Genomic DNA, 72089 nt, shown 5'->3' with positions numbered 1-72089 from the left:
TGGCTTCACAGGTGAATTCTATCAAACATTTAGAAAAGAGCTAACACCTATCCTTCTCAAACTCTTCCAAAATATAGCAGAGGGAGGAACACTCCCAAATTCATTCAACGAGGCCACTATCACCTTGATACCAAAACCAGACAAGGATGTCACAAAGAAAGAAAACTACAGGCCAATATCACTGATGAACATAGATGCAAAAATCCTCAACAAAATAGTAGCAAACAGAATCCAACAGCACATTAAAAGGATCATACACCATGATCAAGTAGGGTTTATTCCAAGAATGCAAGGATTCTTCAATAAACACACATCAATCAATGTGATAAACCATATTAACAAATTGAAGGAGAAAAACCATATGATCATCTCAATAGATGCAGAGAAAGGTTTCGACAAAATTCAACACCCATTTATGATAAAAACTCTGCAGAAAGTAGGCATAGAGGGAACTTTCCTCAACAAAATTAAGGCCATATATGACAAACCCACAGCCAACATCATCCTCAATGGTGAGAAACTGAAAGCATTTCCACTAAGATCAGGAACAAGACAAGGTTGCCCACTCTCACCACTCTTATTCAACATAGTTTTGGAAGTTGTAACCAGAGCAATCAGATAAGAAAAGGAAATAAAAGGAATCCAAATCGGAAAAGAAGAAGTAAAGCTGTCACTGTTTGCAGATGACAGGATACTATACATAGAGAATCCTAAAGATGCTACCAGAAAACTACTAGAGCTAATCAATGAATTGGGTAAAGTAGCAGGATACAAAATTAATGCACAGAAATCTCTGGCATTCCTATACACTAATGATGAAACATCTGAAAGTGAAATCAAGAAAACACTCCCACTTACCATTGCAACAAAAAGAATAAAATATCTAGGAATAAACCTACCTAAGGAGACAAAAAACCTGTATGCAGAAAATTATAAGACAATGATGAAAGAAATTAAAGATGATACAAATAGATAGAGAGATATACCATGTCCTTGGAGTGAAAGAATCAACATTGTGAAAATGACTCTACTACCCAAAGCAATCTACAGATTCAATGCAATCCCTATCAAATTACCACTGGCATTTTTCACAGGACTAGAACAAAAAAATTCACAATTTGTATGGAAACACAGAAGACTCCGAATAGCCAAAGCAATCTTGAGAACGAAAAACGGAGCTGGAGGAATCAGGCTGCCTGACTTCAGACTATACTACAAAGCTACAGTAATCAAGACAGTATGGTACTGGCACAAAAACAGAAAGAACAATGGAACAGGATAGAAAGCCCAGAGATAAACCCACACACATATGGTCACCTTATCTTTGATAAAGGAGGCAGGAATGTACAGTGGAGAAAGGACAGCCTCTTCAACAAGTGGTGCTGGGAAAACTAGTCAGGTACATGTAAAAGTATGAGATTAGATCACTCCCTAACACCATACACAAAAGTACGCTCAAAATGGATTAAAGACCTAAATGTAAGGCCAGAAACTCTCAAACTCTTAGAGGAAAACATAGGCAGAACACTCTATGACATAAATCACAGCAAGATCCTTTTTGACCCACCTCCTAGGGAAATGGAAATAAACAAATGGGACCTAATGAAACTTAGAAGCTTTTGCACAGCAAAGGAAACCATAAACAAGACCAAAAGACAACCCTCAGAATGGGAGAAAATATTTGCAAATGAAGCAACTGACAAAGGATTAATCTCCAAAATTTATAAGCAGCTCATGTAGCTCAATAACAAAAAGCAAACAATCCAATCCAATAATGGGCAGAAGACCTAAATAGACATTTCTCCAAAGAAGATATACAGACTGCCAACAAACACATGAAAGAATGCTCAACATCATTAATCATTAGAGAAATGCAAATCAAAACTACAATGAGATATCATCTCACACCAGTCAGAATGGCCATCATCAAAAAATGCTGGAGAGGGTGTGGAGAAAAGGGAACCCTCTTGCACTGTTGGTGGGAATGTAAATTGATACAGCCACTGGGTAGAACAGTATGGAGGTTCCTTAAAAAACTACAAATAGAACTACCATATGACCCAGCAATCCCACTACTGGGCATATACCCTGAGAAAACCAAAATTCAAAAAGAGTCATGTACCAAAATGTTCATTGCAGCTCTATTTACAATAGCCTGGAGATGGAAACAACCTAAGTGTCCATCATCAGATGAATGGATAAAGAAGGTGTGGCACATATATACAATGGAATATTACTCAGCCATAAAAAGAAATGAAATTGAGCTATTTGTAATGAGGTGGATAGACCTAGAGTCTGTCATACAGAATGAAGTAAGTCAGAAAGAGAAAGACAAATACCATATGCTAACACATATATATGGAATTTAAGAAAAAAAAATGTCATGAAGAACCTAGGGGTAACACAGGAATAAAGACACAGACTTAGTAGAGAATGGAGTTGAGGATATGGGGAGGGGGAAGGGTAAGCTGTGACAAAGCGAGAGAGAGGCATGGACATATATACACTACCAAACGTAAGGTAGATAGCTAGTGGGAAGCAGCCGCATAGCACAGGGAGATCAGCTCAGTGCTTTGTGACCACCTGGAGGGGTGGGATAGGGAGGGTGGGAGGGAGGGATACGCAAGAGGGAAGAGATATGGGAACATATGTGTATGTATAACTGATTCACTTTGTTATAAAGCAGAAACTAACACACCATTGTAAAGCAATTATACTCCAATAAAGATGTAAAAAAACAAAAAAAAAATAGAAATAATAAATGCTGGAGAGGGTGTGGAGAAAAGGGAGTACTCTTGCACTGCTGGTGGGAATATGAATTCTTACAGCCACTATGGAGAACAGTATGGAGGTTCCTTTAAAAACTACAAATAGAACTACCATATGACTCAGCAATCCCACTACTGGGCATATACCCTGAGAAAACCATAATTCAAAAAGAGTCATGTATCAAAATGTTCATTGTAACTCTATTTACAATAGCCCGGAGATGGAAGCAACCTAAGTGTCCAACATCGGATGAATGGATAAAGAAGATGTGGCACATATATCTAGTGGAATATTACTCAGCCATAAAAAGAAATGAAATCGAGTTTTTTGTAGTGAGGTGGATGGACTTAGAGTCTGTCATACAGAGTAAAGTAAGGCAGAAAGAGAAAGACAAATACCGTATGCTAACACATGTATATGGAATCTAAGAAAAAAAAAATGTCATGAAGTAGTTAGGGGTAAGACAGGAATAAAGACACAGACCTACTAGAGAATGGACTTGAGGATATGGGGAAGGGGAGGCTGTGACAAAGTGAGAGAGTGGCATCCACATATATACACTACCAAACGTAAAATAGATAGCTAGTGGGAAGCAGCCGCGTAGCACAGGGAGATCAGCTCTGTGCTTTGTGACCACCTAGAGGGGTGGGATAGGGAAAGTGGGAGGGAGGGAGACGCAAGAGGGAAGAGATATAGGAACATATGTATATGTATAACTGATTCACTTTGTTATAAAGGGGAAACTAACACACCATTGTAAAGCAATTATACTCCAATAAAGATGTTTAAAAAACAATTACTTAGTAGAAGTGACAGGGTTTTTTTTAACCTAAATATTTTTTAAGTACCAAATTTGTCATTCCTGAAAGTTATATGTTACTAACTGTAAAATCACTTTATCGCAGCAGTAAAAGAAATGAAGTATTTTTAGCCAATGTTTTTCAATAAATCAGGAACTTTGTATTAAATCCACATTTTATTTACTTAAAAAAAACTTACACTAAAAATCTATCAACATATATTTGAAATACATAGATTTCAGCAACACCTGTAAGAGCAAAAGATTGGAAACAACTCAGATATCAGATATTCAATAGAGGATGGGATAAATTAACTTTGATATATTCATATTCTTGAATAGTATGCAACTACGAAAAAGAATGAGGATGTATACCAAACACTGCTATGGAAAAAAAAACACAAACGTATAGAACAGTATATATAACAGCTATCTTTTGTGTAAAAAAAAAAAAGAGAAAAATAAGAATATAATTTATATTTGCTTTCATATGTGTAAATAAATTCTGGAAGATATGGATTTATATATCGAGGGGATATATATCCATTTACACGTATATCTGGATGGATAGATAGTTGATAACAGATATAATCTTTTACAGCTTATATCCTGTGGTTCTTTCTCTGATGCTATCTACTCATAGCCAAACCTCCAGTCTTAAATTCAATCAGAATTAAAGATGTATTATTCCAACATTCAAGTTGGAAAAATTCCCATAATTCTGCAACAGTAAACCAGCTATTGATGAATCCATAATTACCCAAATTCACTACATTCATACTTCTTGTGCATTTTCTCCCTCTTCCTATTCTTCAAGGTGTTGTAGCAACCCAGTTCTATACCTGAAGGATACTAGTTATATACTTGATGGAACAAGAGTGGAAAGGGACCTTTGACCATTCCCTCCTGGTAGCTCAACAAATAATCACTTAACCGAAGTCTATAGAATTTCACAACCAGAAAATGCTTTTTAGACACCTGTAATTATCTGAATTGATTTCAGAGAATGTGGCAACTTAAACTCCTGTGTTTATCTCTGCTCCCTCAAACACCCTACTAAAATTACAAAAGAGGAACCAAAAGCTATGAAACCCACAAAGACAAAGAAAACAGAAAAGGAGACAAAAACAGAAGAGAGAGCTCTTTCTATCTCACTTGTATATGAACAAGTTCTCGCAAAGCAGAAAACTGAAGCCTGAGGCTATAGAGGGAAAAACTAACAAAAACCAACTTGCCACCAGAACCCCAGGAAAGCCAAGTTCAAGGCGCCAGGAATATTGGAAGGATAGTCTATATAAAGCTTTGTTCTTCAAAGTCTATGGACCAGTCAGTCACAAAGACCTCTCGAAAGCTTGTTAGAAATGCAGGATTCCAGGCCCCACTCCAGACCTACTGAATCAGGGCCTATACTTGAACTAGATTCCCAGGTGATTTGTAAACACATTAAAGTTTGAGAGGCATTGATTTAAAAGGGGTTCAATTCCCAGAACTCCTCCTATAGCCCACAGCGTCATGAAACTGCTCCCTCCCACCCCAGCAGAAGATAAGAGGTTTTTCTCCTCAGCAAGGTTGAACCCGAGAGCTCCCAGACTCAGGAACACTGACATAGCTGAAGACAGGAGTGACATGACAAAGATCTGGGCCTCTGCTCAAATCTGCACCGTGGAAAACAAGGCCCACTGTACCCTTAATCTGTCCAGCTCTCCAAGGCCTAGCAACAGGCTTCCATTCCCAAGTAGAACATTAGAAATTTCCAAATAGCCCAAAAGGGAAGACCTACACATAGTGACATACTAACATTTTGGAATTCCCAATAAAAGAGTCAGTTCATCACTTTATCATCTCTCCAGTAAAGAGATCAAGACACACAAATCTGGTCCAAATCAAGAGAAGCAGGGCAGTGTTTTAAGTAGTGTCATTCTGTCTCTGAGATTAATCTCTGGCCCACCACCCATAGTAAAAACAGCAATTGCTCCAACCCATTGATAATGGCTATGACACTCAGACAGGAAAAAAAGATATAATTTATTCACAGGTGTGGGAGGGGAGACAGTCATATAGGTGATAACTCTATACTATGAGTCTATATTTACTGAGAACTGGTTTGTTCTTTCCCTATACTATCTCAATTCAGTCCTCACAATTGAGGTAAACACTACTATTATCCCTTTCCACAGATGAGGAATTTGAAAGTTAGAGGGATTAAGTAGACTAACAAATAAAATGTCAGACTGAATGTACACCTACCTCTTTTGCTCCCTCCAGAAAAATCACTTATTTTTTTTATTGGAGTAGTGTTGCTTTACAATATTGTGTTAGTTTATACTGTACAGCAAAGTGAATCAGCTATACGTATACATATATCCTCTCCTTTTTAGATTTCCTTCTCATTTAGGTCACCACAGAGCACTGAGTAGAGTTCCCTGTGCTATATAGTAGGTTCTCAATAGTTATCTATAGACATGGATGGACCTAGAGACTGTCATACAGAGTGAAGTAAGTCAGAAAGAGAAAAATATCATATATTAACGCATATATGTGGAATCTGAAAAAATTGGTATAGACGATCTTATTTACAAAGCAAAAAAATCACTTATTTTAAGTGAGATAAGGTAATCAGGAAAGGTGGCAATATTTTTGGAAACTGGTAAATAAACCGAGAATGGTAAATGAGTTAGCAGACCCTACAACACTGACTCTTAAACTAGTAGTAAGGAAAGCAGTGAACCAACAAAATTTATAAAGCAGCATCCCTGCAATGATTGAGAATTAGAATTCCAGGTCCTTCTGTAAGTGAAGGTGAAGTGGGGAAAGTGACTACAAATAAGAAGGACTGTCTGAAACATTTTTTTAAGAAGCATTCGGATCCCTGCATCTCCTCCTCGACACCTGCCCCTCTCTCATCTAGGAAAAAAGATGACATTCATTCTTGGGTGGGGGGGAAGGGAACAGGGTTGGTAACAGGGTCCTTGATCTGGAGACACCAGGTCCAGTTAAGCACAGTACAGGAGTGCTGTACTTAAAATAGACTTATCTCCTTGGCTCTCAGAACACTGGAAGTCAGGCATTCACCCTCCAGGCAGAAGATTGTAGGCATCTTTATAACCCCACTAGAGCCTGACTAGTCCAAGAGGAAAGTCCTAAAAACACTGACACTAGAGGCTCTCCAGTAAACCAATCTCTCTCCAGGGAAGTAATAGTAGCAAGCTGTGCTCATGGGCTTAGAACTGCCAAGTGACTTTAAATTACATGCAATTACTCACTACAGGATTGGCAAAGCTCCGAATATGTCATAGTACCTAATATTGGCTAGAATATAGGGTAACAGACTCACTCATACACCATTCCCTCAGAATGTAAATTGGTGTATCCTCTTTGGAAAGCAATTTGACTATACGTTTCACAGCAATTTAACCCTCAGGAATTTAACCCTCAGCAATTTCATTAGCAATTTACTTGCAAAAATACGAGGCTATATGTGCAAAGATGTTCACTGAAGCATTGTGTATCATAAAAACTGGAAGAAAAAAGTTAAAAAAACCATCAATTTAAAAATGATTTAAGGACTTCCCTGGTGGTGCAGTGGTTAAGAATCCACCTGCCAGTGCAGGGGACATGGGTTCGAGTCCTGGTCCAGGAAGATCCCACATGCCATGAAGCAACTAAACCCTTGCGCCACAACTACTGAGCCTGTGCTCTAGAGCCCATGAGCCACAACTACTGAGCCCACGTGCCACAACTACTGAAGCCTATGCACCCTAGAGCCTGTGCTCCGCAACAAGAGAAGCCACCGCAATAAGCCTGCACACCGCAACAAAGAGTAGCCCCTGCTCACCACAACTAGAGAAAGCCCACGCGCAGCAATGAAGACCCAACACAGCCAAAAATAAATAAATAAATAAATAAATTTTTAAAAATGAGTTAAGAAATTAGGTCCATTCATAAAATGGAATACTATACAACCATTAAAAAGAATGAAGTAGATCTATATGTGTTGATATGGAATGATCTCCAAGATAATACTGAAGAGTAAAAACAAATAATGTGCAGAAGAATAAATATAATATACTGCCATTTCTATTTAAAATATGTATATTTATATTTATACACACACATATTTGTACACACACTCATATCTATGCTTGTACTTGGAAAGAAAATGTTGAGTGCACTTCTGAAAATTGTTAACAATAGCAACATCTGGAGGGAGGAATTGTGGGTCTAGGATGGGACGAAGATGTTTTCTATTGTATACATGTGATTGATTTGTTTACCACATGTATGTATTTTCCTATTTAAAAAACAAACAAAATACTGAAACATGTTTTTAGAAGTTGTATATCTTTATCTGAAGCATTAGCTATTATTAGAAATAAAATATTCCCAAATCTATATCCTAGACCTAGAATTCTCTAAGTTAAAATTCAACAAGTCTAAATCTAAGCTCCTGGTCTGGCCATCTCACCCACAACTACCACCACCATCCAACATGTTTCTGTTCCTAAACTGCCTGATTTGACCATACCTCATGTTGAGTCAGAAACCTGGAAGTTAACACAAGACTCCAACTTTTCCCTTACCTCCTACCTCCAGTCACCAAATGATATCAATTCTACCTCCTAAATTGCTCACAATCTATACCGAACCAGCCATCCCCTCTACTTTAATTAACACGGTGATCATACCTCCTTCAGATTGCGCTAATATCCTTCTTACTAACTCTGCAGCCAGTATCTCTTGAACCTATATTCCACACAACTGCCAAGGTGATCTCTCAATAGCCCCAATGTGATCAGCCATTTCCCTGCTTAAAATCCTTCAATAGTTCTTCATCTTCTTGTCATATAACTGTGATCTGGCCCCTGCCTGCCTCATCTGCCACTTCTCTGCTCTTTCTTTCCCTTACTCCTCAACAACACAAACCTGCCACTCCAAACACCTGCCCGCTCCCAATTTTAAAACGTGGAGCGCATGCTGTTCCCTCTTCCTGAAGTGCTTTTGTCCCCTCCTCTACTTAACTCTCATTATTCCTTACTGTCGTTTCACTTGGTACCACTACTCTGATTATGAACCTCTTTATATTATCTCTTTTATTGTCTTATCTTTGAATTCTATCACAGTTCCAGGTAAATAATGAGGTCTCAGTAAATATTTGTTGAATAAATGAAGCAAACTAGAAAAACCAGGTATCATTCTCATGAAGGTAATGACAACTCCTCCAGCCTAAAATAAGGTCTTCCTTGAAAACAGTGATTCTTGTCAATGCATTTTTTGATTCTTGTCGATGTAACTTGCTCTCCTAAGTTCCATCTTAAAAATACCTTTGGTGAATAATGTTTTCATGCTGTCTTAAAAATTAAAGCAACCACATACATAGGGAAGCCCACTGAGAGGCACTAACAATGAGATATGACAAAATTAGTTTAAATGGCTCAAGTAAGGAAGTAATGGTTTTCAACCAACTAAGGTTAATATAAATAAATTGTAAAATATTAAAGAACAGTTTACAGTCTACCTGTAGTTAATACTTAAAACTGCTGCAATGTCAATAAAAGAAAAACTCCAATTCATTTAACCTAGGAAAGATTACAGGTCATAGTAAACATGTTTGCTGAACAATGGAATCAAGAAAAGAAAATTCAAACTATATAAAGCCCTCATGTGGAATGTAAAACATTCAAACTTCAACTCATTTTCCTGTTGCCTAAATGTCCTGTACTTGCAAAAACACCTTGACAGTTTTCTTTTGTATACAAATTTTATTTACCTGAATTATTAATGCTGCTTTTGTATGTGCCCATACCTTAATTTTTCTCTCTTCATTCACCTGTCATAAGTGTTTGATTCACATTTCAGGAGATGATGAACAAAATATTTCTTTGGGAAACTGGGTAGTTTTTGTATTGGTAAGAGATTATTCTGTTTTCCCAGTATTTTTTTTAAATGAGCATTTCTCCTTTTTTATAAACTGTCAGGCACTGAAATTATACTTTAAACTGTATTTAATGGGTAAAAGACTTTAAAGTATGGATTGTGTGGTAGAAAATATGGTACACAGAGACTCCAGGGAGCAAGCAATTCACAATATGAAATATGTGCCTTCAGGAAAACTTCCTCAGGCTAATAATAGCAAACAGCAATTAGTATTGTTCATCAAAGTATTATTTTAGTTGTACAGCTAAAATCTTCATGTTTACTAGCACACAATGTCTATGCTAAATCCTGTTTGATTTAGCCAGAAGTTTTGTTAAAGCAAAAGTGGATAGAAATACTCAAGGGTTGAGATTATAGCAAGACAAACTACTCGACTTTAATTGAAAAGGAAGGGGGTGATCTTTTAAAAGATCTTCAGATCTTTTAAAAAAATGTACTTGCAGTTTTCTCTGTTTCATTTTACAATAAACTAAACTGTAATTACTGAAAGGAAAGGGATAGCAAGTATGTTTTTGCAAAAGTTTCTTGCAACTCTAAGGAAGAACAATGCCTCACCAACTCCCACTGAAATCACAAAGATTTACGAGGCTGTATGTACAAACACCCTACGATTTCAAACAGACAAGCTCATCAGAAAGAAAAAAGTTTTGTCTTTTGATTTCTTTTAGAATGATAAAATGAAAGGGACAACAATACATATTTTAAGTCCTGTGAATTCACAATGGGGCTTTAGAATAAAGAGGTAAAAACCTTTGAACTAACAAAGGCCCATCACCGTGCAATTTTTTTTCTCACAAGCACCTTGTAAAGGAAATTACGCTAGATGGAGGGACCAGCTGGCTTCTGCCACTGCACCTTTAGTAACAACCCATTTCCAGACTGCATCAATCCAGCCAAAATGGACCACATCACTGACGCCTCTTGGACCTCTCGTCTTATCATATAGAGCTGGTTTTAGTCCAATGCCCCAAGAAAGCATTCACTCACTGGCTCACATCTGAGTGTCTCTTTGAACTGGCCCAAAGCCTGAAATGTACAGGCTGCATTAAGTTGATTAAAGTCATCCCAGAGACTACCTAGGCTTTTACACTGCCCTTAGATTAAAGATAAAAAAAAAAAAAAGCCCCCTTCCTCTGAGGAATTTTCAGTTTTGGTTGGGGAGGTAATTTGGTTGAGGCGTTGGGTTTTCTGAATTTTTTTTATTTTCTGCTGGTTTCACTTTATTTTCTCTGTAATTTTCAGAGGTCAACAAAAACACAAAGGCTCTTATGTCAGAAAAAGAGAGGAGGCTTTTACTACCACAAATGATTTCTAACTACTCCTTTGTTCCAAAAAGACAGCAGTTACAGCTGCTGAAATTTCAGAAGCCATTACTGCATCCTGATAAAGCATGATCTTGGGTCTTAGAAGAAGAGCCTTACGTAAGTATCAGTAAGTTCCCTAAATGTAACTGGATGGAAATGAACTCTTCAGTCAAATTCAAAATCTAAAGGAAAAACAGGAGGCCAAAAAAAATTAAATAGTCTATGTGTAAACCAACTATAAACACATGAAAGAATCAAGGAAGTGAAATGGGACACAGCACAATCTGAGTATCTATTTTCTACCATATCAGGAAAAGGTAAAGCATAATGGTTAAGAACATGGGTACAAGAGTTGAACTCCCAGGTTATTTAACTGGTTTCACCAATTGTGTGACCTTGGGGAAGTTACTCAACCTCAAAAGCTCAGTTTTCTTACCTGTAAAAATGGGGATGATAATAGTATCTACCTCACTAGGCTATAAAAAAAGAGTTTAGGGGCTTCCCTGGTGGCGCAGTGGTTGGGAGTCCGCCTGCCGGTGCAGGGGACGCAGGTTCGTGCCCCGGTCCGGGAGGATCCCGCATGCCGCGGAGCGGCTGGGCCCGTGAGCCACGGCCGCTGAGCCTGCGCGTCTGGAGCCTGTGCTCCGCAACGGGAGGGGCCACAGCGGTGAGAGGCCCGCGTATCCCAAAAAAAAAAAAAAAAAAGAGTTTAAAAGTGTCAAGTATTTAGCACAATACCTGGCATATAGTACATGTACTCAATACATTTTAACAATTATTGTTATTCCATGTGATATATCTTTAGAAATTGCATACAGTATGGTTTGGGATTCTAGATTTAGTCCAAAAGATCTGGATTTTAGTTCTGGTTCTGCCGTTTACTTGCTGTGTAATTACAAGCAAGTTTTGAAGCCTCAGTATCTTCATCTGTAAAATGAGGGAGTTGTTACACCAGGTTAGAGATTTGTGTGTCCAAATTCCTTCTCAACAGCACTGCTCTATATGACCAAAATTGGATTACTGCTGCTTTTCCAAATCCTGTTCCATTTGGCCAAAAGTTTTATTTCTCTTTCCTAACCCCACATTTCAATAAATGTGCCCATTTCAGAAAATAGCATAGCCTTTCATCAAGCTATTCAAGACAAAAACCTTGAAATCATCCTTGATACCTCACTTTTTTTCATATCCCTTATCATATCCAATGTCAATCCTATTAGTACCTACCCACAGTATATATCCAGAATTTGACTACTTCATCTTACATCTACAGTTGTCTTTGTAGTCCAATTCATCATCATCTCTGACATGGATTACTGTGATAGCCTCCTTCCTGTTGGATTGCTCCCTTACAATTATGAAGTAGCCCTCTTATCTCTAATAATGCCTCTCAACTTACAGGTCTACTTTGTCTGATATCAGTAAAGCTGTAACAGCTTTCTTTCACTTAGTGTCCTTAAGCTTATCTTTCCCTATCCATTTACTTTTAACCTTTCTATGTCCTTGAATATTTGCATCCTTTATACTTTGTGAGCAGCATATAGTTGAGTTTGCATTTTTATCCAGTCTTACAATCTCACTCTTCTACGTGGAGTATTTAGTTCATTTACTTCCAATGCAATTACTGCTATAGTAGGTTTACAGATATGACTTTACCATTTGTTTTCTATTTTACTCTGTTTTATATTCTTTTTATTCTCCTTTCTTTCATTTGTTGGATTAATCAAATATATTTTTCATCTTTTCCTCTGTTAATTGTTATACTATTTTTTTTCATTGCTCTTGTATAGATTACATAGATCAGCCGTCCCCAAACGTTTTGGCACCAGGGACAGGTCCCGTGGAAGACAATTTTTCCATGGACTGGGGGTGGGGTTCAGGTGGTAATGTGAGCAATGGGGAGCGGGCAGATGAAGCTTTGCTTACTGGCCCATCACTCGCTTCCTGCTGTGTGGCCCCTTTCCTAACGGGCCATGGACCAGTACCGGTCTGCAGCCTGGGGGCTGGGGACCCCTGACATTGATTATATCATGCATACTTGAGTTACTACATTCTAGTATAAATTATTACTTCCCAACACTGCTATAACCTTAGAATACTTTAATTCTATTTATCCTCTCCTGCTTTTTGCATTATTTTTATCATGCATTTAACTATATATCAATTTAAGACTCCAAAAGTCATTACTGTTATTGTTCTATACAGTCAATATTCATTTATACTTACCTACATATTTGCCCTTTCTTGTGTTCTTCATTCCTTCTTGAATTTATATACTTCTCTCTGAAGAACTCCCTTAACTATTTCTTTTGGTATAGGCCTGGTGGGGAAAAAAATCCCTCCATTTTTATTTGTCTGAAAACTTCTTTATTTCACTTTAATTTTTCAAATGTATTTTCACCAGGTATTGAATTTTATCAGTTATTTTCTCTCAACAAGCAAGGTGCCATCCCATTGCCTTCTGACTTCCATAGTCTCAGTTGAGAAGTCATATGTAAGTCTTACTGATGTTCCTATAAAAGTAATGTCATTCTCTGGCTGAATTTAAAACTTTCTCCACTTATTAGATTTTTAGCAGTTTTATAAATGTGATGCCAGATATCATTTTCACTGTATTTATACCACCTAAATCTATGGATTTGTGTCTTTAATAGTTTTAGAAAATTGTTATCCATTAACTCTTTGATTATTACTTAAAGTCTATTCTCTCTTCCTCTCCTTCTGGGACTTCAATTATATGTCCTTTTCAGAATGTTCCACATTGCTCTTACCTGTCTTTCCATTATTTTTCTCTCTGTGCTTATGCTTGGATATTTTCTATTAACCTGTTCTCTGACCAAAAACAAAAACCATAGAGCCTTCAGATGATGTTATCTTCCACCAGAAAGGCTTTCCTCTCTGAGATCAGCAAGGACAGCTACTAGGTGAACTAATATTCTCAAGCCAATGAGGGACATAGCTGGATTGGGACTGTGATCATTTTGGTAAAATTCAATCTAGTTATGCTTGACCCTAGATGGCTTTCTAGGGCTTTTAACTGTAAACTGGAAGGACTTTGATTTCCCAAATCTGAAAGACAGAGGGAGATTCAGTTCTGCCCTTCAGAGGTTTACAGCTTAGTTCTTTATCTTCCTACTCCACACAGCTTCAAATGTGGCAAATGTCTTGAAGGCAAGATCAGTTATGTATCTGAGACTCCTTAAGTCTCCAATTTCATTATTCCAGCCCCCCAAAAGTCAAAATTTCTGCTGGCTTCTCTGTTTCACAGGAATGGTCTTCTGCCACAGGTCAGGTCTAGACTTTTGACCTCTAGATGCACCCAGAGTTAGTAAATGTCTCAGATGAAAAGTACCTGTGAATCAATTCACCACTCCTTCTAGGGATTTCATCCCTTGTCTATTTTGTTTTGGAGCCTCCTCCCTGGAAGAGTCATTGTTTCCTAAGCATCAGAAGACTATAAGATATTTCACTCTACTTTTCAGGAACTTTCAAACAGCTTTTTAATCTCCTGTGAAGCCTCAAAGTTCAGCAGGTGTCTTATGGGGAAAATTGGCCATGCATCTGTGATCCCTCCAGTCTTGAATTTTGTCACTCTGTCTCCACATAACCACTAAAGCCTTTATTTACCCAGAAGTAGCCTTCAGCCTGGGCCAAATTCTGATCCTTAGGCCATGCCCAGGATCATCAAATGCCCTCAGGGGGAAAATGGCTCCTGCATCAGCTTCCCTCTTTGAAATTAGAGTCCATCTTGTCCTCATTCTTCCCATAGCTCTCTGGTGCTTTTTAAGTTATGTTTTGAAATTTATCCAGATTTTTCTAATTATTTTCAGCAGGAACATTGTCTTGCCACAACCTATTGCATCATGCTCACAGGTAGAAAATTACCTAAAGCTCCTAATAGCCTTTGCTGCTTCCACTCTGGCCACACTGTAGGCTACTGGCCACACAGAAAGCCAGGATGATTCTTTTAAATCACAAATCAGATCATATCACAACCACTTCACTTATAATAAAATCCAAACTCCTTATCATGCCTCCAAAGACCTATGTGTTCTTGCCCTGGTACTTCTCTGACCTCATCTCTTAGCTTTCTCCTCCTTGTTCACTGTGTTCCAGAACACTGAACAGAATTTAACTACTAGATATATATTGTGGGTAGGTGTTCCTGCTCTTCTAGTTATTTTTCAAGCATGCTCACTGGAAATCTGTTCTTGTCCCCTGCCCCACTCTACCTCATAATAGAAGCTCTAGAAGCCCAGAGACTTTGTCTAATTTTTCAACCATTTTACTCCCAGCACCTGAAAGAGTGCCTGGCCATATCATAAGTGCTGGATGAATATTCACTTAATAAATGAATGAATGAAATTGAAGCTGCCTTGGCTGAAATGTGGCTGGGGTTCTGAAGTCCTGCCTAACAACCTCCTCTTACCGCCTATGATAGCCTAGATAATTGAGAAGTAACTACATATTTTTTAATGAAAATTTAATTAAATTCTTATAGGAACCCTGAAACATGTCCAAAGCAGGTGGGGTTTCAAGTATCACACTTTGAAAATCAAGTGGATCACTAAGATTCCTTCTAGTTCTAATAATCTAGTCAAAAATAACATGTTAGGAGAAAAGCTGAAGCTGAATATCCTAACAGGGCTACTTCACTGATAATTTTTTTTTAACAAGAAAAATATATGTCCTTTGATGACATAATAATCAAGAAGCTGAATATTAAAGGCAAAAAGATCAATAACTATGTACTTACTTTGTAGCTCCTACTTATTTTCTGATGAAACCTTTTCACTTTAGTGCCAGGTTTTGGGAATCCAATCAAAATTAATTCTAGGATTCCCTCTGAACAAAAAGGACACTCTTCTCCAGAATGCATTAGAGTCCACACAACTAGATATGCTTGTGGCAATTTCATGTGTGTAGCTTAAATTTTTGCAGTTTTGCAATTTGGGTTCATTAAAAGCTTAGGCACAGAGTTATACAAATTTCATTTGCAGACGAAAAGGAAAAAAATAAAGTGTTCCCACTGACCTATGCTCTACTTTCCCTGGAGATGAAAAAGGATTTTGTGTTTATGGAACTTCACAAAAGTAATGACTACAAAAGGACCAAACAACTCTAGTCTCTGGAAAGAACTGCATTTCATCAAAAGAGGTCACTAGTAATCGTTCACACAGACCTGGTATTTTCTTCCCACCTCTAAAAAGTATCAATTTGCTCTCTGTCTCTGGGCAACTTCCCCATTATTCCTCAAGACAAGATTTCCCTGAAGTATCAGCTCAGAAGGCACAAAAGTTGTTGGCTATACCTTTGGTACCTGTCCCTTTTCACTGTGATACATATCTTTCATGATTCCATTACCCCAAGTAAGGCATGATTTGGCTTTATTTGCTTCAATAACATTAGAAGAATGAGCTACTATAAAGACAAAACTGAGCTCAAACTTAAAATGAACCATAAGTACCTTAGACAATGGAAAAATTATTTAGGGACAACCTAAATCCATGACCGGAAGGCAAATTCTTTCATGGGTAAGATAATGCAAATTTTCTCTGGTGTTGTTCTTAGCTCAACTTATTAGCATCATCAAATATCATTGTAACACACTCATAGGCCACGACTAATACTCTACATCTAAAAGAAAAGTTCAGGGTAATTTGAGATTTACACAAATTCTACTTACTTTTCACAATTACCCTTGATGAGTTTAACTTCTAGGTATTCTTGCTAAATATAGGTAATTATCAAATAAAACACCTGAGAATTTTTCATGCTAGCAGAGCTAGATTTCTCAGAGACAAAGATGATTTCTCTTCACATTAGCCTTTAGGATTCAGATACTTAACATGCTTCTTACTTCTGGGATCAGATCAAAGTTGAAAATACTTTTGTCTGTAGATTTTTAAGGATCATGATGACCAAATAAATAAAAACTGTTACTTTTCACTTCTGAGCCTTAGCGTATAATTCAGAAGTTTCAAATGCTGGCCAGCAGACCAAATCCAACATATAGATGACTTTTATTTGACCCACACGGTGGGGTTTTTTTTTAATTTGAATTCATTGCCAACACTTAAAGATCAAGAAATGTCACTTTAAAAATCCACACGCCCAGCTTCTCTTGAAAAAGACTGTGATCGGCTATGCCTTGCACAGAGAATCAGCCTAAACGGTAAATGGGGCTGACATCCAACAGGCACTCATTTGCCACGCCAGGTATATATCCACCAAAAGGAAGGAGTATCGTTTTAATTTGCACAAAGGTGCTATATAGTCTAGCAATGACACTATCCTTGGGTCCTCACACACACACAGAAGCAATCACCTGGAAGATTTAGGCAAAGGATGTAAGTCTGAATTTACTACAGTACCCACCACTCCTTATTATTACCCTCTTGCTCCACCATACTATGAGACCTGCCTGGTTTCTTTGTAGACATTTGAGTTTACAGCTTTTGGTCAGCATCAAAAGGAAATAATACTTTTGATTTATTCATCTACATAACCTAAGTTTAGATTCACTTTGCAGAGGTAGGTTGTTCAGCTCCTGATACCAATGCAAAAACTTAGCAGTTAGGCTTTACAATCATATAGACCTTGGTAGCTGTCTAACATTGGGAAAGTTATGGGACTTGCCTAAAATTTCCTTATCTGGAAAATTAGACTAATATTACCTACTTTGTACGTTTGCAAATTAAAATGCAGATTAAATGAGATGACATGTAACATAATGCTTAGTGTGTGTTAGGTATTTTTTAAGGTAATTTCATATTAACTGCTGAAATAATACCCTCATCCTGACCCTGAAGCAGAAACCTTATCAGTTATTTCTGGAATCATGAATATTTGTTCAAACTTATTAGACTATAAAGCATAAAGAATGAAGGTGGGGACCATGTCTACTTTTCATCATTCTCTCCTCAACACTCTCACATAGTAGGAACTTTAAACTTGTTAGTAGAACAGACGAATGAATGAAATTACTGTCCAGGCTGCAATGGGAACTGGGAAAAGAGTAAGATCCTTCTTCTCCCTAATCCAGCCACACTTTCCAACATGAACCAGGGGATACAGTTAAGATAAGATTCTATGCCAAATGAAAGACAAATGAAAGATGCACTTGAACAATGTGAACAAAATTAAACATTTGCCTTGGGTTGACATAGATTGCCTGGACAATTAAACTGCATAATATCATAAGGCATTAAATCCAAAACCAGGGAGGGCCCAACCACCACCACCACCAAAAAAAAAAGCATAAGGAGGCTATTAATGGAAGCACTAATTCAGGGCATGTGATCCAGAAACCCATTACAAAAGAGCTGCAGACTGTTACTTCCCAAGTGGCCCCAGGAAAAATTTTAGGGTGACAGATGACTGGAAGATATATTTAAAGATAGGAATTTTTGGAGTCTACAGATGTCCCACAGGCAGTCAATAAAAGAATGGGCCAACGGCAGAGTTTAATGACTCTTGAACACTATCTCCTCCTTAAAATAATAAAAACAAAAAGCTGGTACACCCAGAAGACTAACTTACTCAATTGTCCTCTGTCTGCAAAAATACACTGAGACTGGCAGGATTTTCTCAACAGGGAAAACAAGGTAGTTGACATCCTCTAGTTATCAACTTGAATCTAAAATGTAAAGGCAAGTGAAATTTGGTTTTCCAAACCTTTTTGTATGACCACCTATCAGTATCATTCACCGTCCCACTTACTTTCCTTTGAAAACATGCAACACTGATATACTTTAGTGATCCAGGTTCCTGATTTTTATATTAGTACAACTGGAAAATGTGATGCTACCTCTCTGTGTGTAATGTAGCACAAAGGTATGCTCACTGAGGCATACAACCAGAATGTGTTGGTTCAGAGGGGAAAAAAAAAATCTCCTATCTCTGGCAAAATATTTTACACTAAAAACTATAGCTGTTCCAACACAAGACTTACTAAGTGATATACCTGGCTGGTGGCTTCATAAATACCTTATTGTACAAGGTCTGTTTTGATCTATCCTCTTTTTAAAGGATAATGAATTTTTTTAGCTGTTCAAAAACTAGGCAATTTGTGATCATATATTCCCTAATATGGAATGTTCCAGTGGCTTCACTATAATCACCTAGATCTTACGCTGTTAAAAAAAAATGAGTTAGATACTGCTACTTTGATACATAAATGCTTTGTTTTTAAGGAAAGAAAAGAGATTTTTCTATTTCTACCAGTGGAAGGGCTATGAGCAGAGCTGCCATTCGGTGACTCCTGTTACTTGAGTAGGTGCCTGTAAAGGGCCAGGTGGTGTTTATGCAGATGACTGAGCAAGTTACAATGTGTTCTTCCTTTTGGATAAAACATTAGTGTATCACATGTGACAAATCAGATGTTCATCTTCCGCACTTCTGCATTATTTTACATTGAGAATTAGATGACGTGCTGGCTTAGCTCTTTGCTTTTGTTTTGTTTTTTTTTCCCTTGAGAATAGTTCATAAATAAAGCTCTCTCTAAACTCTGCATAATCATAGTCTCACAGAATAGCTAACTAGCTAGGTATTATGATAATTACAACTGCATTGTACAATACAAGAGAAAAAGCACATGTTACATCTGCGTAACAAAAAGCACCCCATTCATGCACCTAGAGCCTGTGCTCCACAAGAGAAGCCACCACAAGGAGAAGCCCGTGCACCGCAACGAAGAGTAGCCCCCGCTAACCACAACTAGAGAAAGCCCGCGCACAGCAACGCAGACCCAACACAGCCAAAAATAAATAAATAACTAAATCCAGTGTCCAAGATTCTGAAGCATTTCCTCAAAGCCATTACCAGGAAAACGGGAGTTAACCGTAGGTATTTTATAAAACTCACATTGATTTCTTCTTTTAAAAGAATAAGGAGAAACATCTCCCCCCTCAAAAAAAGCACACCATTCATATACTCTAAGAGCTATCTACATATTATTCATTCCTATGCTCTTGATGTCAGGGAAAAACATCATCTTCTCATCTTGATGTCTTGAGATGAAGCACCTGATGCTCCTATGTCCAACTAGGAAATTAGCGTTTTCTGAGCACCAAAATGCAAGGCTCAAAACCATTCTCCACCATGCACAAAATAAATGTCTACCTCCAATCCAAAGGGGTGCATGTCTTTTGTAGATTACATTAAAAATTTTAAATCAGAGTTCCAAAATAATTTTTCAATATACGGATAACTTTCTCACCTACAGAATTAACAGTAGCATTGCCCCCACTTAGCATTATCATGCTTTCAAACCACTCTAACCACCCCCCCGGCTACTCTCCACAACACTACTATTTTGTCCAAGAAAAGACAGTCAGAGATTCCCCACAGATTTCCAATAAGAACAACTGAAAAATTAAGCTGTTTTGTGTGGCTGGTATCTTTATTTTCAGAGCTCCTGTTATGAATTAAAATAGCACTCTGTTGCTAGTGAGAAACTAATAGAGTAAGGCAAATGAATAGCTTAAGGGCTCTTAAAAGTTCTATTAATGCTCTTAATTCATGTATCCATTCAACAAATATTGAATTTCTACCATATGCAGTTCAAGATAAGACCTTTTTCACCAGGAGACAAAGAGGGAGGAGTTATAAATGCCATAAGAGAAATATGCTAATGAAATTTCAGAGGGTAGGTGGAATCAGAGAAGAATTTATGGAAAGCATAATGTTTTTAGCTGAGCCCTGGAGGAGAATAGATAGGCTGTAAGATGTGAAGAGTGGGTAGAAAGAAAGTGAGGTAGGAAGAAGGGGTCGTGATTCAAGTGATGTATTACTACTGTGTGGCCACCATTAATACTTTTATTATTTAAAGTAGTGATTAATATGGTTGATATATTTTATAAAATAAATTTGATATATTTTAAAATGTTGATTATTTATTATTAAAATGTTAATATATTAGCATTGTATTTTAATATATGTTGATATTTTAACATATTTTAATATATTTAATTTATTTTTACTAATAACTATTGACATAATTATTATTAAATGATAATAATTAATGTATTTAGTGATAATACCTATTACAATAGCTCCCATTTACAAAGCATTTTTCTTTATGCCATGCACTATTCTAAGATGTAGAGCCACTCAGTTAACTCTTACCACAATCATGCGAAGTAAGTACTATTAGTATTCTCATTTTACAAATAGAAAGGTAAGAAAGATTAAGTAACTTGCCCAAAGTCACTACAAGAAGGCGGAAGAGCTAGACTTTAACAATGTAGTCTGACTCCAGAGCCCATGCTCATACTGACTACGCTCTGCTACTGCAAGATTAAGGACCACAGGATCAAGTGATATAATACATTACAAATGCAGAATGTCATACTGTTCAGTTACTTTTCTACTTCTTTCTCTCATCCCTCCCTCCTTCCATCCCCCACCACATACAGTCATCTTCAACATCCTGTCTCTTCTACTTTCTCAATATCTCTAATCCACTCTCACTCCTCTTCCTACTGCCACTGACTTCAGGCTCTCTGCATCTCCTATCAGATTATTACTCGAGCTTCCCTTTTCCAATTCATTCTCTCTACCAGAAGTTATGGAATGTCATAAGAATTTGCGGGACAGGATATAAATAATTTGCTCCTGAGCATAGTTTAGGTTACAAGTTTGTAAAACACTTAACCATCGAGGGAGTTGAGTAAAAATAATATAATTTGCCAGAGTCACAGAGCTAGTAAGTCCAAGAGACTGGACTTAAATCCAGGCCCATCTGATTCTCAAATCACTACTCCATCCGCTAGACCACTCTGCTATCGTTTTTTGAACCCCAACTGTAAATTCAACACTGAGGTAGACACATTACATGCATTAAAATTAATTCTAATGGAGACTCCATGCAGAGTCTTCCCATAAAATCTCCTTTATAACCTTCCTTACAGCACTTTTTATGAGTATGTTTTGTAATATCATTATTCATATACAACTGAATCTTCCCCTACTCTCTGCAATATCAGTTCCTTTAAGTCAAGAAGGATAATATTCACCTTGATATCACCTCAAAACCTAGTAAAGTGTCTTAACACATGCCAGTCACTCAACAAATGATTCCTGAATAAGTAAACACACAGTGGTCTTGAATAATTCAGAAGCTGTTTCAGAATCATCATCATCAACATCACTCAGTATTACAGTATTGATAACATTAGTGAGGAAATAGAGAGCACTGGAATAACTAACTTCCACCTTAGGTTACTGTATTAGTTTTCTATTGCTGTGTAACCAATTACCACAAATTTAGCTACTTAAAACCACCTACACTTATAAATCTCACAGTTTCCATGGGCAGGATTCCAGGCACAGCTTAACTGGTTCCTCTGCTCAGGATCTAATAAAGCTGCTGCCATCTAAGCCATGCTGTGTATTTTTCTTGAGTTCACGTGGTCACTGGCAGAATTCAGTTCCTTGCTATTGTAGGTCTGATGTCCCCTCCTTCTTGCTGTCTGCCAGCTGAGGACCACTCAGCTTCTAGAGGCCCTTCAGTTCCTTGCCATGTGGGCTTCTCACAGTATAACAGCTTAATTCTTCAAGTCCAGCAGGAGAATCTCTCTCTCTCCAGAGTTAAAATTAAGTCCCATCTAATCAAGGGAGTTATTACCCATCACCTTTGCCATATAATATAACCTAATTAAAGGAGTGACTATCTTATAGTCACAGGTCCCATTCATGCTCAAGAGGAGGGGATTATACAGGGCATGTGCACCAGGAAATCTTGAAGGCTGTCTCAGAATTCTGCTGGCCACAGTGTATTCCCAGAAGCAGATCCCAGGACAAGGACTGATGCGAAAGTTATTTCTTACGAAGTTTCCCAAGGAAAAAAAAGCGAGTAAAGCAATGGGGAAGTGGGCAGGGAAATTAAGGAAGCAAAGCAAGGATGCCAATATCCAACAGATCCCATAGGGGATAGCTTTAGCTCAATTCTACAAGGGAGCTGTGCAGACAGTTTAGGTTATACCTAAAGATTATCCATATCAGAACTGAGGGAGCTGGAGTATTACAGTCCTGTCTTGGCCACTGGTATCAGGGCAGCTCCCTGAAGATGTAAATCCCCACGCTTTTCAGATGCCCACAGGCAAACTAGACACCCACAGCCTAAGAACAGCATTCTGACAAAGTAGTGCAGGCTCTGGCTGTCAGGAGTGGACACCTCTGGGAGTCAACATGAACAAAACAGTAAAGGAATCTGAGGAAATAGTAGTGGGACACTAACATCATCTGCTACATAAACTTTTGATAAAAGTTTTAAAATATCACAGTGAAAATTACATCATTTGGTTGTAAAAAATTTACATGAATGCAATTACTCATTTAATGAAATTATGTAGACTTCTGGTTTTGGCAAGTTGATAGGCTAAGTTAATATGGACTCCACACACACACACAACACACACACACACACACACACACACACACACACACTAGAATCATATAGAAGTGCTGAATAAATCTGGAAAGAAGGAAGCTGGGAGAAAGCAATTCTTTAAACTTCTGTATGAAGCCTTGAGCTCACTCTCAATCTGAATATGCATGAAATCTACCAGAATTAGCACAGCAAAGGCTTTGAGAACTGAACTACAGTGTAGACCACCATGGAAGGTGTGCAAGTGGTGAAAACCAGAACAGCACTGCAAAGTCTTTAAAAACTAAACTGACATTAGAACTAAGCCCACAGAAACCAGGTCAGGACTTGAAGTCTAATAGTGCTGGTTGCTTGCTAAAAAAAAAAAAAAAGCCATTCTCCAGAAGATTTTAACTGAACCTGGAATCTCATAACACAGTATTCAAAAGGCCAAGAAGTAATCCAGAATTACTTGACATACAAAGAACTAGGAAAAGTTAAACAATTGAAAGGAAAGGGCAATCAACAGATACTAACATTGAAATGACTCCCAAAGTTGGAATTATCAAGCAAACAAAACAAAACAAACAACAACAACAACAAAATTATGGCAGCTATTACAACCACACCCCATGAAGTAAGGGCAAATAATCTAGAAACAAATGGAATGACAGACATTCTCATGAAAGAAACAGAACCTACAGAAGAAGAATTAAAAGAAAATTCTATAGCTGAAAAATACAGTAACAGAAATTTTAAAATACACCAGACTCAATAGTAGAATGGAGATGAAAGAAGAAAGAGTCAGTGAACTTGAAGATATCTCAGTAGAAATTATCCAATCTGAACAATAGAAAAAAGTTTAAAAATAAACAAAGCCTCAGAGACCATTGGAACAATATCAAAAGGTCTAACACTTATCTCATTGGAATCCCAGAAGGAGAGGAAAAAGAGAATGGTACAGAAAAATAATTGAATAATGACTAAAAATGCCCCAAATTTGGTGAAAGGCTTAAATTTATAGATCCAAGAACCTCAGTGAACCAAACAGGATAAACTTAAAGAAAACCACAGCCAGACATATCATAATGAAAATGCTGAACACCAGAGATAAACTTTTTAAATCTTGAAAGTAGCTAGGGGAAAATCACATTACATATTGGAGGTTGGGGAAGGGTGAAGGGGGATTTTAATTATTGTAGCTTTCTTATCAGAAACTATGGAGTCCATATATGTAAAACTGAATCACTTTGCTGTATACCTGAAACTAATACAACATTGCAAATCAACTATACTTCAATTAAAAAATTAGAAAAAAAAAACAGAAACTATGGAGTCTAGAAGACATTGGAATTATGTTTTTTGAAATACATGTTATTTTATTTTAAATTATTTTTCAACCTCCTTTTATTCAAATTAGAGTGCCTTTATTTATATGTTCTATAAATTTCATTCTAGGATATTAAAGGAGCATTACAGAATCCTTGTTATGAGGGACAATGGGTCTGATAAGGCTGAGAACCACAGGTTTAGAAGGAAGTGGGTGTGTGTTGATTGGCTCCTTATGGGCTCTCTTTTCAACTAGGAAGGTACTTCAAGGTCTGCTCTCCACTAGCACTATCTCTGTTTGGTGGATATATTTAATTCTGGAGCAAGGTCTTTAAAAGCCCTCTGTGGCTGTAAATTAAAGTCATGTCTCCAATGCAGCTCTCTCAGGCTCCTTTATCTACTTTTCAACTGCTTTGGTGCCTACCTGTTGAAATCTAGGCCATTTCAATCATTTCCTGTCTCCACCTGGCTGAGAACATTGAAGCATCCATGGCATCTGCTATATCACCACTCATCATAATAGATGTGTTCCAGATTAACCATCCCACCCCAGGCAAGGCCAAAGCCAGCAACTTTCCTCCAAACCCCTCCTGTGTGCCTTAGCCAAGGCCCACTGGGAAGCCAGCATTTCCTTCCTCCTAACCCTGGCTGCCCACTGGCAGAGCCATGACCACAGCCATTGAGCTCTCCACTGCTCCCACCTGGGCAGCACTCGGCTTGGTCAGGATTGCCACACTCCCTGGTGAGCACACATGGTGGGGACCTCCAGCCACATCCCCTGGCAGGGTCCCTGCACCTGAATGATATTTTTGAAGTGTTGAAAAAAAAGAACTGTCAATCTAATTCTGTATCAAAAATATCTATTATTCAGCCAGCCAGCCATATACGACAAACCCACAGCCAATATAATACTCAACAGTGAAAAGCTACAAGCCTTCCCACTAAATTTTGGAACAAGACAAGGATGCCCATTCTCACCACTTCTATTTAACATAGTATTGAAAGTCCTAGCCACAGCAATCAGACAAGAAAAAGAAATAAAAGGTATCCAAATTGGAAGGGAAAAGGTAAAACTGTCCTTATATGCAGATGACATGATACCATATATAGAAAACCCTAAAGACTCCACAAAAAACTATTGGAACTGATAAACAAATTCAGCAAGGTAGCAGGATACAAGATTTACATACAGAGATCTGTTGCATTTCTTTACACTAACAATGAAATATCAGAAACACAAAGTAAAAAAAAAAAAATCCCATTTAAAATCACATCAAAAAAAAATACCTAGGAATAAACCTAACCAAGGTGAAAGACTTATACATTAAGAACTATAAAACACTGATAAAGGAAATTGAAGACGATTCAAAGAAATAGAAAGATATCCCATGCTCTTGGATTAGAAGAATTAATATTGTTAAAATGGCCATGCTACCCAAAGCAATCTACAGGTTTAATATGATCCCTATCAAATTACCCATGACATTTTTCACAGAACTAGAACAAATAATCCTAAAATATATATGGAACCACAAAAGACCCAAAATTGCCAAAGCAATCCCAAGGAGAAAAGAACAAAGCTGGAGGCATAACCCTTCCAGACTTTAAACAATACTACAAAGCTACAGTAATCAAAACAGTGTGGTAATGGCACAAAAATATACATATGGATCAGTGGAACAGAACAGAGAGCCTAAAAATAAACCCATACACCTATGGTCAATTAATCTTTGACAAAGGAGGCAAGAACACACACTGGGGAAAAGACAGTCTCTTCAGCAAGTGGTGCTGGAGAAGATGGGCAGGTCATATAAATCAATGAAATTAGAACACTCTCTCACAAAAATAAACTCAAAATGGCTTAAAGACTTAAATATATAAGACATGACACCATAAAACTAGAAGAGAACACAGGAAAAACATTCTGACATAAATTGTACCAATGTTTCCTTAGGTCAGTCTCCCAAAGCAAAAGAAATAAAAGCAAAAATAAACAAATGGGACCTAATCAAATGTATAAGCTTTTGCACAGCAAAGTACACCATAAACAAAATGAAAAGAAAACCTACAGACTGGGAGAAAATATTTGCAAATGATGTGACCAACAAGGGCTTAATTTTCAAAATATACAAATAGCTCATACAACGCAATAACAACAACAACAACAAAAAACAACCCAGTCAAAAAAATGGGCAGAAGACCTAAATAGACATTTCTCCAAAGAAGATACACAGATGGCCAACAAACACATGAAAGGATACTCAACATCACTAATCATTAGAAAAATGCAAATCAAAACTACAGTGAGGTATCACAGCACACCATTCAGAATGGCCATCATTAAAAAGTCTACAAGTAACAAATGCTGGAGAGGGTGTGGAGAATGTAAATTCCCACTGTTGCTGGGAATGTAAATTGGTACAACCACGATGGAGAAGAGTATGGAGGTTCCTTAAAAAACTAGAGTTACCATATGATCCAGCAATCCCACTCCTGGGCATATATGTGGACAAAATTATAATTTGAAAAGATACATGCAGCCCATGCTATGTTCATAGAAGCACTATTTACAATAGCCAAGACATGGAAGCAACCTAAGTGCCCATCAATGATGAATGGATAAAGAAGATGTGGTATATATACACAATGGAATATTACTCAGCCAAAAAAAAGAAAAAGAATAAAATACTGCCATTTGCAGTAACATGGATGGACCTAGAGATTATCATACTAACTGAAGTAAGTCATACAGAGAAAGACAAATATTACATGATATCACTTATATGTGGAATCTATAAAAATGATACAAATGAACTTATTTACAAAACAGAAACAGACTCACAGACATAGAAAACAAACTTACGGTTACAAAGAGAAAATGAGGTGGAACGGATAAATAGGAGTTTGGGATTAACAGATACACACTACTATATATAAAACCTATAAACAACAATAACTTACTGTATAGCACAGAGAACGATATTCAATATCTTGTAATAACCTATAATGGAAAAGAATCTGAAAAACAATATACATATTACATATATATATCTGAATCACTTTGTTAAAACTAACACAATATTGTAAATCAACTATACTTCAATTTTTTAAAAAAAGAAAAAAATCCATCAAAATGAAGACAAAATAAAGACATTTTTAGATGAAGGAAAACTAAGAAAATGTGTCTCTAGCATACATGCTTTTAAAGAAACGCTAAAGAAAGATCTTCATTTAGAATGAAAGCAATAACAGAAGGAAACTTGGAAGGGCAGGAATGAAGGAAGAGCAACAGAAACTGTAAATATTTGAATAAATAAAATAGACTATTTTGCCTCTAAAGTTTGTTATAACATGTATGGTTGCTAAAAGCAAAAATTATAACACTGCCTGATGGAATTTCAATGTAGGTAGATGTAATTCACATGACAACTACATCAAAAATGGGAAAAGGTAAAGGGACCTAAGGTTTCTTAATTTTACCTGAAATGGTAAAATATTAATTCTAAATAGACTGTGTAAAGTTTGATATGTATATTGTAATCCCTAGAGCAACCACTAAAAGAAAAACTGTACAAAGCGATATACTGAAAAGCACTACAGATAAATGAGAATGGAATTCTAAATATTCAAATAAATCAAAAGAAGACAAGAAGCCAAAAACAAAGATATGAAAAACAAAATGGATAAATAGAAAAGTAATACAATAGTAAACCTAAACCCAATCATATCCAATTACACTAAATGTTCTAAACACACCAATTAAATGACAGAGATTGTCAGATTGGTTATTTTTAAAGATTCAACTATATGCTGTTTTAAAAATCCATCTAAACCTAACTATAAAAAAAGAAGTTAAAAAATAACAAGATGGAAGAGAATACACCATGCAAACACTAATTTTTAAAAAGCTGGCATGGATATATTAATATAAGACAAAGCAGATATTAGAACCAAAAAAATTGCCAAAGAGGGAATTTACATACTGATAAAAGAGCCAGTTCACCAACAAGACCCAACAATTCTAAATATGCATGCACCTACAACTGCAGTGATAACCCTTCTTTCGTTCCTGATGTTGCTAATTTCTGTACTCTCTCTCTTTATTGATCAGTCTGGTTAGAGTCTTATCCATGTTTTAATTTTGCTTTTTGAAGAAACAGCTTTTGGTTTCATTGATGTTCTCTTTTGTTTTTCTATTCTCAATTTAATTGACTTTTTTTTCTCTTATCTCTATTTCCTTCCTTCTGCTTTCTTTGGGCTCAGTTTTTTGGTTTTTGTTTTTTTCCTAGCTTCTTAAGGTGGATACTTAGATCATTAATTTGAAACCTTTCTTCTTTTCAGATGTTTACATTTAATACCATAAATTTCCCTCTAAGCACTGCTGTAGTTATATCCCACAAATTTTGACATGTCATTTTTTTCCTAATTCATTCAGTTCAAAATATTTCCTAATTTCTCTTGAGACTTTTCTTTGACCCATGTATTACTAAGTAGTGTGTTATTTCATTTCCAAATATTCACAGACTTTTCGAGATATCCTTCTGTTATTGTCTTCTGGTTTAATTCTATTATGGTCACAGAACAGAATGTGAATAAGTTCAATTCTTTGAAATTTAAGAATGTGGTCTATCTCAGTGAATATTTAATAGACACTTAAAAAGAATGTGTATTCCATTGTTGTTGGGTAGTGTTCTATCAGTGTCAATTAGGTCAGATTGGTTGGTAGTATTCAAACTTCCTATATCTCTGCTGCTTTTCTGTCTGCTTGTTCTATAGTTTACCGAGAGAGGAGTGTTGGAAGTCTGCAACTATAATTGTGGAATTGTCTATGCGACCATCTTAATTAGTTTGGGCTGCTATAACAAATATACCATAACATGGTGGCTTCAACAACATACATTTCTTTCTCACACTTCTGGAGGCCGGGAATTCAAAGATCAAGGTGCTGGCAGATCAGGTGTTGGGTGAAGGCCTGCCTCCTGGTTTACAGATGGCTGTCTTCTTGTTGTGTCCTCACATTACCCAAAATTAAGATGTGCTATAAAGCTACAGTAACCAAGACATTCATGAACAATGAAAGGATAGACACATAGATCAATGGAACATTATAGAAAGGTCAGAAATATGTCTGCATAAATATGGCTGATTGATTTTTGACAAAAGTGCAAAGACAATTCAATAGAGAAAGGAGAGTCTTTTTAACAAATGGTGCTGGAACAACTGGATAGCCACATGCAATAAAAAAGAAAAATGAACTTCAATTTATACCTAGTACCATGCACAAATGTTAGCTAAAAATTGAATTAGAGGCCTACATGTAAAACATAAAAATATAAAACTCTTAGAAAACAGCTTAAAAAAACCTTCATGACCTTGGGTTAGTCAAAGAGTTCTTAGATAGGACACCAAGAGACCAATCCATGAAAGAAAAAAGAAATCATAAATTGGACTTCATTCAAAATTAAAATATGTGGTTCTATGAAGGAAATCATAAAGAGAGTGAGAAGGCATGATATAGACCAGGGAAAAAGTATTTATAAATCACATATCTAACAAAAGATTTGTTTCCAGAATATAGAAAGAACTCACAAAACTCAGCAATAAGAAAACAATCAACCTATGGGAATTCCCTGGCAGTCCAGTGATTAGGACTCTACACTTTCACTGCTGAGGGCCCGGGTTGGATCCCTGGTCAGGGAACTAAGATCCCACCACAGGCCGCCCATTGTGGCCAAAAAAAAGAAAAGAAAACAATCAACCTAATTTTCTTAAATGGGAAAAGATATGAACAGATACTTCACAAAAGAAAACATATAAATGTCAAACACATGAAAAGTTGTTCAATATCATTAGATATTATGGAACTGCCCATTAAAACCACAATGAGAGACCATTAGACATATATAAGAAAGACTTTCTAAAAAGACAATACCAAGTGCTGATGAGCATGTACAGCAACTGGCACTCTCAGATATTGCTGATGGGAATGCAATATGATACAGCCACTTTGGAGAACAGTTTGGTTTAATTATAAAATTAAACCTATGCTTACCATATGATCCAGAAATCCTACTTCTAGGTATTCAACCTAGAGAAATGAAAACTTATGTTCACACAAAAACCTGTACATGAATGTTTATAGCAGCATAACTGCCAAACTTAGAGTTCAGTAGAAAAAAGCTATCTCACCCAGGGTTATACCTCTTCCTCAGGAAAAGACTGCATCCAATGACTAGCTAATTGGGGGGTACAAATACTTGGCCTCCTTGTTTCAACTGAGACAATTTAACAGGGCCATCCCAGACTCAGGGTCAGTTGAAACGTCTGTTGTGATTGCATCCTAGTTCAATGTCTCCCAACTATACCCAATTCCACTTCTCTCACCTTTCACAGGTGTGTCTCCTGAGAGTACCCCACAAGAAGCTTCCACATAAAAATCTCGGAGTCTCAGAGCTTGTTTCCTGGGGAACACAACCAGTGATATAGTAAAATCAAATTTACCTATACAGAGGGAAAGAAGAGAATGGGATTTGTGGCAAGAATAGGAAAAAGGTAATAGGCTTAAACTGGATATGTGTTTTATTATTTTCCTTTTTTGTATGTTTGAAATGTTTTACAATTTTTATAAATATATGTATGTCTTCAACAGACATTTTTAGATATATCATGGTAATTTAAGCCAATGTCTCTGCCAGTTATGTAATTTCTAGAAAATTCTTAGTATGTAACGTAGGTAATAATCTGGCCCAACCTTCTAATATTGAAATGTCAAGTGAAATAGTCTACATGTACCTAGCTAATTTTCCCTGAAAATCACTTGTAAAAATATTTTCAAAGTTTAGAAAAATACCACTTAATTCTTCAATAAAAACTAATAGAGGGGCTTCCCTGGTGGCACAGTGGTTGAGAGTCCGCCTGCCGATGCAGGGGACACGGGTTCGTGCCCCGGTCCGAGAAGCTCCCACATGCTGCGGAGCGGCTGGGCCCGTGAGCCATGACCGCTGAGCCTGCGCGTCCGGAATTTGTGCTCCGCAACGGGAGAGGCCACAACAGTGAGAGGCCCGTGTACCGCAAAAAAAAAAAAAAAAAAAAAAAACCTAATAGAATAAAAAAGAATATTTTCTATTTTCATAAGACCAAAATGATAAAGCTTCTTTTCATCGTTTTTTATAGCAATTTAAAAGAATAATAGTATCAAGAAGTTGCGTTTTCCATGTATTATCTCATTTTACCAATAAAATGCCTTTAGTTATAAATCCCCATGTCACATGGCCACAACATGAAAATGAGCCTTAATTTTACTCTTTTGACTAATTCACATATTAGCACTTGGGCCCATTCAAATTACAGGATTGCAAGTCAAGAAACTGGTCGGGGAAACTGCTGTCTTATCACTTCACAGAACTGAAGAAGCCGTTGGCCATATGAATCATCAGGGGACAAATTTACCCTTTGCCTCCTCACCCTACTCACAGATTCTAAAACTAGCTGAGGACACTTGAAAGAACCTGCTTGGTGAGAAAATTCTTTTGTCTCTTTCTGATGTGTGTGCACGCAGGCGCGCGCGCGCACACACACACACACACACACACACACGCTACTTCAAGTTTACGAGCCTGCAGCAGAGTTGGTCTGGAGAAGGGAGAGTCTCCCTAAAAGGCTATATATAAAAGTTGTCAAAAAAAAAAAAGAAACAAAAACAAAACTGCCCACAAGGACTGAACTTCCAGGAGTACAGATACATAAAGTGAAGGAGAGATTAACCAAAATTCTGTGTTTGCAGAATAGGTTAAACATCAAAAAGAAAAGAGACCAAAAAACAAAAAAAATTCTCCTTACAGTGAAACTTTTTGTTTAGTTCTTATTTTTAATGCTTTCCCACAGAGAATAGAATATGAAACCAAGGAGCCCAATCTTATCTCAGAGAGAGAACATTAAAGGGCATAAGAAAGAGTACTGAAGAGTTATTCAGCGGACAAAAGATTGAAGAGCTTTGGTGGTATTTTTTTTTCTTCGGGAGGATGACTTAAACTATAGGAGCCTGAGGGAAAGAGTAAAAAGTCTTGGATAAAGGCTAAGACTGGTAAGAAAGACGGACTAGAAAAGGGGACTGGCTCGGCAACGGCAGCCAGAGGCCATTTCAAGGGTTGCCATCTGCCGCCTAGGATTGGAGCTATTTCAGTGATTGTTTCTAAGCCTATGTTCAAAAAACAAGGCAATATCACCAGATGAGATTCAGATTATCCCAGAAAACCGGAACATTTGGGTCTGCCAGCACTGGTAAGTGACCACAATGTAAAACATACTGTCCAGATCTGCATGTCTTACTAAGGAAACAAATTCCAAATTTCTTATTTTCAAGGACTTTATCATCCTGTATAGGAGAAAAGACATCTTTATGGGGTAACATATGATTTTTTAAAATCATAGATTTATGTCTACAGTTAACTACCGTTGTGTAACATGTAAGAGTTAAATACTTGAAGGGGATAGAAAAAAGTAAGGAAGGAGTAAATCTGACCAGAATCAGGCAAAGAACAATGGGCAAATGGTTCCAGAAGAGGTAAGTTTTACACATTTATCTTGTAAATGGTTAATGTCATGGTTCCATGGAGAAGAATAAGAGGAAGCTGTAACAGACAAAAATATTGTCACCTTCTAGAATTCCAAGGCAGACATGAGAAGAGTGTGCTTGAGACTAGCCTTGCTTAAGCACTTGTTAAGATGTATCCCCAAAAATGTGCAGTTTCAAATGAGGCAGCTGGAAGTTTAGCATGTATGGTCAGTTTTCATTTGGTGAATAAATAAAAGAATTAATTGTAAAGGGTCATGATTAGAGCTTTAGGTATGATGGAGAATGGGTTAAAACTGTCAAGAACTATGAAGAGCCTGAGATTTTACCTTACTTGCAAGCTGACAAGTTGGTCTGCAGAAGTCATGAGATCCTGCATCAGAGACAAAGGTCCTAATTGCCCACGGTACAGCCAGCCACACAAGCATTTTTGCTTCAGTTACCCTCCAAGTGCCATGGGAGTAATACAGAAGGGCCAGGAGGATCCTGCACATACAGTAGGTTTGCATTACAGCTGAGGGATACTCAATTTATGGAACCCTAATCTTTTACAATGGCACTAAGCAAACCTGTCTGATCTCTGCTTCAGAGGAAGAGATTATTTTTATTATACTAGACAGTAAGCAAACCTGCTTCCTTGAAAAGATCATCCAGAAAAAGCAGTCAGTGTTTCTGCTCACGGGATATTTAAAAACCCAAGAGACCTATGGGGAATTGTCTCCGTACAAGTGGAGGATAGAATGACCCACAGAATGAGTGCACAGGAAACCAAGAATTCGGAGATGAAGGAATATAACAGAGTAATAAATATAGTAAGTGAAGGGAAAAGAATAAGCTTCTCTGCAGAAGAATCAGCAACAATGTATTATGATCTGTGGGCCTGAATCTTTGGGAAAGGGGCTGAAAAGAAGGAAGCAGCAGAGTAGGAATCACACAAAACTACTCTGTATTAGTTATCTACTGCTGCATAATGAATCACCCCAAAACTTAGTGGTTTACAACAATAAACATCTATCACATCATATACTTTCATGGGTCAGGAATCCAAGGACAATTTAGTTGGGTGGCTCTGATTCAGAGTCTCTCAGGAGGTTGCAGTCTAGATGTTGGATGGGGCTACAGTCACCTGAAGGCTTGACTGGGGCTGGAAGATCTGCTTCCAAACTTGATCATTCATTCACACGACCAGCAAGTTAGTGCTGGGTGTTCTCAGGAAGCCTTAGCTCCTCACCACATAGACATCTCCATAGAGCCATGTGAGTGTCCTCACAAAATGCAAGCCAGCTTCCCCAAGAGTGAGTGATCCAAGAGAGAGCAAAGAAGAAGCCACAGTGCCTTTTACGATCTAGTCTCAGAAGCCACACACTGTCACTCCTGCCATATTCTATTCATTAGAAGCAAGCTACTAAGTCCAGCTCACACCCAAGAGAAGGAGAATTAGACTCCACATCTTAAAGGGTAGAATATCAAAGACTTTGCAGATATGCTTTAAAACCACCACACACTCCAAGTTTATGTACCTGACATGGTGATGGAGCATATTATTATCAAGCAATAAATGATTTCACTATTAGTGAGACTGTAGTTGAACCAAGAGACAGGCCCTACAGTAGGGTGCAGGAAGATGAGCTTCTTTGGGTGTGCTTGAGATGATATACCCAAGTTGCAAAATTTCAAATCTGTTTTTCAAAAAACAAATTTTTAAATTAAAATTTACATTTTCTGCTATTTTTTCTGCTTATCCTATTACTAGTAGCTAGTACTTTGCACATAGATAATCACAGAAATTTTTGGCTTTATTTTGATTCAATTCTAATGCAAGTTGATGCTCCCATAGCAATTTTTAAAAAGCAAGTGCTGTTGTCCAGGCAGAGGGGAAAAGTTGATCCAGATGCTGAAGAGAAAATTGTGTTGCTCTCTAACAGAGATCTATTATACTGAGGTTACAATCAGTTCCTTTCAGAGTCACAGGGTTCTTGTGGCCAGGTTGAAGAGACAAAACCCTCTAATCTATGGCAGAACTCAATTTTCTCCATACTTTTTGGCTTGTTGTGTAATAGCACCATGATGATCAGATCTGTATTTATGCAGATTACTCAGGCAGGGCATAAGATGAATGAGATTATAGTCAAGAATACCAGGTGGGATGCTATTACAATATCCGAGGTAAGAAATAATGCAGGCAGCCATACTGAGAATAAAAAAGAAGGGAATGTTTCGAGAGAGATATCTGAGATATGATACTAGAGGCAGGAGATGAGGGAAAGGGAGAAGCAGAGGAAAAACTCAGATATGTCTGGTTAGGGTGACTAACTAGTCCCAGATAGCCCAGGACTTTCAGAGTTTCAGCACTGAAGGTCTCATACCCTGGGAAACCCCTTGGTCCCAGACAAACTGGTACCTTCAGACATCCTTAAATACGATTACCATTCACTTATAAAGAACATAGGAGAAAGGAACATTTTTGCTGTGAAAAAATACATGCTGGGCTTCCCTGGTGGCGCAGTGGTTGAGAGTCCGCCTACCGATGCAGGGGACACGGGTTCGTGCCCCGGTCTGGGAAGATCCCCACATGCCGCGGAGCAGCTGGGCCCGTGAGCCATGGCCGCGGAGCCTGCGCATCCGGAGCCTGTGCTCCGCAACGGGAGAGGCCACAACAGTGAGAGGCCCGCGTACCGCAAAAAAAAAAAAAAAAAAAAAAATACATGCTGTGTGAACACGCTGAATTTAAGATAACTACAGAATATATAAGGAGAAACAAACTGGAAATGCATTTTGAGAGGCCGGTGGGAAGGCTGGGACTGGATGTGGAGAATTGTCAGTCATCATATGAGAACTGGTGTCATGCAAGAGGATGAAAATCACTCAGGAGGCTAGAGAGTAAAGAGAAAAGGGGGTTAAGAATAGGACTCAGGTTTGAAAAGAAGTGAGAGGTGTGTGTGCTAGTGGAAGAAGAAAACTCATCAAAAGAGACTGAGAGAAAGGTAGGGAAAAGGAGATAGTGATTATCCGAGAAACCAAGGAAAGAAGGAATTTTTAGATCTGAAGGGAGGACAAAAATGTCAAATGCCAAAGAGAGGAGGCCACAGGACCCGGGAATTAGGTCTATTTCCTGTGGTGATGGAAAGCGGGTGATATCAGGAGTCGGCGCTAAAACTGTAAGGAGAGCCCCTGGGCCCAGCCCCAGTTAACTTAAAGAGTCGTGTCCAACAGATACATGCCCCCTGCGCCCCTGAGAGCATGCAACATCACTTCCAACTTATTCTCTATTCCCAGGCCCTGAGAAACTATTCAACCTTTACTGACAGCTTTATTTTTGAAACAACTAATATTTATTGAAAAATTAGCATGTGCCAGGCACCATATATGCTTTATCTAATTTAATCCTCACAGCAACCCAATGAGGAACTATTATGAATATACCTCATTTTGCTTCTCTTCAATTTCTCTCCATTTGGAAACATCTGTAATGGCAAAAGTTGAAGAGTTTTCTACAACATGCCGTATTCCAATAACATCTCCCTAGTATTTGAGATTGTTCAGGATCTCTGGATCCAAGTCTCTATTGTCTACTTTGATTCCCAAGGATCAAATGAAATTTTTTTTAATTTATTAAGATACCTTTGAATTGTATCATAATTTTCAGAGTTAGGATAACCCCACCTTCCTCATGCTAGCTACCAGGTTAACGAAGGCTACATTTCAATTCTTTCTACAAGAATGCCTAAATAAGCATTCAACTACCTATAGCTCTGCAATATTATACTCACAACCTCTGCAGTTGAATAGTTTACTAATTGTTTTATGTTGGTCACTTCTGTTTATTTATTAAATGATAAACTTCTGGATGTCAGAAACCAAGCATCATACTCTTCTCATCCTCTAATATACCTAATATATTATTTGGCACCATAGGCCTTTATTAATATTTGACGGCTGAGTCCTAATACTCAGAAACAAAATCATGACCAGAACATGCCTTGCACCCTCTCTATAATGGTCTACATGATGTTCCCTGACAGGAGCACCAGTATATAACCATGGTAGTCTGAGCTCTTCTCACCAAATCAGTTCATTAGACGTAGAATTAATTTATGCACTGGACGAAAGTGGAAGAGCACAGAAACAAAAATGTACCATATGTGGTAGTGTCTGTAAAAGATCAAATGAATAGCTATCCATAAAATGAATTGGTATTATCTCAAAAGCCTTTTTGTGAAAGATTAATATAAACTTTAATTTTTACAGTTATATAAGCTTCTGTATATATTTTCCCAATGAAATTGGTAGTAGCAATAATACCATATTCTCAACTCACCAAAAGTTAAAACTCTCAGAGATGGAACATACATAAGCAACTAATGAAACGGACTCCATTTTGCCCTCTCTGCATTACTCAAATTGAAAAAACTCCAGAGTTATCAATTCTTCTGTAAGACATGCAGGTCTAGGCTTGTACAACTACAATTTCTGCTAACTGGTCACAGGCTAGTATTTTCACACCTTTTTTGTACTAAATGGTTAGAACTGATGACTCCACCAGAAGCTGTCACCTGAGACATCACCATTTAAAAATCTTAATAATACATGCAGCAATAAGACTGAATTTTAAAATTTTTAAAAATTTTTTTGCATTTCAGGAAACTCTTGTAAATGCCACTTATTTGCCTTTTGTACAATTACAGCACATAAATGCCTGCTAAGATTAGCTGAAATTTTTTGTGTTCATTTGCCACATATAATCAGTACATTTCTAGGCTGGACAACCCTTTGGATAATTACCTGAATTTTTTGTAAATGCTTTAGATTGCTCATCTAACTTGACAAAAAGCGGTTTGCTAAAAAACAAACAAACAAACAAACAAATAAATAAATAAGGACAGGGTGGAGGAGGGCGGGGGAGGGAGGGAGTAAAACACCAAGCTCTGCTAATAAATAGTTCTCAGAAATATCAGCTCCCAATTTACTACTTGTACACAATGGGCCAGTTGGAACTTGCATGGTGATCCAATTTGCCACAGCTCTTGTTTTCAGTCTTCGTGGAGCTGCTGTGTGAGCACAGCGGGGGCCGCTCCCACCCATCTCCTGAGTCAATCAGTGGGCTTTTGTTTCCTGCTGGTCAAAAATATCAGGAGGCTTTCAGAGTCTAATTATCAATGAAAAATTAAATTCAATACAGCAATGTAGCCACAAGCACCCCTCTCCTCACCTTTTCTGTGCCCTCCCCACCCTAGGCATGTGATGGAGTATCAAGGTATTCCTTAGGATTCCAAACAGATAGCAAGAAAAAAAGGCACAGGCCTGGGGAAGCGGGCAGGAGAATAATTGATTTTTATTTACACAGCTTTCTCCTTTCTTGGTGCAGGACTGTTCTAATTACTATGGACATTCTGGAAATCAGCAAAGGGTAGGGAGTCTCCCCCCAGAATTGTTAGGCCATGTTTATCTCAACATTGCTTCATAAAATTTTCTGGCCGTAGTTTCCATCAGAAATTGAATAAGCAGAGAAATGAAAGAAGATATATGTTATTGCCAATAATCCCAATTTACTTGATAATTCAAATACGCCCTTTCTAATGCAGTGAAGGAGTTCTTACTGTTTGTTAAAAGTATATTCTATCTCTTCTGAATTTATTCCAGGCAGTTCAAGAAACATGAAGTTGAAAATGCTTGTAACTGCCGCTTTATTCAGAGTTTCAAAGGTCAAAGTAGATACAGGTTCCTCGCTTCACATTCTAAGTCATGGAATAGAATTTGAACCCACCAAATCCAGGTACGGTACACCTATAGTTTTGTACTCATGTATTCTCTTTTAACCCTCTTGACTTAAAAAAAAACAAAAACGATGTGTCTTATTGATAAGTGATCAATTAGGTTATAAAGGAAGAAAAATCCTACCATCTTGATATATACACCCTTAACAACCTTCCCTTAAAAGTACTCCTCCAGGGGCTTCCCTGGTGGCGCAGTGGTTGGGAGTCCACCTGCCGGTGCAGGGGACGCGGGCTCGTGCCCCGGTCTGGGAGGATCCCACATGCCGCGGAGCGGCTGGGCCCGTGAGCCATGGCCGCTGAGCCTGCGCGTCCGGAGCCTGTGCTCCGCAACGGGAGAGGCCACGACAGTGAGAGGCCCGCGAACTGAAGAAAAAAAAAAAAAAAATACTCCTCCAGAAACTGAAATATTAAAGTTAAAGCCAATTGAGGCAAGCCTTCTCATGGAGCTCAAATACTCCAAATATAATGTCATTATACATCATATTAAAAGTTACCCAGTAAGTATTATGGTTAATTCACAAAATCCACTGAAGTGTAACATGTTCTTCCGTATGAGGAACTATCAAGAGATGATATCAACCTTGGGTTAACTATCTCTAGAGATGATTTAATCAGACAATACAGTTTTCTCTATGAGTTCAAAGGTATTAAAAAGTCTTGAATATATTGTTAGGTAACAGATTGGACTAGAAATCCCTCCAGTGCTCCAAAATTCTTAGGACACCAATGATGGAATTGTTTGAACCTGTTTTAAGGATCACAAAGACTCACTAATGAAATTATAGCTAAACTTATCCAAGGGCACTCTGGGAACTCAACAGTAAATATAATAATCAAAGAAACACCCTTACGACCAGAGGAAGGCAGAGGAGGGGGACAACATTAAAGGTAAGTCTATAGCATGAAAATATGAATTTTCATTTTTAATGTTTTAAATAAAACTTTCCATCTTTGCAAATAAGAGCATTCAAAAGCATAAAAGATAAATCCATTTTGTTCTTTGACAACTCTAATACTACCTTGAAAAGAGAGACATTTACCATATACTGAGGAATATGTTGTTATTATTATACATTTGAATCTTACTTTAAATTATCATATATTATATAACTAAAGAATAGGCTATCTTTGAACATGGCACTATTCATAGAGAAGGGCAGTTGTTTGACATTCTTTGGCTTTTACACATTTATGTAAATTATTTAATCTTAATACCCAAACACAATATACATGTTCATAGCAGTACCACATCAGAAATAGTTACTAAACAAGGGTCATTCTTTACAAATGGACAGAAGGTAAAATCTTAACAGTTAAAAATGATAACAGATATAGTATAAACTAAATAAAGATTATCTTTTCAATATATTTCAAACCTATAACAACCAAAGACATATCAAAGACTCTGTTTCTGTACTGGTACATCTTTGTTGAAATTGGCTTAACTAAATGGGCATAAAAAACTTTTTCTCCTCTCGTTCTTTCTCTTAGACGTTACTGAATAAAATCAAGTTTATCATTAAAATATAGTTGACTACACAGAATACTATCCTTTTCCTTTTAATGGATTCTATATTGTCTACTTGGAGTTTTTTTTAAGTAAAAGTGTTATTTTTATCTAAAATTAAAAATTACTATAATATTACATATATACACGTTAGTGTAAACAGTATGGTTCACATTAACACAAAAGTTTAGCAACATAAAGGAGGATCTCTTTAACTGAGATATAAGGTAGGAGTAAACACTTTACGCAAATGCACTTCAGGTTTTCTGGTCTCCTTGACACACACCCAGAACTTCTAAAAAAGAAGCTGTACATGCTATTTAAGGTTGTATCATATGTTCTATATTATAAATTATTAATGGACTTAATGGACAAATGCATTAGAAAGAAAACAGGCAAATTACAGAATAATTTAACGTTGCAAAGAAACAGAGCAACTTGCAGGACATTAAACACTCTATTTTGACATGGAATGCCTGAAGCTAAAACAATTAAAGCTGCAAAATATTGCTGGCTGACATGATGTGTATGTAAATTTGTCATTCATTGGCAAAGGTTTGCACCAACCACCGGGAATGATCACAGTAAAACAATCCATGTACCATAAAATGCTTTTAGAGAAGTCCTCTGAAAGAGTAGCTTTATAACATTTAGGTGTCTGATCATTATCCATTGTAAATTTTTGGTTTAATAAAAGAGTCTCCTATGGAAGTGACCTTAAAATTGATGATTAGTTCTTGGCATATTACTTATATCTGTTTATTTCTTAAAGGGAAATAGCATTTTTAACACACCCCACAGCCAGAAAAGAAAAAACAGGTAGAGCTTGACATTATATGTAATTTGATTATGTTTTTCCCTAGGCTCCCAGAAGAAGGCCTACCTTTGAGTACTGTATCAAACTCTACCCTTTAGAAACAGACCTAACAGGGCCATACTGAATTCCAGCCAGTGACCTGATTTATCCCAGCGTAGAAATAGTGATATTTTCCCACAAAGGTAGGAGGGAAAAATAAAACACCACAGTAATCCCCAAAATTCACTGTTGCTATGGAAGAGAAGGGGATGCCTGCTGAGACTGAAAGTCACAAAATATTTGGGCAGTTGAGAAAATGTAGGCCCATCTTCTATTGCCAAAGCCTCAAGACTCTCTTTGCCAGGACTCCCTGGTCATTTGGCATTGCAGAGAAATGCTGGGCAGAACACCAGCAGAAGATATAAGGAAATCAGGCACATTTTAATATTCACCTATCAAAGTTCTGCAATCATCCTTTCAAATTAGCTAAACCAACAATAACTGGGAGCCAAGAGAACATTTTAATAAATATCAAAAATGACTTCATAATATCAGAATAGTCAAAATAGTTGGTGAATGCTAACTCTTACATTTCTTAGACATTTCACCAATAAGTTTAATTAAACTTTCCCAAAGCCTATGAATGGGAGAATATCTTTCTCTCTCTCTACTTTTCTTTTTAAGTAAAGAGCTGGCTCATATGATATCACAGCTCCAATTCCCCTAAGACCCTATATTCCAGTCCTTGGCTGTTACAGAAAAGAAATAAAAGGTTAATCTCCAGCCTTATGTTTTGGAGAAAATAATCACAAACCGCAATCTCCATTTGGTAAATAAGCTGTACAGGAGACCCCGACCTGCCAAACACTGAATATTATACGCATAATACTGTGTTGATCACCCAAACCAAGCATCCTTAAATACAATGTCTAAATTAAATGAATTAGAAATTTAAATTTATATACACAGACACTAGAAAAGAAAAAATTCCTATTCTAGAGTTTAATAATCCTGACAGCCTCCTACATAACTTGCAAGATAAGAATATTAGATTGTGAATCCACTCCTGGGCATATATCTGGACAGAACTATAATTTGAAAAGATATATTCACTCCATTGTTCATTGCATCACTGTTTACAATAGCCAAGACATGGAAGCAACCTAAATGTCCATCAACAGATGAATGGATGAAGAAGATGTGGTATATATATATATATATATATATATAAATACATATATACACATACATATATACACGTAATATAATATTACTCAGCCATAAAAAAGAAGGAAATAATGCCATTTGCAGCAACATGGATAAAACTAGAGATTATCATACCGAGTGAAGTAAGTCAGAAAGAGGAGGACAAATACCATATGATATCACTTATATGTGGAATCTAAAATATGATACAAATGAACTTAATTATGAAACAGAAACAGATTCACAGACATAGAGAACAGACTTGTGGTTGCCAAGTGGGATGGGGGCGTGGGGGAGGGATGGATTGGGAGTTTGGGATTAGCAGATGCAAACTATTACACATACAATGGATAAACAATAAGGTCCTACTGTATAGCACAGGGAACTATATTTAATATCTTTTTTTTTTTTTTTTTTTTGGCTGCGTTGGGTCCTCATTGCTGCGTGCAGGCTTTCTCTAGTTGCAGAGAGTGGGGGCTACTCCTCGTTGCTACTCCTCGTTGCGGTGTGCAGGCTTCTCATTGTGGTGACTTCTCTTGTTGCAGAGCATGGGCTCTAGGGGCACAGGCTTCAGTAGTTGTGGTGCACGGGCTTCAGTAGTTGTGGCATGCAGGCTCAGTAGTTGTGGCTTGCAGGCTCCAGAGCACAGGCTCAGTAGTTGTGGTGCATGGGCTTAGTTGCTCCGCATTATGTGAGATCTTCCCGGACCAGGGCTCGAACCCGTGTCCCCTGCACTGGCAGGCGGATTCTTAACCACTGCACCACCAGTGAAGCCCTATATTTAATATCTTATAATAAATGATAATGGAAAAAATATGAAAAAATATATATATAACTGAATCACTTTGCTGTACACCAGAAACTAACACAATATTGTAAATCAACTATACTTCAATAAAAAATAAATTTAAAAAAATAAAATAAATAAAATATGTTTAAAAAGAATATTACTGAGACTTCCCTGGTGGCACAGTGGTTAAGAATCCTCCTACCAATGCAGGGACACAGGTTCGATCCCTGGTCCGGGAAGATCCCACATGCCGTGGAGCAATTAAGCCTGTGTGCTACAACTACTGAGCCTGTGCTCTAGAGCCCAAGAGCCACAACTACTGAGCCCATGTGCCACAACTACTGAAGCCTGTGTGCCTAGAGCCTGTGCTCCGCAACAAGAGAAGCCACCGCAATGAGAAACCCGTGCACCACACACAGAGTAGCCCCTGCTCGCCACAACTAGAGAAAGCCCGCGTGCAGCAACGAAGACACAATGCAGCCAAAAATAAATTAAAAATTTAAGAAAAAAAAAAGAATATTAGCTTGTGGGAACTCAATAAATATTTACTGAGCATCTCTGATAGGTACTGGGGAAAATTTTTAAATGTATATTATATGTCCTCAAAAGGCTTATAGTCTAAGGAGAAAAATAGGCAAATAATCAAATATCATACACAAAAGGATGGTTAAAGTACTAAACAGAGGTATAATGGATAAAAGAAGAAAGTAGGAGTGGGAGGAAAGAAGAAAAATATTAAAGAAAACAGAGGAAGGCACTGACATACAGAATGGAAAGTGGTAGAATGACACTGAAAACTGTCTCAAGTGCCACTCGTGTATTCATGCTATAATCTATCTAGCCACGCACACTCACAGTCCACAATTAACAATTTCACAATGGTTTTAGAAGTATATATCTCTCACAGAGGTATCTAGAATGCACTTGCAAACAAATCTTTTAGAATCTGCTTCATTCCTGGCATTATAACTTAGAAAAGGGGCTGTCTTGACGTTTATATGCCAGCAAGACAATTTCTATGTTGAAAAGGTGATCACACATTTCAATGTCTCACAAACAATAAATATGAACCATAGCCATGCTACCCAGTGTGAATAGATTTCAGAGCCCTAAGAGCTAAAATAATTCTAAAATTATCTCCGCCTTTGGGCAGTAATAACCATTGATCTTTTTTTTTAATCTAGAAACTTAAAAAATAATTCTGCTGTTCTTCCTAAGCCTTGCTACAGTAGAAGGAAGTTGAAGTGAGGTTTTCTTTGTTATAAACATGTTGTATCTATGAAGTACAATATTAATCCCATTTGTACCATAAAAAGTGTGATCCACTTGAGCCTTGCTCTCTTGTGAATTATGAATCATTGTAGTACATTGGGGAGAGTTATCATGTCTCTATGGTTCCTACTTTGTTTCTTCAATTTTTTCCTCAAATACCTTGGTACCAAAAGAATCTAGGAAATCTGAAGTCCCCCATATGAAATATATTAATATATTCTTTCCACAGACTCTCCACTCTTTCAATAAAATATGTAGCTTAAGAGAACCAGAAGACCACCAAATAAAATGATACTAGTTCTATTTTATCCTTTGGAAGGAAAGGCTACTTATTATAGTCTTATTCCTTTGGTAAGTATCTAAAATACCCAATTAATAGGGTTTAACTATTGGACGGAATTTGTTTTTAGAATAATGAAAATGTGTTGTCATTACATTTGTATTCCCTTGTGTGTTTTTCTGAGATGTGATTCATTATAACTTAGCTGTTCTGTTTTCCAATTCTTCGTATTTTCACATCGTTTCCAGCAAAATAATAATACATAAATAATACAAGACTTTACAGATTTTTCTCCATTGGCATGCTTTTGTTCTCCAAGCCTCTTAAAGTAAGGATGTGGTAAAATACAAAGAGAGTCTGGATGTGAGCTTTCTTCAGGAAAAAGCATCTGTTTTCTCTCTTCTCCTGCCACACACATTGCAGAGTCCAGTTAACAGTGCATTACGCAATACAGAATAGTAATTTTGAACCCAAACATCATGCCAAATACTTCTGGTGAAAAATAGTTGCTAAATGTAGCTTCATTTTGAAAGTCACTCTTTTCATTAACAGTGTCTTCCAGTCGCCTTGTTTCAATAGTACTACTATTAACCATGAAATTTAGCTGCTTCTATTTACTCTTTGAATTATACCTATTAAATTGCCAACTCAATGTATTTTCCCAGTTGTCATTACCCTGTTAAGAATATTGCTAACAAGCTAAAGGAATTTCTATTCCTTTTCTTAACTTATCTGGCTGACTGAATTTACTCACCACTACAATTTAGAATATAGGATCCAGTGGAAAGCGGAGTCAATTCCTGACATCGGCCTTCACTCCTATCCCTATTAAAGAGGCTCATTTTTAGAAAAGAATTAGAAAAAGAGTGTTCCGTGAATTTCTCTACTTACTACAAATCAACAACAACAAGTCTAGTGAGTCACATGACTAATTCAGAGCTATGAAAAATGAATGAGTTTAATTAAAAAGTAAGCTGGCAGTGCAATTAAGTCAAGAAACTATGTTACATAACTAGCACAATTTTACCACATGCTATTCTCATTGCCATCTATAAGATGTTAGCCAAAAACCAACTGAAAATTAAAATTAGATTTTAAAAAAGTTTGTACCATATCACCACCATGGTTAATAATGGTAACAAATATTCACTATACCCTTAGGAGCCTCACATTTTTTTGCCAGGTACTTGAAATACAATGAAAGATCAGACATGGTTCCTCCCATCAAGAAATATATATCAACTTGCAAACATCACTTGCATACGCTGTTTTTAATTAATCAATGAGTTCACATTCAATCATGTTAACTTTACCTACTTTACACTAGGCACTGATCTAGGGATTGGGGACAAAAAGACATACATAACACATATTGAGGATAATTTTAGATGTTAGTTTACTAGTTACAATCAGAAAGTATGAACAGATTAATGTTCCTGATAACAATCCAGAATTTAAGAAACCAGTATTTAGAAAGAAAAACATGTGATGACACTTTCTTTAATAAGGAAACTTTGTTTCATTTCATCATTCCCTGACCAATCCACAAGAAACATTTTTCATCTTGCTAAAGAAAACTGCCATTAAGTATTTTCAAAACATAAAGACCAATGTCCCTCATTTTAGAATGAGATTAGGAAGGAAACCTCAGGAGTAAAGCTATTGGCTGAAAAATTAGTTGAGATAAATGTTTATGTGCAGACTGTGTATGCGTGGTAAGCTGAAAAGTTTTCTTAGTGAGGAAGTAGTCAAAGTTTTACAACACTGGTGTTAAGGTGTAGGGGATTCCTAAAATGCTGTCACTGTTAACTGCAACAGATGCAGCTGAGCTAATTTTTTAAAAACCTGAAATTCAGAAGGTAGTAGATCAGACTGCCACCCATGTAATAGAAAATTGATTCTCTTATACAGATTCACTTTCATATAGTTATTGAAGGGCTGATCTCAGTAGACTGTAAGCCAATCACAGCACTTATTCAATATAGAATAAAGAAGGTCACTAATTACAGTTGCCAAAAGCCAAAAGTCAAGTTTTCTATAGATATGGCTAAGTCACCAGGTAAGCGGTAAGAGTGTACATCTTTCCTAAAACTGATATCACAAACATATGGAGTTAGGATACCTCACAAATTCAAGTCCTTCAGAAGTCTACTCTCTGCATAGTGCCCTATACTACATATACTCTTAGAGCCATCTTGAGAAACTTTAACTTTCACTCCACTACAGTCTTAGACTAAGTCACTGTAAGAAGCTCCTAGTGAAAGATAACATTTATATTTTTAAAAAGGAAATGAAAAAAGTATGATACATATTTCTAGATTTCATCTTAATATACATAAGTCATTCTACCTTTTGACTGATGAGGAACTACACAGTCATAGTCAGAATTCTTTCGGCCTATGAAGCAAGTTGAGCCAAAGAAAAGTGGGGTAAAGGGTCAATAAATGTGGTGCTGAGGGAGAAGACTAAACATTATTTTTCTGGGCCAACTGTTCTAAGTGTGTTTCTAAAGGCTGATCTGTGTTGCTTTGAAGAACATCATTTGACTCTCAATATATTCCAAACACAGAACAAGAATTTTCATTATATCAGGGCCTAACTATACAACAATATGAAATACGCAAACAAATTTAAACTTTCTTTTAAAATGTTAAATTTTCAATATAAGGGGATATATCAATATTAAAGACATATTTTTGTATCTTTTCTAAACACTTATTATTCATATCAAGAGTATCAAACCAATGCATAAAGAATGATTATGAATCTTACAGACCATATAAAAAATCATTCTATAATGAATGAAATCCCTAATCTCTAAAACCAAACATTTATTAGTGTTTCTAGCACAAGCATCTGGAGCCAGAAGACTGACTATAGAGAGAGAGGGGTTTTTGTTTGTTTTGTTTTTAACATCATAGCATTATTTCCCTCTGACTCATAAAGCCTAAGGTATTATCCTTTTGTGATGCTGATATTGGGAAATAAAGAAACATTTATATTATGGGCTCTGTGATATAATGAAAGATGTGTACTCTAAAATACAAGACAGAAGAACTATGATTTGATCTTTCCTGTAACTCAAACTATGTTAAAGATTATGCCTCATAATGGGTTTTTATTATGTTTTGTTCCATAAAGCATTTCTAGTCACCATAATGATAAGCTATTTCAACGTTACCCATATAAATCCACATAGAGTTTTCAAACCAGAATTCCATGCAGAAATCAGCCTCAAAGCATTACAGCATTTTTAAACATTTAAAAGTGCTATGAAATTTCCTTGGATATTGAAATATTTTACATGCATCAGGGACTCGTATAGATATTTATGCAGGATAATAAGGGTATGCACAGATACACAAATCAGTGCAAATTTGTCTATATAGATGAAGAGATGCTTCTGTTTACATACGGATATTCATGAAAATTAGGGGAAAAAAGTCAAAACTAAATAAATATTTAATATGTCAGCACTTGTCATATAGTTTTGTGTGTGTGCTTCACTACTACTGACTAGCAGCAGTACTGCTACTCTAACCAACTTCATTAAACAATAAAAGAAAAGTAATAAGTCATTTCACACTCTGTCTGACCATTATACAATAATAGCAAGATTTCATGCAAGGGTACAACATTATGCCCATCTGCAATCACAGTCTCTTTGCAAAAATCTCAATTCACACTTCACATGCAGCTAACCTTGTTACCATCCCTTCCTAAATCCATCAGTGTTGCAGCTGCACGTCTTCACAGCCCAACATCTTAAAATTCATCACTTTGGCACCTTAGCATCACTATAGGTCAAGATAAAGAATCCAACCAAGAATAATTAAAGGGCACCCAGATGTTTAGTTTACTTCTCTCAAGCCTTTCCTTTAACATATTTGAATTGCCTATGTGTACTATGTCTTTCATATTTTTAAGATATGTGCAATGTGGTTATTTTAAGGGTATGAGACCTGGAACAATACATTTCAGAGTTTTTTTTTTTTTTTTTTACAAGTATAGTTCTTTGTAGTTGAAATTTGAACAAGAGGCGTGATAATGAGTAGGTTGAGGGAAGGAAAGGTGTTATCTCATTAAGGTAATTACTAAGACATGCCCACCATTATAGCGGTTTGAAAATGTGGCAATTAAAGCGCCCTACATGGGCTCCTGGAGACAAGAGAACAGGACAGTTCTCTTGGAACTTCTATGTTACGGTTAATGTGTGTCATGTACATGAAAGAGTAGACTATTCCTATTTAATTCTTTTCCTCAACTCCCCACCCCCTCCCTCAAATTTCTTTGTGGGTTATGGGTTTGTTTGTTTTTTTTATTTAACCTGAATTTAGTTCTGATGAAAGGTGCCAGATTGACAGTCCTAGAAGCAAAAGCCTTCTATTGACCCACAGAATAGCTGGAGCACAGAAAACAGTAGGGCAAACTAGGCAAGCAACATGCTACCAACCTAAATCAGAAGAGACCTAACGTTCTTCCCCTTCTTTAGTCAGGCAAGTCTTCTCTGGTGAGGAGGCTGCCAAATTCATATTCAAAGTCAGGGAAGTTTAAAATACACATAAAAAATTTGTAAGTGGTGCTCTTAGCTGACTTCACCACAGCATACACGGGCTCACATAGCTCTCAATTTACTGAGGCTTAACTTGCACTATTCACTGAAACCACTACCTTTGGTCAGTAATTCGTATCTCCTCTTGAGCTGGTCATCTTGTTCTTTCATTGCTTCCACTGCCCTAGTCAAGATAAATAATAAAGTGATACACCAAATAACATCTAGAATCCTTTCTCCAGAATCTTGCTTTCACACTCATTGAAGCATTATTCATCTCAAATCAAGGAAAACAATTTAAATGTCCAGTGATGAAAGAATGGTTGACTCGATTATGATACATTTATGGGAGAGAATCTTATGTATCGAATATTATACTTACAGAGTTTTAAATAATACAGAAAAGCAGTTGTAACCAAAAACATAAATGATATCCCAGATGAAATATGATCAAAATTATACAAAAATTCACAGCAAAAATCTAGAAACAATAGATCAAATATTAGCAGTAGTTTTCTTTGAGTGACAGAAGATGAACTTTTTTTCTTCTCTCTTCAGTACTTTTTTTTTTTTTTTGCGGTACGCGGGCCTCTCACTGTTGCGGCCTTTCCCGTTGCGCAGCACAGGCTCCGGACGCGCAGGCCCAGCGGCCATGGCTCACAGGCCCAGCCGCTCCGCGGCATGTGGGATCTTCCCGGACCGAGACACGAACCTGTGTCCCCTGCATTGTCAGGCGGAATCTCAACCACTGCGCCACCAGGGAAGCGAGCGGCTGGGCCCGTGAGCCATGGCCGCTGGGCCTGCGCGTCCGGAGCCTGTGCTGCGCAACGGGAAAGGCCGCAACAGTGAGAGGCCCGCGTACCGCAAAAAAAAAAAAAGAAAAGAAAAGAAAAAAAATTTCCACAGTCAGTATGCATTACTTTTACAAAAGAAAAGTTATGTTATTAGATTTTTCAAAAAGCATGTTTTCCCAATAAAGATATTTAAAAAAATAGCATATTTTTGTGTGTGTGTAGTAGGATTTGATCACATAAATTTAACTCCATTAAAATTGAAAGACAGGAATCATCTGGAAAAGCTGTAATACCGTAGCATCTCTATCCTTTCCCTTCTCTATCTTTACAGAAAAAAATGGAAGTGGGGAACAGGGATTGAAAGGAAAAATAAAAAGCACAAATCAAATATGTCATAAAAAAAAAAACAACTAAAGTTTAGAATAGGTATTAACCTAGATGACCTTAGAGATTCCTTCCAATCCTGAGTTTGGATCAAGATCAGTTCTGTTTAAAATCCAATTACTTATTAACGTGGATGTTGGAAAATATCCTTTTGCCAAATTTCTGGGCAGAACCAAGAATCATGTTCCCCTAAGGGACTAGATCATTCATGAAAGGAAAAGAAAACCCTGTAAAACATGTTACCAAATAAAGGAGATCCTTCCTGAAATGTCACCGACATATGCAGCACTGCTGTTAATAAGCAGTGTCTTGAATAGTTGGGGTTTTTTTAATCCTGTTCCAAATTATTAATTAAGAGTAAGACCCAACAAATTTACAAGCTTAAGTCAACTTTTCAGCATTGACATCCCTCAAGAGAAACGCTTGGCCCATCACCTAAACATCCCAGACATATAAAATAACAAAAGTCAGGAGGATAAAAGCAAGGCAGGAATGGAGAGCAGAACAGATTCTGTGGCCCAAGGCCTTAAAAGTCTTCAGAGGCCAGAGCTTCCCTCTATTGAATTCACTCACCTGAGGCTTCTCAACAGATCTCCGGCCAGCATACCTATTACCAGTTCCTGAAATGAAAGCAGTCATTATTGCTTTACTAAAGGAAGTGGAGACATCTTCATGTTTATACAAATTCTAATCGAATTTTACCCTAATAAATATCTTCGTGGGAGGACTTCGGGCATGTGAAAATAATGGTGCCTTCCGCAAGGATAAATAGGCTACGAGAAGCACGGGGAGCTGCAGAAGGTCGCCCCTTAGGCACCTTCAGAGGCAAAGGGTTTTAACCCAAACTGGTAACAAGAGAGGGGTAATGGAAATCGGTAATGAAAGGTCGGGCCTGGTCTCTGCAAGCGGCAAGCCCGGGAAAAGCCTGCCCCATAGGCGGAGGAAGCCAAAGCTCCGCCAGCGGCGGCAAGGTCGCTTTCGTTCCTGCGCTCTGATTGGGCACGGCTGAGGTGGGCGGGTCAAAGTTTGCCGCGTGACAGGAAAGGGTGGAGTTGTTTCCACTGCAAAGACCAGGCTCTTGGAGATCTGCTGCAACGTACATCTACAGAAGTGCATGAGGGAATCCAAAATATGGATTGCCAGAAATTTCAAAAGCAATCCCAAAAAGAAGAAGGACAAAATGAATCACCCCAGGGCTTCCCTGGTGGCGCAGTGGTTGAGAATCTGCCTGCCAATGCAGAGGACACGGGTTCGAGCCCTGGTCTGGGAAGATCACACATGCCGCGGAGCAACTAGGCCCGTGAGCCACAACTACTGAGCCTGCGCGTCTGGAGCCTGTGCTCCGCCAACAAGAGAGGCCGCGATAGTGAGAGGCCCGCGCACTGCGATGAAGAGTGGCCCCCGCTTGCCGCAACTAGAGAAAGCCCTCGCACAGAAACGAAGACCCAACACAGCCAAAAATAAATAAATAAATAAATATTTTTTTAAAAAATGAATCACCCCATGGCCACACTTAATCCATTTGTGTTTTATGTGATTTTCTGGACCAATCTATTGATGCATAACAATGAATGATTATGTGACAATTACGCATTTATTCGCATACGAGCATGTATAATGTAATGCCATGGTGTGTTCAGTCAAGGCTGGTGAGGAAGTAGGTGTCCCTTTGAAATCCTCTTAATCTAACGGAAACGACTTGGTAAGCTCCTATCAGTAGAACGTTTATGGGAAATGGGGCAGATGAATAAAGTGATTGTGGCTCTGATACACCCTACTTCCAATGGACATCTCTGTCTCTGTTGATATGTGGGCTAGAACTTCCCTGCCCATAGGTCTGCAGATGCCCCGGGTTGGGGGGGGGGAAGGGAGGAAGGGAGCAGAGAGGGGGGAGACTAAGAGTTGGTGCAAGAGGAAGTTGGACAATCAGATCCTTATTTGCATCTTTCAGAAATTATGACATGCCTATTTTCTCAAATGAGAGGCATTAGGAAAATCAAAATCTTCATATTAGATCACTAGAAAGTCATTTCCTAGCAGTTCACTCAACCGGAAAAGGGCCTAGTGAGAAAGAGACCTACTATGGTCTTTTCACTTGGAAGACCCCCACAGCTGGAAACTATACCAAGTAGTTTAACTTCCCTACAGTAGGAAGTGAGTAGCACCGACTTCCATATCCTTTTCCTAACACTCTATCAGCCAATTGGCTTTAGAATGTAGAATATTCATAATGGGCATTCTAATTTTGTGGCATAGGAGTGGGGAAACAATACACCACCACTGCCTATTGCTCTCTCCTTGGCGGTAGTATAAATACACATTACTCCATAGAAAACTTTTTCTCCCATTTCACATAACCACGCACACCTTGGAACACCTTTTTCTCCAGCCCCTGGAGGCACTAGGGTCTCCCCAGTGGTACCTGACTTTCAGATATGGATAATCCACGCTGCCGCTAAAAGTCTCTGTCAGCATCTAAATTCCACTTAGCATTTCCATTCCTCCAACTCTAAAGGGAAAGAGGAAGAGGAGAGCCAGAGAGGCAGTTGAGGAAGTGGGGATAATCAACAACGAGGAGCTGGCTTCCAAGAACTGAGGGAAAGCCTGAAGGAGGCATTTATTTGCAGCCTTGAGGCCTTGCGGGGTTGGGGAAGGGGGAGTATGAAGTGCGATACAGATATGAGCTTCTACCTGGGCAACCATTATTTTATCATCTTCATAGGAGAACGCTTTATATTCCCTCCCGAGCCCACTGAGATGTTGAGAACAGGGGCCCCTGCTCTGTAGGCCCGGCCCAAGCACCGTTCATGAAGGTATTTTGATTCCTGTCCCTGGTCTATACGGCCCCTATCCAGACGCACGCTTTTCTCCCTGAAACACCGTCTGTAACGGGGAGCGGGAACTTGGGGCCGCGGGGCTGATCCGGGTTGGGGGTAGGGCAGGAGGAGCGCTGAGGCCCGGCTGGGGCGCATACGGCGGGAGACCCAGCGCGGAGCCCACGCGCTGCAGTTGGGCGTGGGAATCGCGGAGCAAACCGCGGGCTGCAACGTGTGTGAGAATTGCTGGGAGTGGGAGGGAGGATTTCACATCTAGGGCTTGTTCACTAAAGAATCCAGGCGGCCAGACATGGGGGGGGGGGCGGAAATCCATCAGCTCCACAAAGTGACAAAGCCCTTCTATCGTACGTCAAGTTCAATCTCGGGCTCGCGAAGATCCTCCTTTTTCAGTGGAGCTCCTGCGGGTCCTGGACCAGATCGTAGCGGGAGCTGGGAGAGTCCCAAACCGGCGGAGAGGAGACGAGAGGTGGAAAAAGCAGTGGAGATCAGGGCCTCGGCTCAACCCAACCTGCAGGGCGGCCGTCTCGGGAGCGCTTCTCCTGGGCTTCCATCGGCCGAGGCGGCGGTTCGCAGAGCAGGGTCGGAGCTGCGCGAGCGGAGAAAGTAAAAAATGCCATTGAGAGCGGTTCCTCTGGCGATTTCGCTGCGGCCGCGACGCAAGGGCTTCGAAGCAGCAGAACGGAGGCCCCTCTCCTTCCCAGTCGGCTTCCACTAAGAACTTATTAAATAGGGACGGTTTAGAGTTGATCTGTCACTGAGCACTACTTACCCCGAGATCTTTTGGTTTTTGAATTACTTTATTGATTGAAGATTTTGTTCTTTGGAATGTGACCCTGTTTGGACTTAGAGCTAATCAGGAAGCGCCGCCGGGGAGGGCGCTTTGTAATCACTTCGCGGACCTCCCCCGCGGGCGCCGCCGACCCTTCCCCGGTGCGCCCCCTGCGGTCGCCTAGGCTTTGCAGGGAACCCTCCAGCCTCCGGGACTCCGCTCCCCCGCGCGCCCTGGGAGCTGTCTGTGGTGCTAGGAGAGAGAAACGGGAGAGGGAAGCCCGAGGGGAGACAAAAGGAGAGGCAGAGAGCAGAGAAACTGACAATGCGAGGTTGGCTGAGACCGTCCACTCAGCAACACTCAGACTGACAGAGGCCTTCAAAATTCAGCCGGAAGAAGGCGAGGAAAAAAGTCCCTTCTGGGTCATCTCATCTCCCTGAGACAGCTGACCTGATTTTCCAATGCGAAAGGCCAGTGATACCTCCCTCTCTCTGAATGCACACAACCCTTATCCCACACACTTAGCCCTACTAAACCCTGGGGGTGTTCAACCTGCCAGAAGAAGGGAGGGGCACACAGGCCCCAACTTCAGGGAAAGAGGCATGGGTAGAGAGGAAGGCTGGAACTGGCCAAGAAGCGGGGACTGAACAAAGACCCAGTGGGAGACTCAAAAAGTCTAGAGGCGCTGTTCCAGGGTTCATGGAGTAAACCCTGGAGAAGCCCCCGCTCGCCCTTCTGCCTAATTTTCTAGCCAACAGCCAAGACACCCGACAAACCAACTTTCCCACACCAAGAATTCAATGCTGAGGAGGAAACATCAGTTCCCTAGGAGGCTCAGCTCTGCCCCAATCATGCCCACCAGTAGTGAAAAGTCAGTCTCTTCCCAAGCGTGTTGACTTCAAGTCATGCCTGGCTTTTTAGAAAACTAAGCAGTTCTCTTCTAGTATATTTTTGTAACCACGTGGCTTAATAAGGACTAAAGTTTCCCTAGCCCTGGGGAGAGCTTTTCCAAATATTTTTAGAAAGTTAAAAATATAACAAAACAAACCACTCACAAGCTGCCTGTTTAAAGAGGGGAGGTGGGATTTGGCAGATTCCTGGGGAAGGGCCGCCTAGGCAGGAGTCAGATGGCAGGGAGGGAGGAGGACGGAAGTCTTGGTTTGAGGGTAAACGGTTTTATTTGCAACAGAGGAAATCAGCTGTCTAATTTGCCATCATGTGGACTTTCATTTTAAGGGCAGGGGGAGCAAAACTAAACTGTTACAAAGCGGTAGGTATATTTGCTGGAGGCATGGAAGCAAGCAGCAATCATAACTTTGCAACTCATTGAAAATTGCTGGCTTGGGCTAGAGCACTTGGCTGCTAGCTGGGGAGTTAACTTCTTACTCCGTACTCACTACAGGTTTGTGCTAGGTTTGCTGGAGTCGCAGAGCTGATCTGGAGGAGAGCAAATGTAAGGGTCTAAACATCTCTCTGAAACAAGTTTGTTCTCCTGTATTTCTGTAGCAAGCAAAGAATGCCCCCCGAAAATCCCTGTTTTGCCAGTCCCCAGCTTAATCAAAGGAGAGATCCAAATGGAGTTAGCCGTGGAGTGCCCTTCCAACGCCAGCTGAAGGTGGGAAAAAGAAAAGAAGTGCAGCTCCCAGGGCCAACAGACCTCTGAGCCTCCATAACGAACTCTGGATCTCCCTTGTGAAAAGACCTTTGTCTATTATCCTGTTCCTTGCTTTTTGGAAAACTTGGTGTTGCACTCCTCACCTTTTAGCCAACACCGGTACTTTGTTGGGCAGGCACGGACTGACGGACCCCTTTTGAGGGAAAGGACTATGTTTGCATTTGACTTGTAAGCAATAGTTTGGGGATGTTTGAATAGAAGGGCACCTGCTGAGGTGGTACTGCTGCAGAAAGAAAAGAATGAAAAGAAGGAATCCAGCACTCAACTTTCTTCCTGGGACAACAGTCCCGCCACCACACACACACACACACACACACACACACACACTCCTTTCGCCAACTTCTGTGCAACAGGAAGTAAACAACACAAATGTAGAAGGGGAATTGACACTGTCAGCTGGATGGTTTAGGGGGTGAAAGAAAACATGACTTTGAAGCGAAAGCACATTTGGGAGGACTCTGGTGGATCAAGCCTAATTGCTAGCAGCAGTGGAATATGAGGTTAATTAGGAAACCTTGGTCTCTGTAGACATAGTGCTTCCCCCTTCATTGTCCACCTATGGAGTCCAAGTTTGGCCTTGAGAGTGAAGGAGTAGCTGGCAGGCTCCTCAGCAGAGTGGCTGGCAGGCTGCTGGTAGCAGATGGGTGCTACGGCCTGGTTTGTATTTGAAGGTTTGTTTATGTGCATTTCCCAACTGGACTTGAGGTCATTCTTTGTAGGGAACTTAGAATGTGTTAGCTCCAGTGAATTCCCAGGTCCCCCTTTTTCCCCCCGAAGATGACCAGCCCTGGGGCCAGTACATCGAGAAGCTGTAGCACCCCCAAGCCTTGGAAAGTGCCTTTTTAGGCCCAGGCCGACCACTTGTGAACTATTTAAGCATGATTGTAAAACCCAACAGCAGCTAAGACAGAACAAGGAGAGTCTGCTGAGTACCCAGGCAATGGGCATTCCCACCGGACACAGTGGCACCCAGCTTCCAGCCCAGCCCAGCTGTTTGAGTTTGTCCCAGCTCAGCAGGAAGAAAATGAGAAGGGCCAGTCCAAACACTTTTGTTAGAATCAAACAAGACCAAGACCACTTTTAAAGCAAATTGATGAGCTGTAGAGAAATCTGCAAACCACTCCCTGATTAGCCCAGGTCTGATCAAGGCGGGGGGGGGGGGGGGGGGGGGGGGGGGCAATTTCCTCCTGGATTTCACCTTTCTTTCCTTCCTCCTTCCCTCTCCTCCCCAACACACACTCCCACAGCACTCCACATTTTTTAAAATGTTTTTATAACTCTACTAAGATTCAAACACCAAAGAAAGTTGGAAAATGGGTCTGGATGTGTTTTAGCTGCAGGTCTTACTCCTTTGACTATGTACTAGGGCAGAAGTGAAGATAGAGATGTAAGGAAACCCAGACCGGGATCCAACTCTGACTACTCGAGAAGTGACCTTGGGGCTGGGGAAGGTGGGAGAAGCCCCGGAAATGTACACACACACCCCCAGTTCTTCCTCACTAGTCGGGAGGCGGAGTGCTGAGCCTCTTGGGAGCTAGTGGGGGAGGGGGGCCTGCGGCTGAGGTCCGGCTCTGGCCTAGGTGCTACGAATACGTACACACTCATTCTCACACACACACACACACACACACACACACACACACACACACTCCTAAAGCAGGGAGCCGGCCTTCACTACCCTCTGGGCAGGGCCTCTCATTTTGCAGTCCCAAAAGATCCAGGGACGCGGATAAAAAGCCTGGCACACCTGTCTTGGCCAGAGTTGCACTCCGCTCCAGACATCCCAGCACAGCCAACTCACTAGGACAAGAGACTCGGCTCGGGGCTAGGGGTTGGATGCCCGCTAGGGAATGAGAAGACCAGGATCAAAGCACAACCAGGGTTTGTTAGCTAGGCCTCTCGAGACCCCCCGGGCGCCCTAATTGCGCGCCCCGCAGCCTCCTGCTTGCAGGCTGTCCTGCGGCGCGGGCGCCCGGCCGTGGGCTGCAGAACAGCTGCGAGGCCCGCATGTCCGCCCGCCCGCCCGCAGCCCAGCCCCTGCCGGCGTCTCCGCTGCCCAGCGCTCTGGACCCTCATCGCCCCAGGAGGAGCCCTAGGAGAAGGAGGAGGGGTGGACAGACCCGGTTCGGCTGGGGCTGTCAGGCAGGCCGGGACAGCAGGGAAAGTTGGACGCCTACTTGGCAAGCACCAACAGCCGACAAGCGCCTCACGAACTGCTCTGAAATCATCCACTTAAAAAGAAAGAAGTTCACACATATCGAATAACGGCTCGGAAGAGGCCACCGTGAAAAATGGAGCTGTGTTTATACAAGTCAGCCCAACATCTTTACAGATTTTGTAAATTCCTAATATTCCGGAAGGGATTTTGTTTTCCTAAACCAAGTGACACACTTCATCATAGTACATTCTGCTTCAGTAAAATCAGCTCCCTTGGATTTCATCGCTTGTTAAAAAAAGATAAACTTTATTTCTGTAATTTTCAATCACAAAAAAATCTATATTTTTGTCTAAGCATTTATTTTACTGAATCAAAAAGACATGAAAAGAAAAATCATGTTTTACTAATGTATATAAGTGACTTTTTTGGACAACATATAATAAATATGATATATCACTTATCACTCAGTCTTTCCAATGTACATTTTTTTTCATATTATGGAGCATGCCACTTTTCCAAAAGAAAAAAGGTCATGAGAAATCAGTGCAAAGTTCTCAGTTACCCTCCTCTCTTCTCTGGGGCAGTCGGAATGTCCACGGCAACGCCCTCTGCCTCGGAATTTGAGGCTGTTCATCTACAATTCTCTCTGCCTGTGTGGTTTCCTCTCCGTGCCCTTCTTTCTTCCCTCCTTACCCCACCCCCCTCCCTCCCTCCTGCCTGTCCCTAAAGTCATTTTTTAAAAAGAACTTGAGGTTTTGTTTTTGTTGATGTTTTCACTTACTGGTCGCACTTTGTGTGGAGTCGGCGTTTTCGCCAGTCACACTCCTGTGCGGGAGCTTTCCAGCCCTGTCTCTGGGGGTGGGGAGATGGAGAGTGGAGGGCTGGCTCCTCTTTGGGCCCCCCCTCCACCCACTGGTGAGTGTCTTCCTCTCTTACTTCTTTGCTTCCCGGTTGGCTGCAAGGGAGGCCGGACAGCCTGGTGCCAGGAGAGGAGGGGCAGCTGTCCGGGTCGGGGAGGGGACAGGGAGGGACAGTGACTTGCTCTTCACCGGGGATGCGGGGTGCCTGGGATGGGGTTGGACAGGGGATTGAGGGCCGGCTGTCCCCCAGGCCCCAGGCCGTGGATGAGCACTCGGGGCACCAGGGGCCGCTGCAGCTGGGGATGGGGTGCAGGAGGAGTCCGGTACATGCTGCTGTACATGGCGGCGGCGGCCGCCGCGGCGGTAGTACTGTCCATGCTGCCCAGCAAGCTTGGGTGGTAGAAATAAGGCGACGGAAACATCCTCTGCAGTGCCGAGTAATTCCCTGCCTCGGCCAGCAGCTCCAGGCCCACCGCAGTCTGCCGCTTCCACTTGGTCCTGAAATAAAAGCAGGCGTGCGTGCACCCTGCAGCTGTGGGCAGTGCCCAGGCACCAAGGCCCGTTCTCCCCCCTCACCTGCCTTCTCCTCCTCAGGGAGCACAGGAAGACTTAGAGAGCGCTGAGAACCAGGAATGAAGCACACTCCTTGCCCCCTATCCCACCCTCTCCCTCCCAGAATCACCCAAATCCAAGTCAGTTTCCCAAACGATGCCATCAATGCCTGAGACAGTCATAAATAAAATTCTCCAATCTTTGCTACCTTTTCCTGACTTTTTCCTCTGACGTTGCCCCCCCTTATTGTTTGGCTACTGCCTGAAACTTTCCTGGAGGCCAACGGAGACTACTCTTTCTATAGGCAGTCTTCTCCCTCCTCCTCTAATTTCCTTCCCCAAGTGGCTGCCCAGCAATCCCAGAGTGTCTGCTCTCTGCCCCTCCCCCTTTCCTCCAGGCTGAGTGAGAAGAAACCGTAAACAAAGGGACACAGAGACTCCTGAGCCTTGGACCCCTGGCCCTCTTGGTCCCCAGGGCTGTGGAGACACATCTCTCTCACCAGCCTGACAGGACCTTACGGCAGGTGTTGGGGGGGCGGGTTATGAGCCAGGAAGGTGACAAGGGTTTCAAAACGGAATTCGTTTGAGGGAGGACTCTCCCATGGGGACAGTACCTCGGGGCCATTCCAGGAGGGGAAAAATGCATTTCAGGATCTTTTCTCCTCTGAGAGAGAGTAACAATTAAAACCTGTGATCAGCTCTTCTCGGTCCCCTCCCTCCCCCACCGCACCCCACTAGAAGAAGAGGCAGCAGGCCTCTGCTCAGATGCCTCCTTCGGAACGCAGGGCTGGTGGGCCCTCCATACCCGGCAGCTCCAGCCAAATTAATAAACATGTCGCCCATTTTAAATTGGCTACAAATGACACTAATGTTTTCCGACAGAATTAGGGTGGCTGAAACCGTATGTAATGAGACAGAAAATTATGGTAAAGATGACAACTGGATGGGCATTTCCAACCACACTTATGGACGATTAGAACACAAATGAGAGAAAAGGAGGGGGAGAGAAAATCGAGACAAGGGAGACAACCGTCAGGCTTGGAAACTCGGCATAACCTCGGCCCCAGACTGCACAGGTTGGGTTCACACTGCAGTTCAGGGGCCTACAAGTACTGCCAGCCCCTTTCCTAATTTCCTTTCAAGGGAAGCCGTGGTTCCTGGAGGGCTCTGAGGTGGCCAGAATAGGGGACAGACCCTCAGTCTAGATGCCTGACCGGCTGCCAACTCTACCTCTCCCAACCGCCTCACAGGAAAAGCAAGGACTTTTAAGCTGAGGCCAGTGGGTCAGCTCTTCCAGGATGGATACAGCCAGACTGTGTGACCGGCTATAGATATTTGGAACCATCCTGGGGCAGGCCCAAAATGGTGCAAGGCACAGGTTTTGTGGGCCTGAGTGTCTCCTACACCGATGTCTCAGTTTGAAAAGGTGTGGCTTGATTGATTTGGGGGCAAAATGGGGTAAATTTCAGCCACTCAGGTTTGAGGGAGAAACTAGCATATGTTAAGGACACTTAGAAATGCAAAATTCTCCAAACTCCAGCTACCCAACGATCCCTTTCACCTTGGAGGTGTGGCTAATCCCTCCTCCAGCCAGAAAGCCCCCGACTGCCAGCTCAGGGCCCTCTGCGTCCTTAGTGTCTCCGAGGCCAGGAGGGAAGAAGATTGGTGTAGTAATCTTGACCTGGATGGCCAGACGCCTTTGCTCTCCCACATGGCCTCCCTTACCTGCGGTTCTGGTACCAGGTCTTGACCTGGGTGTCAGTGAGATTGAGCGCAGCTGCCAGGTCCATGCGGTCCTGCACACTCAGGTACTTCTGTCGCTCAAAGCTACGCTCCAGTTGATTGAGTTGGTGGTCGGAGAAAGCCGTCCTGGCTTTGCGAGGTTTTTTGGCTCTCACAGGGGGACTCTCTCGGCTACTCGTAATCTCCCGGTCTCCTTCCTCCTTTGTTCCTACATAGAAACCCAGACACGGCCGTAAGGTAGCCTGGAATGGGGAAGGATGGAGTGTCCTCCTGGCACACACTTCCACATTCCCAAGCCAGCTGCTGGTCTGGGGGTGGGGGAACTATACTCTGTCACCTTCCTTATAAACATACTTGGACCTTAGCCAGTATGGAGGAAGAGGACCAACTGCTGACTAGGGAGTGTGGAGCCTTGTGCAGAGCTCCTAAGAGGGTTCCAAAAGAGTGCTGGATCTTCCCGTCTTTGGAAATGAAAATGAAAACAAAAATACTTTATGATAAAGGGTCCTTTTCTTAATTGTTTCCTTGACTGGGGGGAGAACCTGTCCCTTCCCATTACTGTTTTCACCCTGACTTCATATTTTCTTATGTGTTAGTTTTTAAAAGGTCTTTCAACTTTTTTTTTATTTTTGAGAAGGGGGCACTTTTTTCATTTTACTTCTCCTGTTTACTAAAAGTTATAGACGTTTGTTTTCCTTTTTTCAGATGCACTTGGGAAATGTTGGATCAAGCTCTCTGCAGCTGCTTGCATCAGGTCTCTTAAAGCTTCAGAAAGAATGTCTCCCAGACACTGCGTTCAGCTCAAAATCACTGAGCCCATCCAGGTGACAGCCCAGAGATTTCCGGATTCTATTTGTCAACTTTGGTTTTTTACTGAAATGCTGGGAAATCGATATGTCAATCCCTCTGTTTGTACCCGTTTTTGCTGCGCTCCTTGATCTTCCCTGCAGGAAGAACCATAATCTCTCTAATTGACCCACTGGGGAGGTTGGTGCACAAAAAATCGCCAGACCAGACTGTACATCTGTTTTGGGCACTATTATGCTAATGATACAATAGTAAAATGAAGAGGCAATATCCTACCTTCCAGACAGTCGGCACACACCTTTCCCAGAGAGGACAAAGATTAATAATAATAATAAGCTTATCAGTAAAGGGAAAAAAGAGAACTCTCCTCATATGTTAAAACTCTTTTGCTATGCAAAGACCAAAACACTTATGAAATTCTCTGGGGAGAAGGTGGGAAAAGGGAGTTGAAGGACAATTCCATTGCCATCTTTTGATTTTACAAAAATAGATATCCAATTCCATAAAATTTTACTTTCATAAATGCTACCTCCCAATTTACTTGTAAGGGGCCAAAACTCTTACTGAAATACAGATATTCAGTTAGCGCCATGGGGTAGGAAGATTATTTTTTTTTAATTGGAACTCTATAATTTTTTACCGTGTGGCCTTCCCTATATTAATCACGATCTAATAATTTTTGAAAAAAAGTTTCCCTGTTAATCGCTTCGGAATTTTTCCCTTCGCTATATCTGATAATTCCCGTTCCAGTGTTCAGAAAATACGGTGTGTAGGAAGAATGGAATGATTTGCATTAAATAATAAGCACCACGTTGTGATCACACCCCTAGGCGATACGAAACACTAAAGTATTTCCCGTCAGATACCCTCCGCCTCTGCCCCCTTCCTAATAAATTAAAATGAAGTAAAACAAAGAAAGGAGCTGGATGGCGGTGAGGGTTGGGAGGTAGAAATGTAACAATAATCAGAACTTGGGACGAGTCTCCAAATCGCACGCCCAGGCCTCCCTCCCGCTTGCAGTTTTTGACCGTGGCGCTATCGCCTTAGAAGCTGAGAATCGCCTTCGAATCCCAGCAGAGATTCGCGGGAGACAGGAGGGGAGACAGGGAAGCAAGAGGAGGAGAAGCTAGACGGCTGAGGGAGCCAAGGCGGCGCGACTCACCGTGGCATTTGATGTCGCTCTGGGACTCTTCCCGCTTGTCGAGTTTGGTTTTGCTGTCCTCCTGCTCGAGCTTTGGCCTGAAGCTCTCGTGTGCTGCGTTGCTCTCCTGCTTCGGGGTGTGGTGGGGAGAGGAGACGCTGGTGCTGTACGGTGCACACGCCGCCAGAGGTTTGCTGTCGCCCAAGATGTCCTTAATTAAAAAAGAAGAGGTGGAAGTCCTGGGGACCGAGGCGGCCGAGCCCAGCTGCTGGGCGGGTGGCTGCGGCGGCGCCGGTTGCGGCGAAGGCTGCAAACTTTGCGTGGGGGCCGCGGCTGGCGGCGGCGGCTGTTGGCTGTGGTGGAGGTGGTGGTGATGCTGGGGGCCGTCCGCTATCACATGCGGTTCCGGGGGCTCCATGGCGACCGAGATAGGAGAGGAAGGCGCCGTTCCTACAGTATCAATCTCCGAACAGGGAGACGGAGTGGCCTGACTCCTAAAATCCGCGGTCCTGGCCTCGCCGAGCGGGCGGAAATCTCCATTCATCATGCCGGGGCTGCCCGAACTGGCACTGGACAAAATCGTGTCTATTCCAAAACTCGACCCGCTGGCCCCTTCCATTGTTGTCATTTCTACATGAGGTCCACGCCACTCCGCCGCTCCGCTGCCGCCCCAACCAAGCAAAGGAAGCTATCGATCGTAAAGCAGAATAACACGAAACAATGTTGTCGCCGCTTAAAACACAAACAAACAAAAAAAGTGGGGCGGGGAAGGAAGGAAAATTGGGAGGTGGCAATCCGTGGACACTTGAGACACTTTTTTTTTTTTACCCTAATGCAAAAAGTAGGAGTTTTGGGGAAAGGAAGATGGGGGGGAAAGTTACAAAAATTGTTGAGGAAGCACCGAGCGTGCGCTCCAGGAACGATCGCGCACGTGGCGCGGCGGTGGCTGCGCAGGAGAGCCAGACGGAGGTGCAGGCAGCAGGAGGTGACCCCGACGCCGCCGCCGCTGCTGCCGCCGCCAGGGTCTGCCCACAGCCTGGCACCAGGCGGCAGCGGCGGCGGCGGACGTGGCAGGTGCAGCGACCGCGAAGCCCGGGCAGCCGCGCGCCCTCGGAGCTGCGCAGCGGCTCTCCGAGGTGGTGGCCGCGCGCGACTCGGACGCCCCGGTGCCGAGTTTCTGAACTTTCTTGGAAAGTTGTGGAGCAGACACTGCCGCAGTGGTCGCGGCAACAGGAGGAGGAGGAGGAAAAGAAGGAGCAGGCACAGGCGGATGAGGTGACGGAGTCGCGGCGCCGAGCAACTCCAGCCGCTGCCGGGCGCATTCGCTTGTAATCCGGCGGCAAGCGGGCGGCGCCGACCCCCTCCCATGACGTCACGGCCACTGCCGCCGCTCCATGCGCCGCGCCCGGCCCGCGCCCCCGCCGCCGAGGCCGCGCGCAGGTCCTCGCGCCCCCATTGGCCGCGCCCGCGCGAGCGAGCGACGCCGACGTGCCGGGAGCCAATGGGTGCTCGGCTCGCGAGCCCGTCAGCGGTCGCAGCTCGAGCCCCGCTGCTCTTTTCAGAACCCGCACGTCCCTTTGCCTGCAACCGAAAGCCAAACAACTAGTCGTACTGTGGTCCCGGCGTCCACAATCACGCGCGAGGGCAAAGGGAGAGAGGGGAAGAGAGCACAGGGAGACTATAGAAGGGAACCAGAGGAGGTTTTAGAAAAACAGAAAGAAAAGGAAAAAAAGAAACGAATGAGAAAGTAGTAACGCTTTGCGCATTAAGAAGTCCGAAGAGGGAGGGGAAAGAGGACAGGAAGGGAAAAGGAATCTGGTCGGCTTACCTTTAGACGCCAGCGCTGCCGCCACGCACCTCCCCAGACACGCGCTTGAATAGTCCAAGGACACTGAGAACAGAGGAAGGGACTCCCTGAAGGAACCCACAGGAAAGTGTGTAACTCCAGCAACCGGAGCTCTGGGTGGGTGGGCAGACTCCGAGCTCTGATTTTTCCCCAAGGAGCCCGGGCGTCCCGGCTCTGGCCCCGCTGGGCGGCGGGTACCTGAGGGGGAAATGGAGCGGGATCCGCGTCCACCCGGCACTCTCGGAAGGGGTGGAGGACAAGAGGCCTGCTGCTCAAAACCCGGGTCCCAGCCTGGTCTCCAATCAGGGCCCGTGCTGGAAGAAATGCCTGGCCAGACACGTTCTCCCGAGCGGGGGAAATAATGGCCCGAGGTGTTCTCTAGCGCCGAGGGCAGCTACGGTTCACTGTGGTGTCAGGCTGGCATGAGGCTCCGGAACCCGAGTAGAGGGTCAGCAGCGCGTACTCCCTCCTTGCCCCCAGCCAGATCTCAATCTCTCAACTTCTCCCTCTCTCTCTCTTCTCCTCTCTCTCTCTCGCTCTCTCTCTCTGCCCCTCCCTCCCTCCCTCGCCCTCTCCGGCCGCTCTTTTGGAAAGGAAACAGTCGCTGTGGATCCACTTGGGACCTGGAACGTGGCTTGACTGTGACGCCTCGTCGGAGGGTATCAACTTGCATTATTTTCTCTAGGACGTCTCCAACCTGTCTCTTGTTGAATGTCAGAGTAATGGGAAGTGCCAGTGACAAGACGGCGTATTACTCCTGATTAAGTGCCGTGTCAACCTAATTAGCAGAGTAATTATAAGGTGCTAATGAATGATTCAAAGTTCTCGGAGTTACATTTTACTCCAAATTACCATTTTAAGAACCCTATGAATCTGAGTGGCTGGCATCGCTTCCGTGACTAGGTGCAGAATGATGGTGGAAAATGGTCTTTTAAGTCTCCCAGGGCTGGGCCGAAATCTGGGGTTTCGAAAGTCTCTTTTCGAGGAACGGTTTTTTTCTATTGAGGACTTGGCTGGGCGGGGGGCGGGGGGGATGTCAAGGAGGCAGATGACCTCCTGGGACAAAGTATTGCCTTTCTGTTGGAACTGCATCTGTGTGAGCCCTCGGTCCGGAAGGGGATAGGTGGGAGACTCATCCTTCCTGCGTTTTCCTAGGGAATTCGATGTGTTTGACCCAGAAAAATCCCGCACTGTTTCCAGGGCGTGTTGAGCTGTTTCTTATCATCTTCGTGCATGTTTTCTCACGGGTGTGTCTCCGAGGAGAACAGCGGGGAGAGGAAAGACTGAGGCGAGGAGATGTACAATCCAGGCAGCTCTCGCTTTTCTCAGAAGGCGAGGGGAGTTTGGCGGACGAGCCGGGGTTGGTGAGCCGAGGCGGGAACACGGAACCAGCTGCAGGCAGAGGCCGACGCCGGCCTGAGCGGGTGCGGGGAGCCCCTCGGGAGCGCGTGGTGGGCCCGCCGGGTGGGGTCGAGCCACCCTGGGCAGGGAAGCCAAGGAGAGCCTGAATGATGCCTGGAGCGCAGTTGGATCAGCCGCCTTTGGAGCGAGAACTGCGCACTGGCCAGGCAGATCCTCCTGGGAGCCTGCAGGCCGGGCTTCGGCCTCGCGCCCCGGGATTTCGGAATCAAGGGCCTGGGACTTAAGAGGGCATCTCTCTTATCGAAGGCTGCAGTGTACCGCCCACAGGGCCGGGCCTCCGGCACGCCTGGCACAGTCGGCTTCTGTAGGAAGGGCGCTGGGGCTGCCTGAAACTGCAGGCGGACGCTACACATTCTTCTCCCTTCAAATATCAATTCGGGTTCTTCTCATTAAGACATCACCCACCAACTTCCCAATGGAGGTTTCCTCCCAGACCCGGGGCTCCAACCCGCATTTCCCTCGCTGCCTGTTCTGGGTGGGAAGTGGGGAGGGGGAGAAAACAAATTTAAGATCCAGAACTGCCGGCACTGCGCAAATCAATTATTCTCGACCTTGATAAATAATTCATTTAGGCCTGTTTTTTGTTTTGTTCCAACGCTTAAAATGACTCAAGAGCTCAAAAGGCTGATCTCACAGCTTGTGTTGGGCGGTTCGACAGGATTTTTTGCTTGGAATAATTCACAACATTAGCAGGGGAGACAGAAATGTGACCCTACGAAAAAATGAAATCTAAAAAGAAAGGGAGAGAAGGTGGAAGTACAGTTCGCCCTCCCCCGCGGGCGGACTGTTCATTTTGTGAAAACTCTAAAGCAAAGCAAACGGAAGCCCAGTAGGCCCCACCTTGTGAATGTCTCAGATGAGCTTTTCTTAAGAAAAGGTTAAGATCGTAGATTTCTTGGGGTGGGATGTTAGGATATTAGCTTTGGGGAGCCACAACTGTGAGGGGAAAATACGACCTTGCTTATTATCAAGGTCCTATTTGGGGGTCCCTGTCAGAGAGGAAATGCTAGTAGTGGCCTGAAGATCCAAAAGAGGAACTCAAAGACTAGATGGCAAACTTAATGAAAAAATTCTTCACAGCTGGGGTTTTGTTTTTTAACTTTCCTCAGTTCTTTTTTACCCAGACACATGCCTCTTTTGCCATTTTTTTCCTGAGAGTATACATGATGTTTACACCCAAGAAGTCATGCACTTTCTGGCAGAGCAAGCATAATTAACTTTTCGTTTAAAAATCAAAGTTTAGAAATAGAACAGGGTGCAGATCAGTCACATTTTGAATTCCACATATAGGAAAGGAAATGCCTTAACTGGCTTAATCTCAGTTTCCCACTGAATTTAACATACAAAGAAATATAGTCCCTAAACTGACATAGGTTTGAAAATGATCTTCCACTTTCAGGTCTTCATTTTCTTATAAACAACAAAGGAAGAAAGAGAATTCTTTAATTTTTGGAAGATTTTGGAATTCCTGCAGAGAAAGCAGTTTTTTGCCAACTATGATTAATAAAGAACTTTTCCTTCCTGGCTCTGAAGGACACATCAGTCCTGAGCACCACTAAAGATGCTCCCTCCCCACTGCAGAGAATGATTCAAACATTCGCATATTTTCACAAGTTCTGTTCTTAATACACTCTCAGTGGTCCTCTTTTACAATCAAGATTTGGTATTTGGGATTGTGTTAAACTGGAGCATCAGTTTAAAAAAAAACAGAACTGAACTTTGAAGAAACACACCTATACATTACAGTGAACTTGGAACTGGTGCTTCTTCCTATCATATTTAATTTGAACGTTTCTTGGGATCCACTTGACAATGCCAACTGACAGGAATGGGGTGGAAGGGCGCTTCCCTCCACTGGGCGGCGCCAAGAGCCCCGAACCGAGAGAGCCTGCTATTGTTTCTTTTTGTAAAAGATGCCAGATACACAAATAAGCTCTCCTACTAAGGTTGACTCCCTGATGATAGTGTGACCTCTCGCTGTTTACAAAGCTACAGAAACGTTGTAAGCATACTTTGCTTTCCTTCTTTGTTTTTTCAGCCTATCAGTATATTTCCAACTGCTTAAGGATTTGAAGCATGTTTGCTTAGGAAAATAATACTAAAGAAAAAGACATGAACACACTGAAACTGAGTCCCTTAAACTGAAACCAAGAGGGTGGATATTGGGAGCAGAGAGAGAAAAGGTAAAGTGGGAGAAAAGAATAAGGTAACTGAAAACTGTTTTAACAGAACAACAGGTTAAAGTGATAGGCTATGTAATTGCTAATTTCCTAGGGGAATAAAAGTTTTGAGAGCTAGTTCTCTCATCATAATTAAATTTGTGAGCGCTATAAGCTTCACCACAGAGATCAGCAGTACAGAAGAGACCTAGTGAAGTTGGCTCTCTTTGGGGGGTTAGATCTGTGCTGTACCCAGCAATCGGCAGGAAGGCGAGTAGACATGTAAATGAAAGGATGCTGGAAGAGGGAGTTTTAGTCTCATTTTGCCACTTCCCAATGTTCTTGAGCAAGGCACTTGGCTTTTCTGGTCACCAACTTCCTTCTCTATTAAAGGGAAGAGTCACCCTTGCCTAGAATAGGGTATTTGTGATGACCTAATAAGACCTTCTATGTATAAGCTCTCTACAAAATGTGAAGCAAGAGTTTGACAGACGAACAACGCAAAGGTGGCCATTATTTCTAGCTATGGGTAACATACGGTAGCCGTATTTTTTTCACTTCTTCCTTCCCTCACTCATTTTGTTCATTCACTTAGTCCATCAACATTGCAGAATGTGCATTCTGTGCCAGGTGCTTGAGAATGAGAGAGTTAACAGGAGTTTGAACATGCTGGAAGTTGTCACAATGCCATGATGGCAACATGAATATGCTGCAATGGGGATGCAAAAGAAAGAGTGGGGAGTCCAACCCCGGGAGGAGATGGGGGGAAGAGAAAGGCTTCCTAAAGGAAACAAAGCGTGTGTTCTGTCATGAAACAAAAGGAATGCATCCCAAAGAGGGATATGATATATATAGGGATTTATACGGTAGTTAAGAGTAATAATTGTGCAAAAATGTCCAAAAATTGTCGAACCTTTAATCTCCTAACCGGGGTGCTGGGCTACAATGTGTGGGCGCATATTGGCTCTAGGGCTCTCTCCTGTGTGCTTCAGGAAGGTACAAGATACTCCTGGAGCATCTTGGAGTGAACAGTAACTCACTGCACATGTTCACAGACCTCAGCAGCAGAATTTTGCAGCAGGTTACACAGTCTTAGATTTGATCCCAAGAGATGGTCCAGCTCCCTCCTACCAGGACTGTAACGGAATAGGGGAGGCCCACCCCTATTCCCGACTCCTTTCTACTTTCTAGAGTTCCAAATTCTGGAGGGAGAATGAAGTCTCTCTCCAAGTCAGGGGTGGAGATAGAAAAAACGACAAAGTGGAGGCAGTTGGAGGGGCCGGGGGAGAAGGTGGGGAGAGATTTTATTTCACTCCTTCTAAACTGAATCATGGTCCATCGAAGACTGGCTTTTAGAGAAATGAAAGGGCTCCCGTGTGACATCAACACGCCCCGCTATGAAAAGAACTCCTAAGCCTCTAAGGTTCATGAAGGAAGTTGATTCTTCTACCAACTCCTGAGGTTCAGAGGGAATGGAGGGGCCGAGGCAGAGGAGAAAGGAAAGCCTCAGAGCGCTGGGCGAAGATGCCAATCAGGGAAGGGGAAATTCATTTGCGATGTTAATTAACAAGCGGCTAATTAAAACGGCACTTTGAGCGCTAATCAATCGCCTTATTAAGTTAGAGCCATCACTGGAACAAATTGAAAGCTCCCCGCCCCGGCTCCTGCCTCCGGTGCGGGCGGGGTTAGGTTCCCAGACACCTTGCTAGGGAACGGGGGAGTGGGCGACGGTCTCCATCCGCTCTGGCAGCCTCTCGGGGGTCTGCCAAATTCTCCACCTCCAGGGTTCACCCCGGCTTAACCGCTCTGTCCCAGGAGCTGCTGAACTGGACACGTGTCTAGGAGGCAATCGCTGGTGCGGACGCACCTGGCAGGGGAGAAGGAGCTGCCTCGGAGAACAGCTGGGTCCGCAGCAGCTAGCGCGGACGTAGCTTCCGGGAAGAAGAGCCCCAAAATGTGCGGGAAATGAACTGTGGGCCCTCAAGCAGCGGGGAGGAAGCAATTCGGCCCGAGAGGGGGCGCTCTCCAGCCGGGACCACGCATCCCCACTTTCCCGGACAGACTGATCGCCTAACTTTGAAAACTCTTCTTAGGCCTTTGCCCTTGTCCAGCTCAGCAACCAGGAAAGAGCTGGCCTGTCTTCAGGCACCGAGCACTGGACAGCCAGACTCTTCGTCTCTGTCTCCTGGGGCTCCGTAAGAATGGGGTGGGGTGCGAGGAGGGAAGAGGCAGTGGGTATGCTGATCAACTGGGACGCCGGCACACCATTGCCTGTCACTGTGAGCCTTCCACCCAACCCGTTCACGCTTCCCCCATGCCCTTGACCCTCCAAACTGGCTAGGAGAATTAAGATTTCGAATCTCTATTTTGAGGAGCCTTCCACACTTCCTAATTGTTAAATGCCTGATTTGCACCAAATTCCCAAGGGATAAGTATTTGACAATAAGAGGGGGGCTGTGAATTTAAATGCTAATTAAGTGGGTCCTCTCCCGCAACTCCACCTGTCTGGCGGCCCTTGTTAAGGAGGCACACACCCGGCACGCACACCCCAACATTCCTGGGGTGCAGAACAGAAGTGCAGGAAAGAGGGACCCCAGCGTGGTTGGCTTTTCACGGCCTGCTCCAGAGAAAAAGAGGACGCCATTGAAAGGAGGTCTTTTGCATGGTGGGTGATACATGCCGTGGCCCAAAGTGGGTTTATGTGTCTGCAAAGACCAATGTGTGTCCTGAGCTGGCCTGTGGGCTCGTCATCCAGGAGGTGCGTCGGGCCGCGTTTGCTGGTGGATCTGAGCGTGCCTGGGCTGTCCCGGGAGTACCGAAGGAACGGCTCCCACGTGCAAAGTTCAAAAGCATTAATATTTTCATCATATTATCATTATTCAATATAATAATATTTACTCAGTTAGCGGCACTAATTAGGCCACATTAAAAGCGTAGTGTCTCCCTAATGGTGCGTAATGTGCCCACACACATTTTTCTCTCTGAGGATGGGAGGCTCTTGGCTGGCAGGGGAGAGTAGACAGGCAAGCAGTGGAATGGATTAGGGTGTGACGCTCCCCAACACACACACACGGGCGCGCGCGCGCGCGCACACACACACACACACACAGAGCCAGGTATCTTTCGGGTGGGGTCTGCCGCCTCTGCGCGGTCGATGGGACCCTCCGCTGCGAACTCGGCCCGGCGCCAAGCACCCTGCAGCCTCCTCCCGCGGCCTGGCTCTTTGAACTCGGCGGATTGATTTTGCTACCCTTCCCCCTTTTGTGTGTGTGCCTGCAATTGGTTAGGTTTTTAAGGTTTGGGAGGGCCGTTGTGAAAGAATTAAAATACACTTAACTGGATCCCCTTGGCCGAGAACTGGAGGTCCCGCCTCCTAGCTCGGCGCTTTTAGTATCTCTTTTCCAGTGGGAATTTCTTTCCGAGATTCGAGGGTAGGAGTGTAAAAGAAGCGCCCGCAGATTCAGGGCCGGTCTGGGTCTTTTTCCTGTTCCTGTTGCCGGCGGTCGGCCCCGGCGTCCTGCAGCTCTACGCGTGGTGGATGTTAAGCTCCGAGAGTGTGCCCCTCCCGCGGGCGCCGCGGCGAGATCACTCTGAATATGTAATATATTTGTAACGCGCGCCAAGGTGTGACGGGAATGGGGGTTGGGGGCGGTTGAAGCAGGATTGGGAAGGAGGGGTGCGGCACAGAACTC

The 72089-nt window shown here is 41.4% G+C and overlaps 1 protein-coding gene across 1 annotated transcript; it reads right to left on the bottom strand.

Moving 5' to 3' along the window:
- Positions 1–58596: 58596 nt before the first annotated feature.
- Positions 58597–63815, bottom strand: BARHL2 (BarH like homeobox 2). The gene is made up of 3 exons (XM_004320412.3): positions 62992–63815; positions 61005–61230; positions 58597–59226 (listed from the first exon to the last, which is right to left on the bottom strand). Exons 1-3 carry the CDS (start codon positions 63596–63598, stop codon positions 58914–58916), a joined length of 1146 nt encoding a protein of 381 aa, XP_004320460.1. The 5' UTR covers positions 63599–63815; the 3' UTR covers positions 58597–58913.
- Between the last annotated feature and the right edge of the window lie 8274 nt (positions 63816–72089).

Source organism: Tursiops truncatus, chromosome 1, assembly GCF_011762595.2.
Source record: "Tursiops truncatus isolate mTurTru1 chromosome 1, mTurTru1.mat.Y, whole genome shotgun sequence".
Taxonomy (NCBI): Eukaryota; Metazoa; Chordata; class Mammalia; order Artiodactyla; family Delphinidae; genus Tursiops; species Tursiops truncatus.
The sequence above is the reverse complement of the archived record's forward strand: the minus strand, read 5'-3'. Positions and strand labels throughout refer to the sequence as shown.

Excerpts from the sequence above, each read along its gene's own strand:
- BARHL2 (XM_004320412.3), bottom strand. The coding sequence starts at position 63,598 with ATGACAACAATGGAAGGGGCCAGCGGGTCGAGTTTTGGAATAGACACG. Across the intron at positions 61,231-62,991 it reads GAGCGACATCAAATGCCACG|GAACAAAGGAGGAAGGAGAC; the intron begins GTGAGTCGCGCC and ends GTTTCTATGTAG. Across the intron at positions 59,227-61,004 it reads ACCTGGTACCAGAACCGCAG|GACCAAGTGGAAGCGGCAGA; the intron begins GTAAGGGAGGCC and ends CTTTTATTTCAG.